The sequence below is a fragment of the Mustela nivalis genome (assembly GCF_964662115.1).
Source record: "Mustela nivalis genome assembly, chromosome: 17".
Classification (NCBI taxonomy): Eukaryota; Metazoa; Chordata; class Mammalia; order Carnivora; family Mustelidae; genus Mustela; species Mustela nivalis.
Window position 1 is genome coordinate 27,017,959 of NC_139036.1, and position 68,918 is coordinate 27,086,876.

The 68,918-nt window shown below is 49.1% G+C and overlaps 3 protein-coding genes and 1 pseudogene across 17 annotated transcripts; 2 read left to right on the forward strand and 2 right to left on the reverse strand.

Annotated features, from left to right (window-relative positions):
• Positions 1 to 3,392: 3,392 nt before the first annotated feature.
• Positions 3,393 to 8,257, reverse strand: PIGW (phosphatidylinositol glycan anchor biosynthesis class W). 8 transcript variants are annotated; one of them, XM_082707480.1, is made up of 2 exons: positions 8,091 to 8,257; positions 3,393 to 5,231 (listed from the first exon to the last, which is right to left on the reverse strand). In XM_082707480.1, the coding sequence occupies exons 1-2, from the start codon at positions 8,109 to 8,111 to the stop codon at positions 3,711 to 3,713; spliced, it is 1,542 nt and encodes a 513-aa protein (XP_082563606.1). In that variant the 5' UTR covers positions 8,112 to 8,257; the 3' UTR covers positions 3,393 to 3,710. The 8 variants fall into 8 exon arrangements, with proteins under 8 accessions (XP_082563606.1, XP_082563602.1, XP_082563600.1 ...); XM_082707476.1 differs by lacking the exon at positions 8,091 to 8,257 and adding an exon at positions 7,367 to 7,455; XM_082707474.1 differs by lacking the exon at positions 8,091 to 8,257 and adding an exon at positions 7,126 to 7,257.
• MYO19 (myosin XIX) lies at positions 7,454 to 39,971 on the forward strand. 5 transcript variants are annotated; one of them, XM_082707464.1, is made up of 26 exons: positions 7,454 to 7,677; positions 8,348 to 8,487; positions 9,699 to 9,850; positions 12,796 to 12,934; positions 13,403 to 13,551; positions 15,299 to 15,412; positions 21,177 to 21,326; positions 22,021 to 22,090; positions 22,625 to 22,727; positions 23,379 to 23,475; positions 23,614 to 23,690; positions 25,452 to 25,542; positions 25,971 to 26,142; positions 27,767 to 27,840; positions 28,532 to 28,653; positions 28,811 to 28,924; positions 29,180 to 29,356; positions 29,658 to 29,810; positions 30,862 to 30,969; positions 31,873 to 31,943; positions 33,732 to 33,835; positions 35,428 to 35,594; positions 35,729 to 35,858; positions 36,986 to 37,071; positions 37,720 to 38,022; positions 39,228 to 39,971. In XM_082707464.1, the coding sequence occupies exons 7-26, from the start codon at positions 21,215 to 21,217 to the stop codon at positions 39,354 to 39,356; spliced, it is 2,460 nt and encodes an 819-aa protein (XP_082563590.1). In that variant the 5' UTR covers positions 7,454 to 7,677; positions 8,348 to 8,487; positions 9,699 to 9,850; positions 12,796 to 12,934; positions 13,403 to 13,551; positions 15,299 to 15,412; positions 21,177 to 21,214; the 3' UTR covers positions 39,357 to 39,971. The 5 variants fall into 5 exon arrangements, with proteins under 5 accessions (XP_082563590.1, XP_082563588.1, XP_082563589.1 ...); XM_082707462.1 differs by having other exon boundaries at positions 7,460 to 7,677; positions 21,194 to 21,326; XM_082707463.1 differs by having other exon boundaries at positions 7,460 to 7,677; positions 13,420 to 13,551; positions 21,194 to 21,326.
• Positions 39,858 to 47,618, reverse strand: ZNHIT3 (zinc finger HIT-type containing 3). 3 transcript variants are annotated; one of them, XM_082707483.1, is made up of 7 exons: positions 47,407 to 47,618; positions 46,376 to 46,405; positions 45,390 to 45,497; positions 45,034 to 45,065; positions 43,001 to 43,087; positions 41,758 to 41,838; positions 39,858 to 40,370 (listed from the first exon to the last, which is right to left on the reverse strand). In XM_082707483.1, exons 1-7 carry the CDS (start codon positions 47,499 to 47,501, stop codon positions 40,189 to 40,191), a joined length of 615 nt encoding a protein of 204 aa, XP_082563609.1. In that variant the 5' UTR covers positions 47,502 to 47,618; the 3' UTR covers positions 39,858 to 40,188. The 3 variants fall into 3 exon arrangements, with proteins under 3 accessions (XP_082563609.1, XP_082563607.1, XP_082563608.1); XM_082707481.1 differs by lacking the exon at positions 46,376 to 46,405 and having other exon boundaries at positions 47,407 to 47,599; XM_082707482.1 differs by lacking the exons at positions 45,390 to 45,497; positions 46,376 to 46,405; positions 47,407 to 47,618 and adding an exon at positions 45,189 to 45,364.
• A 7,179-nt stretch (positions 47,619 to 54,797) lies between these two features.
• Positions 54,798 to 56,045, forward strand: LOC309852256 (protein SET-like; annotated as a pseudogene). The gene is made up of 2 exons: positions 54,798 to 55,203; positions 55,584 to 56,045. The product of its transcript is annotated as a protein SET-like (transcript).
• Positions 56,046 to 68,918: the final 12,873 nt, after the last annotated feature.

Genomic DNA, 68,918 nt, shown 5'->3' on the forward strand with positions numbered 1-68,918 from the left:
AAGTCACTTCCTGGAGGTCATGAGTAGGATAAAGTCATAGACCAAGTTATATTCTTCCTTCTTTATCCCCTTCCCTTATCTGTCCTCAAAAACTGATAGTTGGGGCGCCTGGGTGGCTCAGTGGGTTAGACCGCTGCCTTTGGCTCAGGTCATGATCTCAGGGTTCTGGGATCGAGTCCTGCATCGGGCTCTCTGCTCAGCAGGGAGCCTGCTTCCTCCTCTCTCTCTCTCTGCCTGCCTCTCTGCCTACTTGTGATCTCTCTCTGTCAAATAAATAAATAAAATCTTTAAAAAAAAAAAAAACTGATAGTTGAGGGGTACCTGGCTGACTCAGTCATGAAGCATGTGACTCTTGATCTCAGGATTGTGAATCCGAGCCCCACTTTGGGTGTGGAGATGGCTTAAAATTTGTTTTAAAAAATTGATCATTGAAAAAGAAATTAGCCAATTAGAATACCTTTTGTTGTTTTCACTATGATAACCATCTTGTTTTGTGTGGTAGTAAAATCAATAGCAGAATGTTATTTAAATTACCCTGGTTGTCCAAATCTCAGAATCTGTGAATTTGGATTTCTTTCCCATGAGCTGACAGTGGGAAGTTTTGTTGTGTCTGCAAATACTTTCCCCACTTAAAATTTTTCAAAGGGAGCACCTGGGTGGCTCAGTCAGTTGGGTGTCTGCCTTCAGCTTGGGTCGTGGTCTCAGGTTCCTGGGATCGAGTCCCCTATCAGACTTCCTGCTCAGTGGGGAGTCTGCTTCTCCCTCTCCCTGCTGTTCTTTCTCTTTGTCAAATAAATAAATAAAATCTTTAAAAAATTTTTTTTCAAAGGGAAAAAAAATTCTTTTAAGGGAAAATAATGTCTTCAAGTTAAAATGTAAATAAGCCCCTTGAAGGCAGGGACTTTGTCTTATTTTCTGTTGTTTCCCTAGCACCTATACCTGGTACATTGGAGCTCAGTAATCTATGTCAAATGATCTTTTCTATAAACTAGAACCAAGTCAGAATTTTTAAACTAATTCTTCTGTTTTTATGAATGCTTTTTCCTTAGCTTTCTCTTATATGACTTTCATAACTGGAGGTAGAAAAAACAGAGAGTACACTTTGTTCCTTTATGATTCAGTATCCGTAATTGTGAGACATAAACTTGTTGAGAGAGATTTAAGATCTAGAAAAGATGAAGGAGCAGTTACCGAAAAGCAGCAGGCCAGTTAGACAACATATTCATCCAGTCATCAAATAATTTAAATTACTTTTTTTAAATGAGAGAACAGTATGTTTAGTCTCCTCAGCCCTCCTTTGAATGCTTTAAACAGATAGGTCGTCGGGTATTAATCACTCTGACATAGCAAGAGAACCAATCACCTTTCCTAGTCATGCTTAATTGATAGGCTATAATCTTACTGGTTAAATTTCAAAAATCTTTTTAATTGAAAATAGAATCTGATTTTTGTTTTAATAGCTGTATAACTGCTCAACATACTGATTTCTTTAGAGAGAAAATTCCTTTCAATAATAGATTGACTCCAAATATCATTGATTATAGTTGGCAAAAATGCCACATAAATACTAAATTAGCCATCATCAATGTAACAAATTGAAGTAAGCTAATTAGTGTAATAACATGACTACTTAACAATTTTGGGAATAAAACAAATGCTTAACTAATTTAGAGGCAACTGATTAAAACCACAAATGCAAAACGTAATGTAAGAGGAAGCGCTACCTACACTATACAAATAATCCAGGTTCCTTACCAAGTATAAAATTAACTTGAGCATTCTGACCCTTCACTATTTCTGCAAAGATCAGATTTTTTTCTTGAAAATAGAACACAACAGAAAGGCAGATTTTAGGGGTTTTTTGCCCACTTTTTAAGTTTATTTTTTATTTTTTAAGTAGGCACTGTGCCCAGCATGGAGCCCAATGCCAGCCCAAACTCACAACCCTGATACCGAGATCTGAGCCGAAATCAAGAGTAGGACCCTTAACCAACTTAGCTACCCAGGCACCCCTCTTTTTTGCCCACTTTAAACAATATACAGGGAACATTATAATTGGAAACTAAGGATTTTGTGGTTTTTAAATCTTAGTTTTGAACAGCTGGTTCAAAGTTCTGCTTAGAATTTTTAAATGACTCAAATTCCCAGTAGGATATTAAATGTTAGTATAGCCATCATTATATTAAGGCGCCTGGGTGGCTCAGTGGTTTAGACCTCTGCCTTCGGCTCAGGTCATGATCTCAGGGTCCTAGGATCGAGCCCCACGTCGGGCTCTCTGCTCAGCGGGGAGCCTGCTTCCCCCTGCCTCTCTGCCTACTTGTGATCTCTATCAAATAGATAAATAAAAATCTTTAAAAAAAAAAAAAAAGCAGCCTAGTACTTGACTTTTTCACAGGTTCTTTTTCCCTTTAACATGATAGATTAAATGAGGTATGTCTGATATGGTCCCTGCCTGCCCTCTAGCTTATTACCCACCCTCTCTACCTTTTTCTGAGCTCCAGCCTTGAGTTCCAAGAAGTGCAATTTTCCCTCTCAACTCAGGACCTTTGCTGAATGCTAGAATGCTGTTTACCCCTTCTCTTACCACATTTTAACTCCTTATCCTATCCATCAGCTCTAGCTAAAAAACAAAAACAAAAACCATCCATGGGTGTGTGTATCTGGGTTGAGACTCAGACTCTTGATCTCTGCTCAGGTCTTGATCTGAAAGTCTGAGTTTGAGCCCCATGTTGCGCCTCCCTCCCGCCGACCTGTGCTGGGTGTGGAGCCTACCTTAAAAGAAAAAAATCATCATCATCATCATCTGAGGGGGAAACTTTGACTCTACTAGATCAACTCTTGGTTTGACACTCTGGATAACTTGTACTTAATGACTTAACACAGTTTATAATGGTTGTTCGGTGTCTGTTTCCCCACTGGATTACAAGCTCCAGGGTATCGGGAAACCTGGTTATTCGTAGCAGAGTTGGCTAAATATTAGTCTCAAAGTAAAACTATTGTCTTATAATTACTAGGCATGTAAACTACATCGTACAATTCAGTCCATTCTTTGGAGCATTTGTTTTCTGACTTTATAATAGGTATTTGATGATATATCAACATATATACTTGCTTTTTTATACTTGGGCTATTTTAAAGGTTAAAAGGCTATTTTAAAAGGTTAAAATTGAGCAGTAAATAAGTGTTGACAGGGGTGTCTGGGTGGCTCAGTTGGTTGAGTGTCCGCCTTTGGTTTGGGTCATTATCCCAGGGTTTGGGATCAAGCCCTGCCTCAGGCTTCCTGCTCAGCAGGAGGCCTGCTTCTCCCTCTCCTTCTGCTTGCTCTTCCTCCTGCTTGTGCTCTAATAAATAAAATCTTAAAAAAAAAAATTAAGAAGTTGACAATTCCGTGATCACACTGAGATGTTTAAATTTTATTATAGAAGTCATACAATAAAAAAATACAGAATGGTTTGTGATATAAAATGGAGAGTGAATCTCCTCCTCCCCACCACCCTCTAATCTTTCAGTGTCACGACTACAGTTTCTTTAAAATTACATGGTGTTAAGATACACTATAACAGTAAGCATCACTACTATTATGGAGGATTGAAACTCAATGCTATAATATGTTTAACACTGGGTTGCCAAAAGCCCATTTTCTTCACATTTAATATTCTCCCTCATTAAAGTAATATTTTTGTAACACAGGTACTTTGTACCCACATTGGTCACCAAAATTTTATAGTCTTATCTTGCAAGTGTAACACATATATAATTAAACAGTTGGTAAACATATAGAGATTGAGCACAATTAAGGCCCACAAGGTACTGCTGTGTAATGTATCTACTAACAGGTTGATCAAACCAGTAGTTATATTTGACAGCAAGAAAAAAATTAACTGGTTTCTGTTCATAGCTGTGATTAAACAAAGACTGGGTTCCTTTCTTTCAGCTTCAGAGACTAGAGATTCTGAATGCTTTTTATTTGTGGCAGATAACTGGATTGGTTTCCAAGAACATGGTACTATAGCCCCTTTAATTAGAAATTTGGCAAAACTCAAAATTATATCACACAGTAATAAACTACTAAGAAGTATCAGGCTAGAAGCAATTATCCAAATACAAAAGGCCAAATTGGCCATTCTCCGAGATACTACTTCTACATTTACCTGAACTATGTAAAGAGATATGAAGAGGCTAATAGCTGTCAGCAGAATGTGGTATGTTCCTTTTACCCAGTCTTTGACATGTGATCTTTTTTTAAGCATATATGACCCTGTTTGCACACCAGCCATATGAATTGCCACATATCCCAAAGTAGAGATTATTCCTTCTCGGTTGGCATTTAATAAACCAGTCCTTGTGCCACTGCCATCAGTGCCATACAAAATTAACCTTTTCAGTGGGGTAAAGTCAAGGGCTAGCTGGTATAACACAATAATGCTAATGGCCATAATCCAGGATTTATTTAGAGGAAAAATACTTAAAAGCAGTGATGTTAACAGTTTCACAACTATTAAGGTAAAAAAAAAGTTCCAGTGAACTCCATACTCAGTTAAATGTTCTTGATAGCCTATGGATTTTATAATGACTAATCGTCCTACTCCTAGGAAGACTAGTGGCCAAACAGAGTACAATGACTTTGTAAGATAATAAAATCTGGACCCGTCAGTATATTTTCTCCTAACCTCTGGACAAACCATTGCAGTCCCAAAAATAAAACCTCCTACTCCAAAATCCATTGCTCCTGTCCCATAGAGCTCAGTTTTGGCAAATCTTCTGGGAAAAAGTGGGAAGTCCACAGCCAAAATGGCAATAGCAGTAAATGCACTGTTAATTACACGGAAACAAGAGATGGCTGGAACGTATTCTGATTCTAGACCAATTTTCAAGAATTTTTCAAGTATTTTCTGGACAGGCATTCTGGCAAAGCAAGTTCTCCTGCAGTATATTTGATAGAATAGCCCTGTCCCAAGGATAATTACAGCAAAGTGCTCAAGGAGGACAAATGAAGACAAAATGGTCAAAGTGGCCACCAGGGGAACTATTAGGAAAACAAAGTCAGTGAAGAATCTAGTTCTCCAGGTATGTGAAGAGCACAAGTGCTGTGAGAGAATGATCAGAAGCCCTCTGCACAGGATACAGAATGCAGGTAAGCATAGGCCCTGGGTGACTTCAAGCACACTGGTTCCATTGTGGTTACTGACAAAAGCTTCCTTCATCTGCTTTTGAGACATTTTTTCTTCTTCCTGTGAAAATATGAGCAAAGGGATGCATTGGAAAAGTTCTTCTGGAATAGGCATATATATGTACAGGACTTGATTTTACTCTTTATAAAGATTTATTAGCACGTACGTGTGTGCAGGTAGGAGCAGAGGGAGAGAGAAACTTAAGCACACTCCTCACTAAGCTCAGAGTCCGGACAGGAGGCTCGACTTCAAGATCTTGATATCATGACCTGGGATGAAACCAAGAGTCTGGTCCTTAAAATGCCTGCCCCACCCAGGGGCCTGATTTTGCTTTTATTCCTAGATTTCACAGCAGAACTTTAGGCCTAATGATTTCAAATCAGGGCAGGAACTAGAATTTGTGATTCCTCTTCCAAGGATTGTGGGAAGAAGCCTAACACCTCAGGATAAGAATGTCAGGGCACCTCAGTGGCACATTCGGTTACGCATCCGACTCTTGGTTTCAATTCATGTCCTGCTGAGATTGAGCCCCACCACTGGCTCTGTGCTCAACCCAGAGTCTGAAATTCTCTCTCCCTCTCCAACCAGTGCTCTCACTCTCTCAAGTAAATAAATACATCTTTAAAAAAAAGAAAAAAAAAAAAAAAAAAGGAGGGGCCCCTGGGTAGCTTAGTTGGTTAAGCGTCTGCCTTGGGCTCAGGTCAGGATCCCAAGGTCCTGGGATCCAGCTCTGCCTGGGGCTCTCTGCTCAGCAGGGAGTCTGCTTCTCCCTCTGTGCTCTCTATCTCACTCTCTCTCAGGTAAATAAATAAAATCTTGGGGCACATGGGTGGCTCAGTGGGTTAAAGCCTCTCTGCCTTTGGCTCAGGTCATGATCCCAGGGTCCTTGTCATCAAGCTCTCTGCTCAGCGGGGAGCCTGCTTCCTCTTCTCTGCCTGCCTCTCTGCCTACTTGTGATCTCTGTCAAATAAATAAAATCTTCAAAATAAATAAAATCTTTTAAAAAGGGTAGGAATGTCATACCAATAGTATGAAATTACTGGTTAATGAGCTGTAGCTATCCTCTATATAAGGCAGACTCTCAAAGAAAGTTACTTTGGGATATAAATCCTGAAAATGGAATCAGAGAAATGAATTTTTATTACAAACATATAATATGCTATTAAAATTTTGTAATGCAAACAAAACTAATGACTTCAAGTCAAATCAGAAGAGGACAGGGAGAAAGAAGTTACTTAAGTACACGCTGGAGTTGGAGACCTTGGTTTGTGTGTACAGCCTCTCTGAACCCATTGCCTCCAGTACAAAATACTAGTCCTCCAGTTACATCCTGAGCCCCGGGCTGCTCCCTACCTCATTCACAGTCATGCTTTCAGGTTAGGGTGGAGATGGGTAAAGTGGATGCTAATCCTCGGGAAGGGGCGAACGTCCAGGAAAGGCCTGGATGTAGAGCACACGCTAGTATTCGTGGTTTCAAAGAGATGTAAAACACCTCTCTCATATTTCAAAGTCTTTAAAGGGGCACACAGAAAGAACACGTTTGTTGACTAAACCAGAACCATGTAGAACAAATGGATGCATGCGTGCCTGACGGCCTGTCTGAGCCAGCAATAATTTCACAGGATAACAAACCGATCAGAATCGTCTGGCTTTTAGAAATAAAGGAGTCTTTGTCCTGACGGACACGCGCCACGGCCGCGCCGTCCCTTACACCTCACGTGCCTTCGATGTTCCGGCGCCCTGGCGGCCGGCGGTCTACTTGGCCCGGGTTGCTCGACTCCCACCGCAGCCGCAGAGCCATGCAAGAGCAACCCGCTTCCGCCTCCCGAGCCGCGCTTCCGGCCGACGTAGGGCAGCCTGCGCTTCCGGGCCGGCGGATTCCGCGCACGCGCGCGCCCCTGCCAGGACCCGAGCTCGTTTCCCAAACGCTTAAGCTCCGCGCGCCAATTCTTGCCTGTGGTGGGCTTGCCGCGCCCAGGTCAGAGGAGCCCGAAGCAGGCGTGTCACGCGCTCCACCGCCGCCCCTCGAACCTCACGACGATTCTCTCAGAGTGGTGGGGTCAGGGGGCCCGGCTCAGTGTTCCACCACGGCGTCCTCTACCGAAGGATCCCAGGCCCTGTGAGACCCTGGAGGCCCTGCCTCCCGCGCCTCTCCCACGGGAATACGGGAGACCAGCGTCTCAACCCCATCTTACCCCAGGTTCTCGAAATACTTTGCCCCAGCTGAGCCCCTAGTTCCGACCCCGGCATCCAGAGAGGGCCACGTGCGCCCGGAGCCCAGTGCGCGCCCCGCCCCGGGGGAGGAGCCGGCTGGCTCCAGGCCACTGGGCCCGAGCGGCGGCCGGCCGGTGCGCTCTGGCTGTCCCGGCTTCCTCTCCTCCCCGGCTCGCTCCCGCCCTCTCCTCTTCCCTCCCCTCCCCGGGCTCTTCCCGCCGTCTCTCCCAGCCTGCTTTTCCAGTCGCGCCTGGCGAGGGCCGCGCACTCGGCGGCTCGGGCCGTGGGACTGGTGAGTGTCACCCCCAGCCCAGGTTCGAAGCGCTTCGCGAGCCCGAAAGGGCGAGGAGGCCGGTTTGCCCCCGGAGCGCTGAGGAACGGGGGGCATTTTCCTCTCCTTTTTCCAAAGCGCCTTTGCCTACCCTTTCTCATTTTCCTTTTTGACTGTCTCGTATTTCAGCTCTTGGCCCTTGCCTAGAAAGAGAACCTTTCAGGGTCCCCATTCCACCTCTCCACCTTGGTGGCAGGCGGCGATCCGGGGTCGGGAAAAGGTTTCAGCTGGGAGGCTGAGTCCCGTCTCCTGCCCTTATTGTCTCACTCCTTGGGACCGGGGAAGGGGCTGCTGGCCCGGATAAGCGTCAGGGCAGCCGCGCCCTTGGCTGGGGTCACATCCACCTTCCTGGGAAGGACACACTCTCCCCGTACCAGGTGCTTCCGGAGCGGCATCCCAGCCCTAGTCCCGGCGGGCACCTCGTCCAAAGAGGGAGTCCTGGTTCCCGCTGGGAACCCGGGGGCGGGTCCAGCTGGGTTCCCGGGACCCTTACCCAGCTCTTCTCGCTTGCCCTCCCACTGTCCTCCAAGCCGGGGACGAACTAGCTGGGGAGGAGGAGCTAGTGATCAGGTTGCCTCTTGCCCTGACTCGGAGTTTCATCTGCATGTTACCGTCTCCTTTCTGTCCACAGTGGTCACACCCTTTCCAGAAATTCTTGGCTGGTAACCGCGAAGCTGGGAGAACTGGAGAAAACCGCTCTAATCTGACTTGACTCTGGCTGGGTACGGAGGCTGCATCATCATAACCAACATCTGCAAAGCGTTCTCTGAGGTACTAGCCCAATTGATCCTTACCTCAGTATTCTGAGGTGTAGGTATTAGTATTCCTTTTTGCAAACAAGTAAACGGAATAAGGCTTAGAGAGCTCTTGTGATCTGTCTTGGAGGAGTTGCGGGCTCTGATTTCTAACTCCACTACCTATTATGCTCCCCCTAATCCTCTCTTTTAAAATGAGCTTCAAGTTGAGGGAGCTTTGTTCTCCTTGACTCTCGGGTTGCCCTCTCCATGGCTGTCCCTTATGTGGTCATGTCCCCATATGGTCAATGTCCAAGGTGAATATGCCCAACACATTCCTGATGCTCTTCTCTGTCCTTTTTCCAGCTTGTATGAAGTCCCTATCCCTGAAGTCTTTCACATGCTAGATATATTCAGAGCCTCAAAGAAGTCTCTGCTAGTGTCAGTCCATTACAGACACCCCTCATCCTCATCCTTCCTTGCCAGGGAGGTGTAATGCCTGGGAAATTCTAAGTCTTAGGGTCTCTTAACAGATTTTCAGAGATTGGCCTTGGTATAGCCTCACAATACCCCCTTCTCAGATTTTCCTCCTCTGAAATCTTTGCATTTTTAAAGTTGACACTGGACTGTTCTACCTGACTAGTGTCCCCAGATGGATTATCCATCCTCTGTAGTCCTTACTAGTAATAACGATATTTCCCCTCTGACTGAATATTCAGATTTATACTCCATGACATCATTGACCTTCACAACTACTCCTTGTGAGGTAGATTTTACTATCTCCATTTTCAAGATGAAGGATGAAGGTGGTCCAGGAAGGTGATCAGTGGCTTTCCTGTGAATGGGCTGCTTTCCTAGAGCATCAAGAATTAACTTCAGCCTCCCTGGTCTATCAATTACTCGCTATACAAAAATAGGATCTTTCTGTTTACTGGAGAGGGTAGGGCATGAGACTTCTCTGTCTCCCAGTGTCTCCATCCTCCACAGCATTGATTCAGAACATATGCAGCCCCACCCCAAACCTCTCTAGTAAAACTGGCCCTGAAGAGCCTGGGGAGCCCCTGGAGGCTCTCATAAAAGTTTCCCCTGTTCCCTAATTGTCAAGGGATAGGACAGACTTTCCCTCTCTGCCCAGGCTCGCCTTGATTCTTGTTTTGATTCCCCTTGCTTGGTGGGAGGAGCATGAGTGAGTCACCCTGAAGAAACCCTCACTTGTGTTTGGCCCTTGTCTTCTCTCTCATGTCATAGGCTCTGAGGTGACTCATCTCAGATTCCTCCAGAACTGAGCCTTTTGCTGGACCTATGTTCCAACTTGTGCCTCCATGACCAGGTGGATAGCACTCCTCGTGCCTGTGACCCAGAACCCTGGCTGACCACACTGAGGCAGGATGCTCCAGCAGGTAAAATGTCACCCTTAGGTAACCTAGGCCCTGAAGCATCTAAGGCACTTCCCACCTGTCAGTTAGGTGGCTGGATGACGTTTCTACTTACCCTGACCTGAAAGGAAGGGAAAGATCCCTTAAAGGTCATTCTTCTTCTCACTCTTCACCCAGTCACTCCAGTGCCTTTCACCTGTCATTGAGAGGCTTTTCTTGATACCTGATTTGAATCTCTCTTACTGTGGTCTTTAGCCCTTTTTTTCTGAGATGAGTAAGATGGGACGGTAAGATGGGATGGGGAGGGGACTCCTTGGAGTACTTTGGTGACTTCACAAACCTGAACCAGGGAAGGAGTCCTGAGAGATGTCCCTGCCAGCCTGAACTGTTGAGGTACAGTGAAGGTCTGAGGCTTCCAAGAGGAGGTATTCTTTGAAGCTGAACCTTAAAGAATATGTAGGAATTAGCTAGGTGGAGAAGGGAAGTAAGCAGTCCAAGCAGAGGTGTCAGTGCAAAATGTGGGTGAAGATACCTGCATGGAAATATAGGAGTCTGATGAATGGATCATAAAGTGCATGGTGAGAGGTTGCTATTGTGGCCCTTACGCCAGGCCTCTGCCTCTCTAAAAATTCTACTCTGGCCCCAGGCCTTCAGGAGTCCAAATCACCCATCTCCTATCCGTATCATCCTTCTCATGCAGCTCTCACTCCAAAGAGAATGCCAGTAGATAGATATTTGCTGCATTTTTATTTACAAAATGTGGCCAGGCACTGGGCTGAGGCAGATGTTTAAGGTGATACCTGCTCTCCAGGAGCTCACAGTCTGGTGGAGTCCTAGGCAGGTAAGTGCCTGAGACTTACTAGGATAACCAGGTGGAAAGCCATCCAGCCTCAAGGGAGCCCTGGTAGACACTACTGCTTGATCATCTTCCAGACTTTTGTCTTATGAAATGAACTTGAGACTGGGGAGAAGCTGGCAGGACAATTGTCTGCTCTGGGCTTTTTTTGTGTTTAACTTTTTTTTTTTTTTCTTATTAAAAAAGCAGTAATGTTCATCATAACCATACTGGCAGCTGCTCTGTGTTGAGCCCCACCTAAGTAGTAGGTACTAGTCTAAGCATTTTATGTGAATAATTTTGTTTAGTCCTCAGGTAGGTTACAGTGTTACATGTACAGAGCTACTATATCCCCATTTTGGAGATACAGGTCAGAGAGGTTATGTGACTTTTTCAAGGTCACATTCACCATAAGCAATGTGGAAAATATAAGCAACAAGAACATTAAAATTACCTGTAAGTATACTACCCAGAGATAACATTTTAGAAAATATCCTTTTTTCCCCTAAGTATATATTTTTTAAATGTTTGAAGCTATCATACTTTTTTGTAACCTGCTTTATTCCTTTATAAGGATATACTATAAATTGTCCACCATTAGGACATGTGGGCTGTTTTCAATTTTTTTACCATTATAGATAGCTCAATATATACTGAATATTCCTATGGCCTTTACATAGCATCATTTTCTAAAAGAATTCCGGGCTAAAGAGGTATGTGCTTTTCAGGCCTTGATATATCATTGCCTAATTAAAGAAGAGCTGTTTTTAAAAGAATAATAATAGCTAACTTTGGGTGCATATACCAGGTACCTTCTCTAAATCCTTGATGTGCTTATTAGGGTCTGACGTAGGTGCTATCAGCATTCCCATTTTATAGATGAGAAAAACTGAAGCATAGAGAGTTTTAAGTAATTTACATAACATGATGCAACTAGTAAGTGGTAAAATCAGAATTCAAATCCAGAAAATCTAGCTTTAAGGTCTAGGCTTTTGACTATTATACTCAGCTGCCTAACTAGTTGGATCAGAGCTGATCTTAAAATATGGCTTGGCTTGTGATTTCCCCCCCTCCATCCCCAGAGTAGAGTGATTTTCATGGTTCCAGCCATGGTCTGACCTCAGCATTTATCCTAGAGGCCAAGAGCCTACCTTGTGAATTATGGTAGGCCTACATTCAGAGAACAGGCAACATCTTTGGAAAGAAACTTGTTGCTGGGCCTCTCAAATAACACTTACCACCTTGGGAACTTTGAACTTTTCGGGTTCACTAATCTCATTGAAACCTACACAGTCGTATTATGGACTCCCTTCTCCAAAAGCAGATTTCAGCCAGGTACTACTGTCTTCTATTCCCCATCCCATGTTCACTGCAGTCTCCAGAGAGATAAGAGGAAAAATGAGAAATATGGAAAGAAGAAACACGTGGAAAGTGTTGGCATCAAGGATCGTACAGGCGAAAGAGAAACAGCCTTTTCCCCTTGGTGCCTATTCTTAACCTCATCCAATTTCCAAGTCAGGCTCCCTGTCAAGTGGACCAGGGCAGAGGAAGTTAACTAAATAGCCAGGCTAAATTTAAGCCCAGAGAGCCAGGTGATGAAGGCATGGGGCTACGTCACAGCTGGTTTTTTATCACATGCTAAATGTTCTCTTTCAAAAAACGCCCAAACCATGGTTTTTTTCCTGGGGGAGGGATGGTTTGTGATCCCCTACAGCAGTCCCCTACCTTGGTCCTCACCCCTACCAGGCCCAGTAAGACTGGTGGCTGGCCAGCCTGGAAGCTGGCACTCATTCAAAGGAGAGGGGATAGCATTTTTTCATTTACTGAGTACACACTGTGTGCCAGGCACTAAGTGCTTTGGGTGTCTCTTTATTTTTCTGTCCAGTAGCTCTGCAAACTGGTTTTATTTTCCTTTATTTACAAATAAAGAAGCTGTGGCTCAGAGAAGTTAAGTAACTTAACCAGGCTCACAGTCTTAGTATGTGGCAGAACTGAACATACTGAACATATGTGGCAGAATCTAACCAGATTATGTTAGTAGAAGCCTGTTCTCTTTCTTCAGGCCCTCACCCCTGTATTACTGCCAGCTGGTCTCAGTCCCAGCTTTCATGGCCCTCTTCTCATGGCTTCTCAGGTTAATGGTCACAGTTCAGGCTCTGGTGCCCAAGGTGGGGAGTCACTCAGAGAAGACCTGCAGGAGTTCCTGAGCGGGGAAGCCCCGCTGCACCAGCTAGATGACCTCACCAAGGTGAATCCTGTGACACTGGAGACAGGTATGGGCCTCCCTCTCCTCAACAATGCCTTCTCCAAAACAGCCCTTGGTGCTTGCCTGGCTCAGTTGGTGGAGCGTGCCACTCTTGATCTTGGGCCTGTGTGTTTGAGCCTCGTGTTGGGTGTAGAAATTACTTAAAAATAAAATCTTAAAAAAGGTGCCGTCTCCAAGAGCGTGGAGATGATGTGGGTAGTCCGCACAGCTTTCCCTGGTCAAACCAAGGCAGGCAGGACCTCGAGCTAGATAGGCTGCTCCAGACCTCTGCCTGGCAGCTGCACACAGACTCCCCAGGGCAGACTTTGCTCCAGATTTGGGGCTCATCTTAATTAGATCTTGTACCTATTCATCAGGGAGCTGCTGGGATCTAAAGGCACTTGGCTAATTGCTAGTAGCACTGTTAGGCCAGTGTTTGTGTGGGCAGTTGTGTCTATATTTGAGCCAGACTTTGCTAAAAGTGCCTCTGCCTCAGTCTTGAGGTGTTTGCAGGCTCGGTACGCAGCAGACACATTCTACACCAATGCTGGCTGCACCCTGGTCGCTCTGAACCCTTTCAAGCCCGTCCCTCAGCTCTACTCACCAGCACTGATGAGAGAGTACCATGCTGCTCCGCAGCCCCAGGTAAGACTCAGCCACATCCTGGGCCTCAGGGCTCCGCCATATCCCCTAGGCCTCCTTGCAGCTTCCCCATCATCATCCATCTATTCACCAGCCATGCGGTCATTCAGAGTTTGCTGGTGCCACAGCCCTGCCCACCAAGGGATTGAAGAATTCTGGATACAGGACAGGTGCAAAATGAGATATAAATAAATATTTGTTTAACTGAGTTTGGAACCTAAAATAAAAAGATAGAATAATGGATTTTTTTTTCTTGTTTGTGACGTTATTAATAGGGACGGATTTATGAAGGTATATTTGTGTATTTAATGAACCTTTTTGAGGGGGGAGAATAAATAAGGAAGGCCCTAGAAAATTCAGCACTTGTTCCTCTCCTCCAAGAGGAATGAGAGGAATAAATTCTGGTGGGGTTGGAGTTGGAGCAGGCAGCAAATAAACTAGCTGGTGTTTAAGTGCATGATGTCCTCAGAGAGAGGGAAGAGCAAACTTGCTGGCAGGAAGGTTACTGTCAAGGAGAGAGACAGCAGATGAGATGGGAAGATGAGACAATCCAGGGCTGCTGGCGAAGGGTCTGAAGCAGCACAGCAGGTGGAATATATCCATGGTGCTGCTCCCCCAGGAGTGGAGGGACTGACTGGAGCCTGCCATGGGGATAATTACTCTGGAAGCTGGGGGAGTCAAGTTCAGAAAGGTCAAACAAGATATAGGGAGAACAGGGATGCCTGGGTGGCTCAGTGGGTTAAAGCCTCTGCCTTCGGCTCAGGTCATGATCCCAGGGTCCTGGGATCGAGCCCCACATCGGGCTCTCTGCTCATTGGAGAGCCTGCTTCCTCTCTCTCTGCCTGCCTCTCTGCCTACTTGTGATCTCTGTCTGTCAAACAAATAAATAAATTCTTCAAAAAAAAAAAAAAAAAAGATATAGGGAGAACAGTTGGAGGCTTTTAACAGTCCAGGGAAGAGGAGGCTGGGGCAGAGGCAGGTGCAGAGAGGGAAGGCTCTGTCATTATCCACAGCAGTGCCTTCTCTCCAGGAATCTGTGGATAGATGATGATTGCTGGGTGGGCCATGCCGGGCTGGCTAGGCATTGTGCAGATGGCCTGGCCCCCCAGAAGCTCATGCATGGTTAAGTGTCTGAGTCTTCCCTGAGAGCCCATATCTCACTGAGAGCCTCTTCAAAAGCAAAAGCCATGTCATAGTTTCCTGTTTCCCCAGTGCCCAGTTTAATGCCTAGCACATTGAGGATAATTAGTATTTGTAAATGGAAAGAAGAATAGTGGCCTTGAAATTCAAGTCACATGGTTACAATTACTTGCTGAGTGGCTTGGGAAGGTTATTTAACACCTCCAAACCTCAGATTTCTCGTCCATAAAATAGGATTAGCTATCCAACTAATGGATAGATTTTTTAGGCAGTAACTTATAGGAAAGTTCTTTGCATGCTGCAGAGTACAGTAACACAAAATAATAAGCAGCAGAATAAGAATAAGACATAAGGTAAGATAAAATGGGAGGACAAAGTGTTAAGGTTATAAACTGGTAAAGGCCAGCACTGCTTTCATACTAAGAGAAGGTGAGTGGATACAGCCATCATAGGGGTCCCACAGTTGGGTCTAACACTGTTATATCCAAGGGATTTTTCTAGAGGAAACCTGGCGCTGCTGTTGGCAGCCTCCCCTCTCAGCCGTCATTGATCAACCACTCCTTGGAGACAGGCGTTCCCTTATGTGGCCTCTCACCCCTTGATGTTTTAGAAACTGAAGCCCCACATCTTCACTGTGGGTGAACAGACCTACAGGAACGTCAAGAGCCTGATTGAGCCAGTCAACCAATCTATCATTGTCAGCGGAGAGAGTGGTGCTGGAAAGGTAGGAGGGCCTCTTTCTTACCCTGTCAACTTTTTGACTGGTGGGGTGGGCAGAGAAGAAGGAGGTCATTCCTTGTGGAGTCGTTTGCTGCCTAGTCATTCCCAGATAGGCTGGCTAAAGCAGGGACTCAGCGTGCAGTGGTAAGCTAAGGCAGGAAGTCAAGACACAGCGTTTTAGTCCAGGCTCTTCCACATAACACTGGGTGAGATACTTTTTCTCTCAGTCTTCATTTTTCTCCTCAAAGGTCTCTGTGCTGACACCACTGGAAACAAAAGTCAGCTGTTGGGGATTCCAGAATATGGTTAAGAGGTTCTGCAAACCTCAGTTCTTTGATTTGTAACATGACAGGGATAGGAGGACCAACTTGAAAATCATGGGACTCCTACGAGAGTTAAATGGATCAGTGCACGTAGGCACTTGGTGGCACACTTAGCACGTGGCAGCACTCTAGAAGTACCTGGGGTTACTGGTGGGAAAAGGTTTAACGGAGTAGTCCACCCACCACATGGGTTGGCCATGATGGCAAGGACTGTGCATTGGGCCAGCTGTACGGAAGGACAGAATCATTTGATGCAGTCTTGTGGCTCCAGGTTCCCAAACCACAACAGGTGAGACAGAATGCTACACGGGGCTGGTTCAGGAGTTGCACAGCTGGTCAGAGGAGGCCACCAGGCCAGACCTCGTCACCTTCTTGCCAAGGCTCACCCAGCCACCCCACCCTTTCCACAACGCTTTTACCATCACAAGGGATTTTTTTAGACCATAAACTGCCTCTGCCTATACTTAACATGTGAGAGAATTGCTGAGCACTGAGCACCTGCCAGCTTCTAGGCCGTGGGCTAGCCACTAAAGAATGGCAGGGGACGGGACGCCTGGGTGGCTCAGTTGGTTAAGCAGCTGCCTTCGGCTCAGGTCATGATCCCAGCATCCTGGGATCGAGTCCCGCATCGGGCTCCTTGCTCGGCAGGGAGCCTGCTTCTCCCTCTGCCTCTGCCTGCCATTCTGTCCGCCTGTACTCGCTCTCTCTCCCTCTCTCTCTGACAAATAAATAAATAAAATCTTTAAAAAAAAAAAGAATGGCAGGGGAAGGAACAAAGATGAAAAATGCAACATACGGCTTCCAGGGAGGCTCTTAGTCCACTGGGAAAGACAAGGAAACAGGTGAAAATAGTAAGCTGCAGGGATGACAGCTTGGACTTGGGTGTAGAGAAGATCTTCAAGAGCTCTTTCAAAGTGGCCAGTGCAGTGGCTCATACCAGGCCCCTAGAGAAGCCCATCATCCTCCAGAATTGCTCTGGGGAGCAGAGGTGGACCTGGCCTGAAACCCATGCCACCGGAGCTCAGTAACTTTATTGAGCAGTCGCTATGGTCTTTTGCTGGGTCTATATATATATATTTTTTAAGCTCTTTTTTTTTTTTTTAAGATTTTACTTATTTTATTTGACACAGAGAGAGATCACAAGTAGGCAGAGAGGCAGGCAGAGACAGAGGGAGAAGCAGGCTCCTTGCTGAGCAGAGGGCCCGATGCGGGGCTCGATCCCAGGACACTGAGATCATGACCTGAGCCGAAGGCAGCGGCTTAATCCACTGAGCCACCCAGGCGTCCCTTTAAGCTCATTTTTAATAAGTAGTAGCATAACTACATAGTTCAAAAGCAATACCGCAAGGCTTACAAAGAAAAACAGTAGGGGCACCTGCTTTCCCCCTCTCTCTGCCTGTTGCTCTGCCTACTTGTGATCTCTCTCTCTGTCAAATAAATAAATTAAGAAACAAAAAACAAACAAACAAAAAAAACAGCAGCCCTACCCATATCTACAAAGACTGTCGCTCTCTTCCAGAGGCAACAACTTTCACATCTTCTAGCATTTTATTTGGGCATTTGCGTCAGTATTTCTTTTTTTTTTTTTTTTTTTTAAGATTTTATTTATTTATTTGACACAGAGAGAGATCACAAGTAGGCAGAGAGGCAGGCAGAGAGAGAGGGGGAAGTGGGCTCCCCACTGAGCAGAGAGCCTGATGCGTGGCTCCATCCCAGGACCCTGAGATCATGACCTGAGCCAAAGGCAGAGGGTTAACTCACTGAGCCACCCAGGCACCCCGCATCCATATTTCTAAACAACATCCTTTTATTAAGTTTTCAGTTTTTTACCTTATCGTTCATTTTCAGTTATGATAAAGATTTAGCCCTATTTCTCTGCCCCCAGATACATAAATGTCACAATTTCTAGTTAATATGCAGTATTACAGCCATGTATATATTGCTCATAGCAAAGCAGTATAATAAGCTGTCCTTTCTTATATAATTTTACTTGCCCTCTACTTCATAATCGCCCTGTTTTTTCACTTGTTTAGTTTTTGTATACCTATTATTAAGTTACTACTAAACCTATCACCAAAGCTGCATGACACCTGTCCACTGGCCAGAACATCAGATCCTTTTTTTTTCTTGGTGATGTTCTTCCCAGAGCTCCCAGATCTCTGGCTCCCACCTAGACTGGTGGCTGTCAGTGGGTATTGCCACACAGTTACTACTTAGGAGCTTCTCTGCCTCACTCCGGGATCCCCCAATTGCCCTTTGTCCTATGACAAACCCCTGCCCCCAGAAAACCTGTTGCTGGAGCCTGTGGCTTCAGTTTCTTAACGGCCTTGTTTTTATGGAACATGTTCTTTAGTAGCTTTTTGGAAAGGGTACATGTGGGCAGATTTTTGAGTTGTTGCACCTCTGAAAATGTTTATTTTGCCTCAAATTTTATATGTTGGCTGGATTTTATAATTCCAGGTTGGAGACCATTTTCTTTCCAAATTTATAAGGTTTTTTCCTTCTCTGTTCTTTGAGTGTTGTGACTGAGAGTCCCAATCCATAATGGTGATTAGTGTTTTGGTTTGTTTGTGTTTTTGTTTTTGTTTTTCCAAAAGCTTTTACAGTCTTAATTTTTATTCATAGGTAGTAAAACTCACAGTGCTATGTCTTGGTATGGTTGTTTTGTTTTGTTTTGTTTCATTTGCTATGCTGGATATTTTGTGTGGATTTTTTTAACCTGTTCTTTTGTTGGGGGAAATTTGTATTACAGCTAACAATTTAATAATTTCCTCCCTTCTGTTCTCTCTTTTGGGATCTCCTGTTAGAAAGAAGTTTGATTAATTATCTAATACTCTTATTTTTCTTACTTGTTCTTCTGTCTCTTAATATTTTGTTTTACCTTCTGGGAGATATTCTCTACCTTCCAATTTTTTGGATTTTTGTTAAAAAAAAAAGGTTAATTCTGAGAGTTCTCTCTTATTCTCTCAATATTATTCCCTACTGCCCCACCATCCTGGTCTTATTTCACATATCAGTATTTTTTTTTTAAGATTTTATTTATTTATTTGACAGAGATTACAAGTAGGCAGAGAGGCAGGCAGAGAGAGAGAGGGGAAGCAGGCTCCCTGCCGAGCAGAGAACTGGATGCGGAGCTCGATCCCATGACCCTGAGACCATGACCTGAGCCAAAGGCAGAGGCTTAACCCACTGAGCCACTCAAGCGCCCCAAGTATTTTTTTTTTTTTTTTTAATTTATTTGACACAGAGAGAAAGATCGCAGGTAGGCAGAGAGGCAGGCAGAGGGGGGCCTGGGAAACAGGCTCCATGCTGAGCAGAGAGCCCGATGCAGGGTTCGATCCCAGGACCCTGAGATCATGACCTGAGCCGAAGGCAGAGGCTTAACCCTCTGAGCCACCCAGGTACCCCTCAGTATCTTATTTTTGAGGATACTTCATGATTTTGTCTTCTGCTCCTTGCATTGACTTTGTTTCCTTCTAGTTCCTTTTCCTTCATTTGTTGTGATATTTGTCATTTGTATAAAAGAGGTTTATCAAATAGTTGATGATCACTGTTCATATTTAAGTTTCTGTTCATATTTAAGAATAAGGCTTTAAATGCTTCATTAAGCAACTGATTAGAATCTTCATGTTTATAGATAGGATTGTCAACCAGGGAGCCTTACTGTAGGTAGCTTTTGAAACCTGTGGGACCCTGAATGTCCACAACTTTTCTCATAAGCTTGTCGGGCTCCAGAAAAGATTCTTTAACAGAGATATGGAAACTAGAAAGAGTTAAATGAAAACGATAAAAAATAAAAGTATAATGAATAATTGTTTCATGCTTATCAACAGACCAGACTTGCAGATGAATACATCCGTAAATTTGAGAGTAAATCGATAGAAATAATTCAAATTGAGAAACAGAGAGAAGCACATCTGAGAGCTGTGGTACCGTAGCCCACGGGCTACCATAGTTGTTCTTGGTGCACCAGGAGAAAGAGAGCACATGGATCAGAGGCTCTACCTTACACAATGAACAAAAGATGAAAAGCACAGATCCAAGAAGTTCAGAAAGCAAAAGCAGATGAATACAAAGAAAACAAATTGCTGGAAACCAAACATAAGGAGCAAACTTTTAGGGGAACCAGCAAAAAAAAAATATTATGGAAAGAGGAACAAAAATAAGAGTGACAATGGGCATCTTTCAAAAACTGCAAACCCAGGGATGCCTGGGTGGCACAGTCAGTTGAGCATCTGACTCTTGGTTCCAGTACAGGTCATGATGTCAGGGTGGTGGGATCAAGCCCTGCGTGGTGGGATCAAGCCCTGCTCCACACTCAGCAAAGAATCTGCTTCAGATTCTATGTCCTTCCCTCTGCCCATCCTGCTCATGCTCTATCTCACTCTCTTGCTCAAAAAATAAGTCAGCCAATCTTTAAAACAAAAACAAACAAATAAGCAAAAAAACCTGCAGGCCCAAAGGTAGTAGCAACATCTTTAAAGTGCAGAAAGAAAAAAGTGCTGAAAGAAAATACCTGTTGGGGAACCTGGCTGGCTCAGTTAGTAAAACATGTAACTCTTGATCTCAGGGTTATGAGTTTGAGCCCCACATTGGGCATATAGAGATTACTTAATAAATAAGAAAGTTGGGGGTTGAGGTTTGTTTCATTTTTTGTTTGTTTGTTTAAGAAAAAAATATCTGTCAACCTAGAATTCTGTTATGAGGAAAAATACCAAAATATCTTTAAAAATGTAAAACAAGGGATGCCTGGCTGGCTAGTCAGTGGAGCATACAACTCTTGATCTCAGAGTTGTGAGTTCAAGCCCCACACTGAGCTTTGCTTTAAAATATTTTACTTTAAAATTACTTTAAAAAATTTGTTTTTTAATTTTTAAAAAATGGAAATGAGGGGCACCTGGGTGGCTCAGTGGGTTAAAGCCTCTGCTTTCGGCTCAGGTCATGGTCACAGGGTCCTGGGATCGAGCCCCGCAATAAATAAATAAATAAAATCTTTAAAAAAAAAATGGAAATGAAATAAAGACGTTCAGACAAAAGTTGAAGGAATTCATTGCCAGTAGGCCTATACTATAAGGAATATTAAAGTTCTTTAGGCCAAAGGAATATGAAACCATGTGAATATTGGGATTGATACAAAGGAGTAAAGAGCATTGGGGATGTGGTCAGTTTTAGCTGTGAGCCCTCAGAGACACTGAGTAGCCTGCCCAGGTCAAGGTGGGTTGTCCCTTCTCCCAGCTTCCTTCATTTCTTAAAGGTGTCCTCTGGAACTAGGAGCAGCAGAAGTGAAAAACCCCCCACTTCACAGATGGGAGAATTGCCTTGCCCAAGGACACAGTTGAATTCAGCATTCCCCCATTTGGTCAGCATTGTGCCTGGAGAAGAGGGCTCTGGTGGGCCCCATATCATGAGGTACAGTAGGAGGGAATGTGGACATGGCTCCCACAGGGTGGTTTCTGCCACAGACATGGACGTCCCGCTGCCTGATGAAGTTCTACGCTGTGGTGGCTGCCTCACCCACATCCCAAGAGAGCCACAAGATTGCAGAGAGGATTGAACAGCGAATCTTGAACTCCAACCCTGTCATGGAAGCTTTTGGTGAGCTTGGTGTCCTCTGCATAGTACCTTGATTCTGTTTCCCCTGGGATTTGCCACTTCCCAAGGAGAGGAGTAGTGCTTTCAGTCCATCTGTGGGAGTTGGAGGATGAGAGTATCACTCACTGCCTTGGACCCGCAACCTCCCAGGGTGCCCTTGGGCTCCTTCCATTAGAATCACCCCCTCCTCTGGCCTAGGCCGATGTAACAGAGTGCCAGAGAGGACCTTGTGGCTCACCTTGTTCAAATCCTGTTCTTACATATGGTTTCCTGAGGGTTCAGAGAAGGGGACTTGTCTAAGAATGCTCTTCAGTGAGTGTCCATGTTGTGACTCAAGCCTAGGTGCGTCTGGCTGGGCCCACAGCTGTCCCGAGGCAGAGCGGATATAAGTCTGTTGTACCTAGATGTTGTCTAACTCAGTAGTGACAGCTTGTTGGTTTTGGCCCTTTCCCTTCAAAGAATACAGTCCCTGACCAGCTAGGCTTGCTCATTCCAGTTCGTTGCCAAGAAGAAGCTCTAACCCTCCTGAAACACGTTTGCTGAAGCCCAAGTGCCCATTCCCTAGTCCTGTCCCCTGTGACATGGAAACCCATAAAGGGGCTTTTGGGTGACTTGAGGATAGGGACGTGCCCTTATCCCGGCCCACAAGAACCCGGTCACACTGGGGGAGTGGTATGAACCTAGGTGTGATCTGTAGGGAATGCCTGCACCCTGAGGAATAACAACAGCAGTCGCTTTGGGAAGTTCATCCAGCTCCAGCTAAACAGGTAATGGCTGCTGCCACTCTGGCTGAGGGGAGGACGGGGATGGGGAGTCTGAAAGTGGCTAGGGCTGCTTCCAGCCTGGGCTGCTCCTCTGGGCAGAACCCTGCCCCTTCTGGCATGTAATGTTTGTGGAATAAATGAACCTGAGGGTGATCTTTGAACCTGGAGAATTCTAGCTACTCCAGCCTCTAAAAGACACGGAGGCAGTGTGCTTATCATGGCCTATGAATTCCTCCTGGCTTCTACCCTGGTTCAGGGGCTTCCAGTTAAACCACCACCTCTCTGGATTGCACCCCTGAGCTTGAAGCAGGGGTTTCTGTTCCTGCCTTGACTTGGGACAAAATGGTATATAGAGGCCTTGGCCCTGTCCACCTGAGCCGGTCACAGGGGAATGTTCTAGACCACCCATGGACCTGCCAGGTGGTCCCTAGTGCTCAAGACCCACTTTGACTAGGTGGAAGAGCTTTGGGGGGAGTGGCTATGTTGCATTCTGGCAGACATTAAGTCCTTAATAAATGCCTACCTGGTTGTGCCCAGGGCCCAGCAGATGACCGGAGCTGCAGTCCAGACATACCTCCTGGAGAAAACACGAGTGGCCTGTCAGGCGTCTAGTGAGAGGAACTTCCACATCTTCTACCAGGTTTGTGTCCAGCTGGGCCCACAGCTGCCCAGATGTAGGGTAGAGATGGATCTGAGCTTCCAAGCCCTCTTCTCTGCTCACCAGGCCCCAGGCCTGACACACCGCTTTCAGTGATGCCGCCACTTATTCCTGCAGACTTTCCGTGACTCTTCTGCCCCACACTGGACCTTGGCTCCCAGAATGGTTTTGACCTGGAGATGCATTTGCTTTCTCTATCAGACCAAAAGGTCCTTGACACTGGGACTGGGTCCCCCTCATCAGACCAAGGACTCTTAGAATGGCACCTGTCTCCAGCAGAGTGAGAACTTCCCTAGAGCTACGTCTGATGTGTCTCCCATCAGGCTTGGGGTACCCCAGAGCCTGGATAGGATGTCTCCTGCTCATATGGACCTGGGCTCCCCAGACAGGAGTCGTGCTTTCTTCATCAGATCACAGGCCTCCTCAGCAGGCTGTCTTTGCATCGGGTTGGAGACATTCAGAACTATTGCTGCGACTTTTGTCCCTGGGCCTGTCCTGGGCTCTATGCCTTGGCTCTCTCACCTCTCAGCCTTGTGATACCAAAGCATTTTTCCTCTCGAGGCAACCCCGGGCTTATGCAGGCCTGGCTTCCTCACACCCTCACCTCCACCACCTGCCCACTCCTCCCCACAGATCTGTAAAGGAGCCAGCATGGACGAGAGGCTCCAGTGGCACCTCCCCGAGGGAGCAGCCTTCTTTTGGCTGCCCAACCCAGAGAGGACCTTGGAAGGTAGGGAGAGCCTTGTCCAGCACCCTGGACTGGCCCATCAGTACCCACTCACCCTCTGCACAGGGCCTGCCTTCACCCCTCGATGCCCCTGCTGACCTCTGGTCCTGACCCTGGGCTGTGACTTGGATTCCTTTTCAGAGGATTGTTTCGAGGTGACCAGAGAGGCCATGCTTCATTTGGGCATCGACACCCCTGCTCAGAACAACATCTTTCAGGTTAGAAGAAAAGGCACATCTCTTCTGTTTGGCAGAGGTGGTGGATGGGTAGCCCCTTTCATGGGTCCCTTCTCTGAACTCTGAAGATCTAGGGCTTGAAGCCCCACTGTGCAACCTCTAAGGAGTCAGTTACCCTCTGTGCTACTGAGCCTAGATGGGGTGTCAGGATGGATAGGGCATAGGGGACAATGATTGACTATACAGATGCGGTGGTTAAAACCTAACACAGTGGTTGGGGGCTCAGCGGGGGGAGGGTGAGGTGCCTAGGTCAGTTACTACTGCAGTGATCAGAATATAGAATAGAGAACTAACGCTATCACAGCTTCCTCTAAAGTATTCAGACTTTAACAGACTTTTAAAATCATGTTCATACCTCTTAGTCCACTTGTTTTTTTCAGTAGTCCTACACATATGGAGATTATTCCCATTTTTATGCTTGAAAAGACTAGAGAAGTAAAGTGACCTCCCTAGCCCTAGGTCAGACATCACTGATGGTTTGTATCAGATGTAGGTATTCCGACTTCCCACTTTTCCCTCCTCTCAGAGTGTTGACCCAGGTGAGCTGGGCCCACAAGTGGCCTCCCTTCTCACCCTCCCAGAGCACCAGCGGGGATATATAGGGTGGGTTGGCAGCAGCCACAGCGAAGTCTGTGCGGGGGAGATGGTGGTGCACTGGGAAATGACCTCTGCCTCTGGATGGGGGCTGCTCAGGCAGGAGGGGGTCATGGCCTGTATATGCACTGTAGGGCTAGAGTTTGGCCAGAGGGAAAGCACATGGGGACAACCAGGGCAAGTGGACAACAGTTGGGTTCTGGATAACAGTGTTGGCCTTGCAGTATCCTGACCCTCTGCCCACTGGGCATGGCAGTCTTCTCCGAAGGTAGGCTGTGGCCTCAACTCTAGTAGCATGTAGAGACCCCCTGCTTGGAACCAGACAGGGATGGTAGGGGAGGTCCTACTCCCCCAATAAGGGTCTGAGAGTTTTCAAGTTGCTGGACTTGAGTCTCTTCTCTGTAGCCCCTGGGGACTCATCCGTGTGGATCAGTGAGTGCACAGTCCGAGTGCACAGTCCGCTGTAGAGTGTGGACTGGGACAGAGAGCCCACTACACAGTCCCAGATTCCACCCCAGGCTGAGCTGTCAGAAGCCCCACAGTGCTGAGAAAAGGCCAGAGGGAGCCAGGACCAAACCCCCACTGGCCACACAGCAGTGAGCCTGGCACCCAGGTAACAGTGGTATTGTCACAGCCTGCCCCTAGAGAAGGGGAGGCACAGGGACAGGCAGTGGGTGACTTAGGAGCTCTACTGGCTGCCCTGGGAGGCATCTGAAGTCAGACTGCCTGGATTCTCATCCTACTTTCATCTTTTACTAAGTCTGTGGCCTGTAGGCTTGTGATTTGAAGATTTTATTTTATTTTTTAAGTAATCTCTACACCCAATGTGGGACTTGAACACACGATCCCAAGATTGAGAGTCACACACTCCTCTGAGCCAGCCAGGACCCCTGTATGATTGAACTTCTCCCTCTGTCACCTCTGTCATGGGCATTATCACAGCACATTCCTCACTGGTAGTTGACAGGACTACACAAGGTGATGCCTGTAACTCTTACAGAATTGTGCCGGTGGGGTCCCTTCTCAGGAGGCATCAGTTAGGAGGTTCTCTTCTTACCCTGGTACTATTCAGCAGGAGACGGGCCCTTCCTGGGCGAGGCTCCAGCGCTGGAGAAAGAGCTCACACTGTGTCCTCTCTTGCCCGCTCAGGTCCTGGCCGGACTGCTGCACCTTGGCAACATCCGCTTTGCCCACTCTGAGGACGAAGCCCAGCCCTGCCACCTGACAGGCGATGCCAAGTGTGAGGACAGGGTGGGGGCCTGGGGCTCGGGCTGTGGTCGTAGCGCCAGGGAGCAGGGCCCACCCTGTCTGGAAACGGGCCAGTGTGGGCGGGACTGGGTGGGGAGGCCTGAGGGGGGAATTCGGAAGGTGATGCTCTTGATGAAACTGTGGATGTTGGTCCTTGCCCCATCTCTGGGAAGACAGCATCGTCCCTATCTTACAGATGAGAAAAAAAGAGGGTTTATAAAGTGATTTGTCCCACATGAGTCAGTGTGGACTGAGACCGAGAATCCTGGGTTTAAGTCATGTCTCTGCCTTAGGCAAGTCCCACTCACCTGAACCTAGGTTTATTCTGTCCTGTTGGGTGGGTCATGGTTCCACTGTGATGACTTCCACGTGGTCTTGTGAGAAGGGCTGTTTGGATGGAGGGTGATGTGTCCCTCTCAGGCTCTCTCAGGACATCAGCCTTGCTGCTGCAGCTTCCAGAAGACCCGCTGCTGGAGACGCTGCGGATCAGAACCATCAGGGCAGGCAGGCAGCAGCAGGTATTCCGGAAACCCTGTTCCCGAGCAGAGTGCGACACCCGCAGAGACTGTGTGGCCAAACTAGTCTATGCACGGTGAGCAATCAGGCCCTGCCCTCATTCCACATTCTCCGCCTGTCTAGAGCTGGACCAAGCACCTTCAGGCAGTATGCCTAGGTCCCTGGTGAAGGCTTCTAGATAAATCAGGCACATTCTTCTCCATGCTTCCCAGACCCTTCCCAGATCCTTGGGACTGCAGGGAGTGGCTTCTGGGTTTTCCCTGAGCAAGGCCTTTGACCTTAATTCCAGAGTCCTCTGCCTGGGGAAGTTGCCACAGTCTGGGTGAAATTCAGCTCATTATGAAAGCATAGGAGCCTACCTTGCCCTTGGCCATGGTTGAGGAAAGCCTGCCTGACTCTGCCTGCGGAGCAGGCCTGGAGGGCAATCTGGGGCCGTCACAGTTCCAGGCTTAGACTTCTGGGTGAATTGGCTCCTCTGTCTCCATGTGCTCTCGTACTTCATGTCTTTATGTTACCTGGGGATAATGATAGATGGAGGCAGAGTGTGGCCCACTATCTTGCACAGCGTAGTGTGCCGCAAGTGTGAGCCCAGAACATGGGGAAGGTGGGGTCCTGGCCTTTCCCTGGTCGGTTATTTGGGCATCTCCACCCTCTGGCCATGTGGGTAAGGTTGATTTCTCACCATGGCTTTTGAGAACCTTCAGGGTACCAATTAAAGGTATCAAGGGCCCAGAATCCTCCAAAACTATGGGACCGAGTATATGCATGTGCTTATGGGAACTAAGGCCCTGGGGAGAGAGGGTCCCCCCGCTTTTGTGAACTTCCCAAGAGGCATTACTGGGGGAATAAGATCCACTGAAATGAAAATGGCCCGTGGCATTTAGGCTCAGGCCTACCCCCATTCAGCAAGAGACTTCATTCCCACTGCCCCAAAGCTGATTTCAAGCCAAAGACTTTTAAAGCCTTTGTGTCAAGCCACGGCAAAATGAGCAGATAAGATAAATATGACGGCCACAGACAGAGTGAGCCTGTGTGAAATAGAACATTTCATACAGGGTTACTGTATCAATTGGTCATTTGTGTCTAGTACCTCAGATGGGTACTTGAATCCCCTGTGGCAAAAACAGAAACCAGAGCCTGATTGCAGTAAGTTGCAGAGCAGTCACTTTAAGAAAAACTGTAAGAGGCCCCTTAATAGTACCGTACATAGTGCTGAACGTGTCCCCGGGACAGTGACTGCCTTGTCTTCTTGGGGGTAGAGGGGAATGGTCCAGAGTACAGGATGCCACTTGGGGCCACTGCGGGATCAAGTGGGGGCATGTGGCAGGGTCTCGAGTTCTAGGCACTACAGGTCTGGTTTTGCAGGGGAGTCTAATGAACTTGGTTCTTTGCAAGCCTAATGCAGGCCTGCTCATCAGTTCCTTCCCTTCTAATCAAGACACCAGCTGAGTGTCCGGCCAAGTGACTGATGGGAGATGCACTCCCCATCTAGCCCCAGGGTCTCGTCCTTTGTTCAGCGTGCTGGCAGGACAAAACAGATTTCTGTCTTGTCAGGGGACAGGCACGACTATGGGGTTGCCAGGTTTGGGATACAGGCCCTTCGGAGCATGGCACCCTGGCTGGAGGAGCAGTGCTGCTGTCCCTCAGGCTTACCTGACCTCTCACCGGAGTCCTCTCTCCCTCCATCCCCATCCCAACAGGCTGTTTGACTGGCTGGTGTCCGTGATCAATAGCAGCATCTGTGCAGACCCTGCCTCCTGGACCACTTTCATAGGTAGCAGGGGCTCACCTTTTGGGGAGCACTCCTTCAAAAAAAGAACCATAGTGTCCACTGTGTGACTGCGGGCAGCTCATTTCCCTTCTCTGCACCATCTTGTCCTCAGCCACCAATGTCTGGGCAAGATGGCTCGTGTTCTCGGTGCCCACATCTGACCCGTCGGTAGCTCTCCAGGCAGACTCGGATGGTGTCTTGTCTGTGAGGGCCCCTCCTCCCCTGAGACCCTGGTCCAGCCTCAGGAAAGCAGTTGGGGAAGAGGCAAGATAGCTAGATTAGAAGGATTTGAGGGACATGCCAACATGGTTGGAACTGGGGTGGAAAAGTCAGGGAGAGGAGGAAGTCAAGCTCAAATATGGGAAGTTTGCTCAAGGGACAGTGGCATTTTAGATACCAGCTGGGCTGGTGAGATTAAGGCCCTCCAAATTGGATTGGACACAGAAAATGTTCTCTAGGCCGCCCCTCAATCCTCATTCAGCCTTTATTCCTGCTCTGAATTCTGAGGGGCCATGAAGTAGAGATGAGCCCCACCCCAAGGTGGGGTGTCTTCTGTGCCCACCGCCGGGTGTCATGCTCATTCAACTCCATCTCCAGGCTGCCAAGCATGCGCCTTTGCCCCAGGCTCCCACAGTCCCCCCAATACTCCTTCTGCCTGGGCAGCAACCCCATAGGCTCTCCACCATCCTCTCAGGCCTGCTGGATGTGTACGGATTTGAGTCCTTTCCCAACAACAGCCTGGAACAGTTGTGCATCAACTACGCCAACGAGAAGCTGCAGCAGCACTTTGTGGCTCACTACCTGAGGGCTCAACAGGTGAGGAGTGGAGAGCTTCTTCCAGGGGCTTACCAGGAGCCTTTCGCTCCTTCTTTGATGCCATTCTGGAATATGCTGTGGTATTGAGACCAGCCATGGATGAGCCATCTTGGCCTCAGATCACGTTTGCCTTCTCCTGCCATCTTTTATTCCCTAGGAGGAATATGCAGTTGAGGGCCTGGAGTGGTCATTTGTCAACTACCAGGACAACCAGACCTGCTTGGATCTCATCGAGGGGAGTCCCATCAGCATCTGTTCCCTCATAAACGAGGTGGGGTCAGCTAGTGTGCTGAGCACCAGAGTGGGGCCTTTCTGGGGCCTTGGAGACTATACTGTGCCCCCGTGCCTCTGTCTTCCCATCTGCCAAATGGGTTTGCTAATCCCTATGTTCCTTCCCTCTCAGTGTCACTGTGATGCCTCTGTGACAGCTCTGCAGTTGGTGGGGGGGCACAGGGCATGGGGACTGTGAGGGTTGTGGCGAGCCTGTCTCGTGTTTGTGGCTGACCACCCATCGTTTTCCATGCAGGAATGCCGCCTAAATCGGCCAAGTAGTGCAGCCCAGCTCCAGACCCGCATCGAGAGTGCACTGGCGGGCAGCCCCAGCCTGGGCCACAACAAGCTCAGCCGGGAGCCCAGCTTCGTCGTGCTGCATTACGCGGGGCCCGTGCAGTACCACACCGCAGGCCTGGTGGAGAAGAACAAGGTGAGGCCAGGTCATGGCTTGGGGAGGCCTGCATGAAATGAGGTGTTTAGTTACTGCTGCACATACATGGAAGTTTCCGGTCATGCACTCTCTCTCCTGAACATCCTCCCAGAATCCAAAGTCACTTCTTAGGCCTACCTGCATGAGGTCCCTGATAATCAGGGATGAGCTGCCCAGAAATGACTCCTGTCACAGTGGGGCTCCCGTGAAGCCATCTTCTGGGGCCCTGTGAGCAGGACTGGCGCACCAGATGGGTGCATGCCACCTGCCCTTACCTGCTGCCCTTATCCTTTTCCAATAGGACCCTGTCCCCCCTGAGCTGACCAGACTCCTACAGCAATCCCAGGACCCCTTACTCAAGGTGCTTTTTCCTACTGACCCTGAAGAAAAGGCCCAGGAGGAGCCCTCTGGCCAGAGCAGAGCCCCTGTGTTGACTGTGGTGTCCAAGTTCAAGGTGGGTCTGGGGGTGCTAATATGTGCCTGGTTCACTCATCAATCTCATATATTTACCAGGCATCTCTCAGGGTTGGTACTGTGTGCTGGGGACCACTGATGAGTCACAGAAACATGATCCCATCCACATGGAGTTGGTAGCCTCACAGGGAAGATCGAGATGGGAAACTGACAAAGAGACATATAATTGACATGATTGAAAGCCTAGGATCTTGTGGGTGTGTGAGTGAGGGCCTCTTACCCACTGCTGATAGGGTGGTCGTGGACAAGCAATAGTTCCTTGAACCTCTGTGCCCCATTCCTTCCCAGTTCTCCAGCGTCCTAGTCCAGCTGTCCTTGGCTGGTAGACTGGCCATGTCCCCCAGCACCTTTTGCTTTCTGCCCCCTCTCAGCCCTTGCACATTCTGCTCCCCCTTCCTGGGACGCCTGTTCCCCTGCCCCTGCTGTTGCCCCCAAACTCCCACCCTCCATACCCCTTGCCCTAGTTGATTCCTTCTCCTCCTTCAAACTTCAGCCTGATCATCACCTCCTAGAGGAAACACCTTGTGGAGACCAGATTTTGTTGGGACTTTACTGCCTAGCCTCAAACACCCCACTGAGGGGGGCCCACCCCATGTCTCTGTGTCCCGTCAGACCCTGGGTTCTGAGCCCCAGACTGACCATGTCATTACCCCAGCACAGGTCCCCCGGCACACAGGATGGGTTTCATGAGAGCAGCTGTTGCCTGAATGAGTGGCAGTGGCTTCTGAGATGGTGCTCTTCTAGGAAGATTGCACCGGTGAGGGTGAGGGGAGAGGAGCAGAGACCAGCCAGGTGTAAGATCGCAGGTCAGGAAGATCCCTGGAGGCAGGGGATGAGAAGCATTGGGAGGTCAGGCCAGGAGGGTGCTTAGACTCCATGAGCACGTCCCATAATTGTCCCAGGACCCTCACAGCATCCCCGTCTCCGAGCTGTGAGGACCGCTGGGGGTGTTGGAGGCTGTCACTAACCAGGGCCCAGCTGATGTGCGCCGGCAGCCCCAGTCTGTCTGACCAACAGTCTCCCTCCTGCAGGCCTCCCTGGAGCAGCTTCTGCAGGTTCTGCATTGCACGACGCCCCACTACATTCGCTGCATCAAGCCCAACAGCCAGGGCCAGGCGCACAGCTTTCTCCAGGAGGAGGTAATTCACAGAGCTGGAGCTGCTTTGCAGCGAGTTCTATCTGGCCAAGGCCCTGAGGGATTGAAAGCCAGAATTTACCCTCCAAATGGAGTAACCAGAGTGCGTGTCTCAGGCTGTCCCACATGAGGGCGTCTTGTATTCCCTGCTTTGGCAACATGGTCATGTATGGTTTCATGGTCTGTGCACGGCACAGTAAGCTAGTCAAGATGTCCCCCTGCATCTGACGCTCTGTCACTGGCTGTGCCTGCTGAGACCAAAGCTGCCCCGTGGGACAGGTGACTCTTGTGATTCACTGAAAGCCTGCGTCGCCTTAGAGTCAGCACAGTGCAGCCATTTCTGTCAAGTTGTTGCTGATTTGCACAAATGCAGTCGGCCAGCAGCTGCCCTTTGTTCAGGGTACCGAGCTCTGTGGTGTGGATGAGGTCTGAGTGCTGCAGAGTGCTGGAGAGGGTCCCACAGCCAAGTGGTCTAGAGTTGAAGGCCAGGATCTCTCCACTCAGGTCCCGAAGAACCTTTACAGTATGATCTCTCCTCCCTCTTGGCTGTGATTTACTCTGTTGTCCGCAGAATATAAAATAAATAGAAAACAGATTGGGTTGGGCTGCATGGTGAGGCAGAGCCTCTGCGCTGGCTGGAGGGCTGAGACAAAAGCAGGACCAGCACTTGCCTCAGCTGCATCCAAAGCCAGGCATCCGATAAGGGTACCTGGGGCCACCTGGACCCTTTCTAGCAGGGAGATATTCTTGAGGTCCCAAGGAGTATACCCCCAGCAGCCACACCTCTGGACAGCCTGCAGGTTCATACCTACCAAGGCCAGGGTAAGGCCTCAGAGGGCAGAAGGAGTGGTATTTCTGACCTGCTGGCCCCATGCCACAGGTGCCCATCCTGTCTCCACCCTTGCAGGTCCTGAGCCAGCTGGAGGCCTGTGGCCTCGTGGAGACCATCCACATCAGTGCCGCTGGCTTCCCGATCCGGTGAGTGGGCCAAGCCAGGCACGGGGCAGGACCAGTGCTGGGGTGGAGCTTGGGACTCGGGCATGACGAGCTGCCCAGCCCAGAGCAGGAGGTGGAGGTGAAGAGAAAGCAGCAAGTCTTCAGAGGTCAACCTGGAGCTCAAGAGGCTTCACTCGTTCATTTCGTTTATCCGTTCACTTTCTGTGTACTGTTTTGTAGCAGGCACTGTTTCCGGTGTCAGTGAATAAGGAAGGTGAGCCTCTGCCTCTTGGGGCATCCGTTCCTATGGACATACAAGAAGTACAAAGTTAACCAGTGCTAGGAAAGAAACAAAAAAATGCTGCTCGGTAGACAAATGGGAGAAAAGAATCTTTGGGCTGTTGAGGGAGGGGCCCCTCTAAACAGCTCAGGCCTCTGTTAAGGAAAGGTTTGGGGGAGGAAACCGCAAGCACAAAGCTCCCAGTTTAGGAACTAAGATGCTAACGTGACAGGCGCATAGAGACCTGGAGGAGAGCGGCCGCATGGACCCCACAAGGACTTGGCAGTTTGTCCACAGGGCCTGGAAGCCGCTGGATGTTGTGAGGAGAGAGTGCTGTGCGCACATTGATGCTCTGTGGCTGCTGTGTGGAGGCTGGACATAGGGGTAGGAGAGAAGGGACATGTTTAGAGAAGGCTGTTGCTGGTGTGCAGGCAGGATGGTGACCCAGATGAGGGGGCAGCCATGAAAAATGGAGTGAAATGGGGGAAATTGGAGTACCATTTCTGATACAAACAGGATTGTGGGTTGGTTGACCGTGGGGTGTGGGCAGGGGAGCAATCAGCTTCCAGGTCACACAGGAAACTTCCAGGCTTCCATCTGAGGCTAATGGATGCATCAGGAGGCAGTTCCCTGAGATAGGATGTCTGGGGAAGGCACAGGCTGGAGGTGGGATGGGAGGAGAGACAGGAATGTGACCTTACCAGGTTTGTAGCGGCTGTAAGACAGGCTTAGGGCCCAGAGCTTTGGGAACTAGAGTGCGTGAGCATCTGTCTTCATCGTGAGCAAGGAGGAAGTCATGGTGGGGAGAGAGAAGTGCTCTGAAGCTGTTCCCTGAGGAACATTCACATTTATAGAGAGGGTAGGTGACAAGAAATCAGCAACGGCAACTTGGCAGGAGTCGTGGGTGAAGGAGGAAGCCAGGCTTCCGGGGGTTGCGGGGGCTGAGAGAACTGCATGAAGACGGGGGCCAGTTGGGCACCTCCCAAGGCCAGGCAGAGCACTGACTGTTAGATTTGGTGGCGTGGTGTTTGCTGACGGCTGCAAGAAGAAGCACACGGGAACAGCGCTGGGGACAGAAGCCAGACTCAGGAGGAGGAGGTAGAGACAGATACAAGGTGTCACCAGCAGTTTAAGTGTTGCAGTGGAGGGGAGCAGAGAAATCAGGAGGAAGCAAGGGAGGCTCTGGGGTCAGAAGCCACAGATGTGATTGACTGCATACGCACCAGGAGCCATCCAGCTGGGGAGAAGCCTGCAAGTCCCTTTGGAAGAAGGCAGGCCGCAGTCCCCTATGAAAAGAGCGAACAGCTGTTTGGGCAGATCACCTTGGCAGGAAAAGCAGACCCAGTTTAAAATGGTTTCCACTGGCTTCTGTGAATGACCACAGTCCTCCCTCCAGAACCACACCGCATCCATTCATCATGGGCACTCTGAGGGCAGCGCCTCGCTCCATTGTTGAGTAGATTAAATCAAGGAACTCCCGTTGGCCCCAAGCTCTGTGCCAGGCTCACAGATGAAGTCACTTCATTTCTTCTGCCTCCCTCGGCTTCCAGGATCCCTCACCAGAACTTCGTGGAACGATATGAAGTACTGAGAAGGCTCTGTGCTCGCACATCCTCTGGCCCCCACAGCCCATCTCCTGCTGAAGGGCACTCCGGTGAGTGGGGCCCGTGTGCTAGTCAGGTGTTCAACCACAGTTGACCGAGCTCCTATCCTGAGCCATCTCGGATGGGGCTGGGCATTCAGAGCAGAGGAAAACACAGCCTTGCTCTCATGGTTCTTAGCTCAGTAGGGGAAACAAACTAAAAGAAGACAAACACTAGGGAAAGTGGAAAGGCAGAGCTGAGTACAGAATGCCGTGGGTAGTGCTGGGGAAGTGTGAATCAGGGAAAGCTTCCTGGAGGAAGTAGTGTCTGAGGACAGATGGCATTGGCCAGGTGAAGAACATTCCACATGACAGGTAATTGGATGGAGGGCTGCATGCAGGAGACAACACTGTGTGTGTGAGGAACTCCAGGCCAGAGTTGCTTCTCCATAAGGAAGAGAACAGGCATGTCACAGAAGCCGAGCTTTATTCTCTGGATAGATGGAGGCACGTCAGAGGAGGAAGAGAGGGACATCAGCCTCGTGCTTTCTGGAGACCACTGTGGGGCCCCTATGGCAGGCCATGGGAGTGAGGCTATTCATACTGGCCAGAGTCAAGCTAGAGGTGTGGGCACAATGAGCAGTGTTAGGAAGAAACTGTGCCTGGCCAGTGGGGAAGAGAGGTTTGGGGGAGCTGCTGAGCCCCATAGGGCTGACTTGAGCTCCAGGTTCCTAGAGTCATCCTGTGGAGGCATCTGCAAAGCCCTCGGCAAGCTCTAACATCAAGGGAAGGTCGCATGTGGCCCCGGTATGGGGGTTGTCAGCATGCAGGGTAAGCCCCCTGCATAGGTGGAAGAAGAAGAAGCCAAGGACAGAGTGGGAGGCCCCTGCCCAGCAGCAGTGGCTTCCACACACACAGCCCTGCCCTGGAGCCTGGCAGACCTGGGACAGTTCTGCTTTCCCTTCTCTCTCGGGCACAGTTTTGTCACTTGCCTTTCACTCTTTTCCCCCACTTCTTTCCTTTCCCTCTCTTCGTGATCTGCTCTACTGCTGTGTCTCATGCCCAAAGCCCCCTTCGCCCCTGGTTGATTTTGCGGTTTCTCGTCTGCGGCGTCTTCTTTGGCAGCCTCTGTCTCCAGAGAGGCACTGGGCAGCAAAAGGTGGTCAGAGCCCTCAGGTAAATCCTCTGTAGGAGCCAGCCCTGCACGCTGCGGGAGGGCAGGCAGGGGCACCTGTTGGGCCTCCCTGGGACTGGGATTCGTTCGCCTTTTTCTCACGTGGCAGGAAGTTGAGGGGTCAGGCAGAGGGAACGGCCCAGCTGCCCTACTCGGCCCTCAGCATGTTTGGGGCCTTGGAACACATGCTTGCAGAGTACCCTGGGTTTCCAGATGGGGGTCCAGGCACCAAGTACCCTTTGGCAGCTTGCCCAGGGAACCCACAGGCATGGAGGCTGTGGGCCAGCCCAGGGCGCAGCCACAAGTAAAGATTTCTGTATGCCTCAGAACACCAGATGCCTCCCCCCAAAAAGGGTGGAGAAGTGGTTAGAGGCAAGAACAGGAGCAGAGAAGCCTGTGGAGTAGTGGGGAGACCAGAACCGGTTTCTCGAGTCCACAGAAGTGTATAGATGACCAAGAGCTGATGGGACCTCCATCTCCCATCCCACAGAAAGGTCTCCGTGCACCGAGGTGGCCACTCTGCAAGCTGTTCTCCAGGACATCCTCCACACTCTTCCAGCTCTGACTCAGGCAGCAGCCATACTTGGTGACCCCGCTAAGGCCATACCAGCCCCAGTTCACTGTGGCAAGACCAAGGTGTTCATGACGGACTCCATGGTAAGCTGGTTGATGGTGAGGAGGGGAGTTCTCCGAAGCCAGCCGCTTGCTCTCCTCAGTACCACGGGATCTGGAACCACTTCGGGGCCGTGGGAGGAGAGGCTGAGACCCTCAGCGGATACCCCTTCTCCCAGCTGGAGCTTCTGGAACACAGACGCGCCCAGGTGCTGGAGCAGTGTGCCCGCCGCATCCAAGGCAGCTGGAGGCGACACTGGCATCGCAAGCAGGAGAGGCAGAGGCGGGCGGCCGTGCTCATCCAGGCAGGTAGGAGGCGCATGGGCCTGTGTGCAGACCCTGCGTGATCTGAGTTTCCTGCAGAACCTTATGCCAAGGCCGTGTCCAAGCCTCAGCACATGGATGGCACGACCCTATGGTGCACTGGGATTCGAATTCCAACCCACCTCACCCATTGTCTTCCCAGTCCAGTGAAAACCAGGTCACACTGCTGTCTGTAGGCAGCAGAGACTAAAAAATTGCCTTTAATTCCCCTTTCCCAGACCTAGAGGGTGGCTTATGCCATCTTCCTTTGCTTCCACAACAAATCATTATGTGCTGGGTCCAGGGCTTGTAATGAGTTTGAGAAGATCTGATTTATCAAAGGAAGAGACATAGAAAGCATATTCACAGTAGTCTTACCTTGAAAATAGTAGAAACCACCCACATAGCTGACCGTAGTAAAGTCATGGTTATGTCATGAACCAAACTTACAATACAGCCAAGAAGTCTTTTTGAAGAGTATTTTAAATTTAATGGAAAACCTCTTCCAATGTGATGTTCAAATCAGGATACCAAACTGCATGTCAAGCGCGATGCCACCTTCCTCAGGTGTGTTTCTGTGTTTACAAGCCTAAAAAAATCGTGTAAGCCAACTGTAGAACTCTGCAGTGGTCAGCTAACAGGATTTGGATCTGTCTTTAAACTTTTTAGTTTTCTAGAATCCAAACTATTAATAGTGAATGGAATAGCCCCTTTTCTGAATGTAAAAGAACGAGAAAATGCTCAAAGTGCAAGAGAAGGAAATGAAAATTGCGACATGATCAGTCTACCATAGTGGGCGCATGGTGGGGTCTCTGTTTATGAATTCTTAAGGCCAGTAAGTAGCTTGAGCTGAGGATTTCCCCCTTGTTCCCTGGGCACTGCCTCGGGCAGTGCCTGAGGCAGAGGTGAGTTTGCTCCCCGCTGTCCTTCCATATGAGGTCTGTCCCAGCCTGACGCTCCGAGTGGCCTTCCAGAGCTTTTTGAGGGCCTTTGTTCTCTCCTGTAGGCGGCAGCGTGGGCTGGCCGTTCACCAAGGAGGCGCAGGTTCTGGGCAGCTCGGGCGTGGCTGCAGGGCCAGGCTTGCAGAGTTCTAACATTTCATTTACTTTCTTGTCTCTGGGCAAACCTGCCAGCCATCCGTTCCTGGTTAGCTCGGAAACAGGTGCAGAGGCTGCACACCGCCGCCACGGTCATCAAGCGCGCGTGGCGGAAGTGGAGAGTGAGTATAGGACTCCTGTGGGCAGAACGGGTGGTGGCCGGCTGGCACCCAGCGGCCCTGGGCTGGAGTGCTCGCCGGCACTGCATGGGACACCACCTGTCCCCCGGGACGCCTGGGGTGCAGAAAGGGCAGCATCAGCAACTCTGGGCACATACTAAAAATCATGGAATTCTGCACTTTCAAGGGGTGAATTTTATGGTCTCTCAAGTAGATCTCAAAGCTGTTACTTTTAAAGTAGCAAATATAAGGCCTGAGCACAGGTGCCTTGGGCACAAAGATGTTTGGCCACAAGGCCACATCTGTTTGAAGGCATCCAGCTGTTCAACAGTCCTGTGCCCTTCTGATCACCTTGTTAAGCTATCTTATTATAGTTTGGGTTTCCATTAAGAACTAACAGATTGATGGGGCACCTGGGTGGCTCAGTGGGTTAAAGCCTCTGCCTTTGGCTCAGGTCATGATCCCAGGGTCCTGGGATTGAGCCCCACATTGGGCTCTCTGCTCAGCAGGGAGCCTGCTTCCTCCTCTCTCTCTCTCTGCCTGCTTCTCTGCCTACTTGTGATCTCTGTCTGTCCAATGAATAAATAAAATATTAAAAAAAAACAACAACAACAGACTGAAAGCTATAAAGTGGCATTCTCTTTTTTTAAGATTGGAATGGCCTTCCTTGCTTCGAAAGAACTGGATGGTGTGGAAGAAAAACACTTTTCTCAAGTTCCCCTTCCCACGGGCTCCTTCCTACTGCCACAGACACAGACCAGCCTCCTGGCAGCAATAATCCGCCTCTGGCCCCTGGGACTGGTCCTGGCCAACGCAACTGTGGGGGTCCGAGGCTTTCAGAGAAAGCTGGTGGTCTGGGCCTGCCTCCAGCTCCCTGTGGGGAACCCCAGTAGCTACCCGGTCCAGATAGCACAAGGACAAGCTGGTGTCACATCCATCCGAGCACTGCCTCAGGTAAGCTGTGTGATGGGACAGCAGTCCTACCCACCACGGCTCTAGGTCCCTCACACCTCCTTGCAGAAAGGCAGGAGCCAAAGCCCGAGTCCGCAGCAGGAGTAGGACTGAGGCAAGAGCTGTTCTGACCAGGGAAGCCACAAGCCTGAGTTTCCCAGCTGGCTGTAGGTTTGGGTGGTTTCCATCATTACAACTCAGAATTTTCTAGAGTCCTCCCACTTTTTATTTATTTTAAAGATTTTATTTATTTATTTGACAGAGAAATCACAAGTAGGCAGAGAGGGAAGCAGGCTCCCAGCAGGACCCTGGGATCATGACCTGAGCCGAAGGCAGAGGCTTAACCCACTGAGCCACCCAGGCGCCCCCCCATTCCCCTTTTATAAACTGTCTGGCTTCTCCTCTGAAATCTCCATTTAATTAGTCCCACTTTTTTTTTTTTTAAATATTTATTTATTTGACAGAGAGAGAGAGATCACGAGGCAGGCAGAGAGAGAGAGAGAGGAGGAAGCAGACTCCCAGTGGAGCAGAGAGCCCGAGGTGGGACTCAGTCCCAGGACCCTGAGATCATGACCTGAGCCGAAGGCAGAGGCTTAACCCCCTGAGCCACCCAGGTGCCCCTAATTAGTCCCACTTTTTGTGGTGACAGTTTATTGTCTCAAATAGCACTGAAGTTAGCATCCTATTTTCCTCAAATTATTACTTCGTTTATCTCCTGCTCCAGCTGTGCAGATGACAAGCAGGTAAGTCAGTGGTCCAAGAGCTGTTTTTATAGTACAAAAACACAGCCAGGGAAAGACTCAGCCAATACACATAATGGGCTAATGCTCAACCTGCCACATGAGGTCCCAGCAAGGGTTAAGTGACACAAGTCAGAAGGAAGGAAGCAGCAAGTTTCCATACCTGAGGAATTACGGTAGAACGGAACCTAGAGATCTCCGTGACAACACATGGGTCAGCCAGATAAACAGCATTGGGACTGTTTGCTCTGCCAGTTTTAAGCAGTCTTAGGACTATGACAGGCAACACTCTTACAGGAGAGCTCGCTCATCCATCACACCAAGTGGATGTGAAATGTTGTATTTTTAATTTGCCCCTCATTTAGAATGAGCAGAAAGCCTGCATTCAATCCTGCTCCTGTGGGGCCCCGAGAGGACTCGCACTCCCGGGATCTGGGGTTCTAGCAGTCTCTCTCTCTCTCTCCCTAGGGCTCGATCAAGTTCCACTGCAGGAAGTCTCCACTGCCGTACGCCAACATCTGCCCTGAACCCTCACCCTACAGTGTTACTGGCTTTAATCAGATTCTGCTGGAAAGACACAGCCTGGGCCATGGGTGAGCTCTTCTCACCTTCTAGCCTCACCTGGCTGGGCAATCCTTTGGTGCCTTTGTGTCTACAAGGCCTTTCCTGCCAGCTGCTTTGCCAAAGACATTTAATCCACACAAAGATGCCAAACTACTCCCACAGCAACTCCAAGCACTTGTGACCAAGCAATGTGTTGCAGCCCCTGCACTAGGGGCCTGGGGCTCCCCTCTACATCTCAGGCCCTGACAGCTGTCGGGCTGGTTAGCAAATCAGGGCTAAGAAACCTCAGGACCACAGAGGATGTCCCCCATTTTACTACCTTCATAGATCCAATGCAGCAGGGTAGTCCATCACTACAGTGGGGCATCCCAATTCCCTGCAAACAGAACAGGTGGGTCAGCTTGAAATTAGCCCCCAAATTTCAATTAGAATATTTGCATTTAGTTCCTTTAAAAGGAACAAAACCTATTTTTAATATGTTGATTTATTTAATGTAATAATGTAACAAAAGGGTGAATATAATTTACCACAGAATTACCATGTCCTGATTTTATTTAGCAACAGTGAGCAAGTTTTAACTCAAATGGGTATGAAACTTGACCAATCATGTGATGTCTAAACTGTACCAAAATTAAAATATCTAAACACAACCATCTGAATGTCCAGTTCTCCCTCCATCAAGGGTTTGTCACCTTGAGTATCCTCCTCTTGTCTGAAACCCACGCCCACAGTGCCGAAGACAAAGAGCTTGTGCAGCCGGCCTGGAAGTCAGCACCGTGGCCGAGGGCCCCACGCTAGCTCTTCTGGGGGTCGCAGGCAGGGTGAATGCACGCGCACGTGCCAGCAAGCAGCTCGGGAGTTCAGCTCACGAATCCTCCTCCCGGGATGGCTCCACGATCCGTAAACAGCAGTCCGCAAACTCCACAAACAAGGGCTCCTGCATGCAGGCTCGCATGAGCTTCGCCTTATTATCACCCTGATCGAGGCTGACCATCAGCTGTCGAAGGTGCGGGTTGAGCAGAAGGCTTCTCAGTGCTGCAGACTCGCCTGAAAAATGAGCGAGAAAGCCGATGTGGGTTCAAGTGGGGACAGATGGAGACGGCTAAAAGCTAAATGCGTCCAGTGTAGTACCCGTCAAGGGTGCTGCATGCCCTAAACCTTTAAACCCGAGAATGGAACCCATGCTCCACGTTAACAAAGTGAGGTCACCAGAGCAGCTGATCTCCCAGTTAAAGGCCATCAGATTCTTGTTCTCAGCATCCCTATAAAAGTTTAACTTTATGCCATTTCAACTAGGAAAAAAATACCAGCACATACACAGAGAACAACATGAATTTGTTGGCACATTGTTTTTCATGGGCCTGAAGGTTCTCCCGGGTGAGGAGAGTTACACCAAACAGTCTGAGCGCTGTGAAGGCCAGCGCACGGCCCTCACACTGCAGCCTTGGTAGCAATGAACAGACACGGACATCTGCCTGCTGCCTCACAGTTTACAAAACCATCCACGCCTGCCCTCGGCCTCACTGCCGTGGGACTGGGTGCATGGCAGGGTGGGCCTCAGGCAACGGAAACAAAACCTTCCACATGCAGGAACCACACTGGCCTGTTCATCACAACACTTCACAGAACTGCCCCCAGGCCTGACCATGTGGGCCTACAAAAACGCCAGGCGTTATGAACACCTGTGTCCCTCTAAAAATCTGTCTGCTGGAGTGACCAGACCACATACGAAGCACGAGGGAGGTGGGAGTGAATGCAGGCCCCTGCCCTACAGGCCGACGTGGGAGAAGTTACCATCAAGTATGAGTGGTGTATTTCCAGGCCCCATGGAAAGGTGAAAGTGCTTGCTTCTGAGAAAGACAAAAGGTCAAGGAAAGTTAAGATGAGGAAGGGTAACCTGAACCAAGCCTTGAGGGAGAACTTTGGCGACCCACAAAACCAGCAGGATTCTAGGCAGGGAGGTGCGGAAGCCCCAAGTGTTTATGGAGTCAAGTGGCCAAAGGGATCTGCATACCACACTCCGTTAGGAGGACCCCTGAACACCACAGGTTTGAGCTGCACGGGTCCCCTCCTACAGTGTTCTCCCATCAATACAGTGTTGTAAATGTATTTTCCCTTCCTTGTGATTTTCTTAACATTGTCTTTTCTCTCATTTACTTTATTGTAAGAATGCAACATGTAATACATGGAACATACAGAACGTGTGTTAATTGACTTAAGTTATCGGTAAGGTTTCCGGTCTACAGTAGGCTATTAGTAGGTAAGTTCTGGGGGAGTCAGAAGATAAATTTTCAACTGCAGGGTAGACGAAGGGGAGCCCTACCCCTGTGCAGTTCAAGGGTCACCTGTATTTAGTAACTTAAAAAAAAATCAGACTCTATACATTGAATTAAATAGATTAGTGGTTGATGAAGAAGCAAGCACACACACTTACCTAAATTCTTTAAATTCTGCAAAGACACTCTGTCCTCTTCCTCATCACTATTGAGAAAGTCAGCTACAGAGTCGTCGTCATCTGAGGAACAGAAAGCACAACTAATTATGACTAGAAACAAAGCCTGGATGCTAGACTTGAACAACTCCCAACAGATAAAAGTGCACATCGGTGACAGTAGCAAGGGGAAGCAGGTACTGACAAAACAAAAATGACCTTATCTGGAATTCATGACTTTTCCAACATTCCTCTTTTTGGGGAAGGAGGGTGAAGCCAGTTCACATGCTTGTTCTTTTTTTTTTTTTTTAAACCATTTTTTAAGACTTTATTTATTTATTTGACAGACAGAAATCACAAGTAGGCAGACAGTGAAGCAGAGAGAGAGGGGGAAGCAGGCTCCCCACTGAGCAGAGAGCCCAATGTGGGGCTTGATCCCAGGACCCTGGGATCGTGATGTGAGCGGAAGGCAGAGGCTTAACCCACTGAGCCACGCAGGCGCCCCTCACATGCTTGTTGTATGTGCTTCTCTGGTCGTTAGGCCAGGAGCCTGATTCTCCAATCCCTATCACCCCAGCTCTCCTCACTATGGCTCCAGCCCTGTCCGGGGCCAAAAAATTCGGTGCTCGGTAAAAACCTGCTAACATGAATACCTTGTGTTTTCAGTATAGTCAGAAATTTCTGACATTGCCAAAACCCAACAAGGAGGTTTCTCAAAGGGCAGAAATAGGCTATCCCATGCTGTGAATGTTCAATACCTCTTTGCTGGCACCAGGAGGGGCTGCCTTCAGAGGCTGGCATGGTGCCTGACACCCAGGAGAGACTGTAGTCTGCAGTGATGGCTGGGATGACTGCGTGTTCCCACAATAAGCTGGGACGTGCCCCAACAGCAGGAAGGGGAGGTTGGCCCAAGGGAGCCTCCCACATGAGCCTGGCTCAGGTGAACCGATGCTCCAATCAGGCCCAGGGTGGGAAACCTGAAGCCATGACTGGAGAAGGCTCCTGTCATTAGGGTGTCCCCCTCCCCCAAACACCACAGCCAGCTGCCTCTCACACCCTTACTTCTTGCCCTCAGGCTGCTCTAGACTACGCAACAGGGGCCCCCACTGCTAGTGCTCTGGGCTATGGAAGCTGTTCTTAATGAAGCCATCTTTCCTGACTCCCTGTCCCAACCCACATCTCTTTCCTTTCAGTTATTACCTTGAAACCCTTTCAAGGTTAGTTTTTTTGAAGTCAAGCAACCCACCTTTGTTTTCTGTGGGCTTTACAGTTTTTGCCGTAACAGCGGACCTTATTTTTTTCTCAGCAGGACGAGTTTCGGGGTTGCACTGCTCTGAAAGAGACATGAACAGATGCACATCACCTCCACTTTAGTGACAAGGCCACACTGCCCCACCGAGCCAGCTTCTAGTTGGGAAACATGTATGTGGTTAGGGATGGGGGGGGTGGAGATGTATGCAGAGAAAGTGAGGGATCCTATCAAAGGGCAGCACTGAGAAAAGCAACCCTGGGCCTGGCAGAGGATGGAAGAAGCAGGCCTCACGAACCTGAAAGCTGTCCCCATCCTCCTTTCCCCCGCCTAACCTCGCTGGGCTCTCCCTAGAATTAAGTGACACACTGACTTCAATTAGCGAACAATTTTCTCAGCAGTTTCAGGTACCAAATTTGCATGTACCACATGCCGCTGGGATGACACAGATGAAAGTCATCAGGCCCACCTCAAGGGGTTAAGCCTTAGGGATGGCAGCCAGAGACCTGGATAAGAGTCCGATCGATGTCACCTGAGAGGACTGGAAGACAAAGGGGAGGCGCTGCCAGGTGGAAAGAGCATTCCTGACAGAGAGGTCTACAGCTGGACCAGAACCCTGGAAGAATAGGGTCGTGTGCAAGGACAGTGATATGCAACTAGCAGCTGACTGACAGGGGAGGACTGGCAGGTGGCTGGGATGCAAGTGGAGGAAGCAAGAGCAGAAGAGGGCCACATGGGAGGCTGCCCTTTCCTCCCAAGAGCAGTGTCTCTCATCAAAGGCACTGTGATGTTCAGGGTGGAAAGGTCTTTAACAGTGTGAGATGGTCTCACACTCCACAGGGTGTTTATTTGCACTAACACCAATTACCAGAAGTGCCCCCAACCCTCAGCTACTGTCACAACAGAAACATTCTTGCAATGTGTCTCCATATAGAGAACAATACCCAGGCTAAGAACCACCACCTCCCTCTGCTAGAGAAACTGGAGTTTTCAACAAGGGAGTGAATTACTCAAATGTGCATTTTAAGAGAAACCCTGGCCGCAGCAGGGCCACACAGTGAAGAGCTCCAGATTGCCCCGTACTGCCCTAGGGGTTCTTAGAGGGGCCACTCAGGACTGCACTGCCAGAGCAAAGCTTACCAACCCGGCTCCCCAACCCAATTTTCAGCAAAGCAGTTCTGCTTCTATCTTGAACAGAAAAGTTCCTTTTGAAAATGCTCAAGAGGGGCGCCTGGGTGGCTCAGTGGGTTAAGCCGCTGCCTTCGGCTCAGGTCATGATCTCGGGGTCCTGGGATCGAGTCCCGCATCGGGCTCTCTGCTCAGCAGGGAGCCTGCTTCCTCCTCTCTCTCTCTCTGCCTGCCTCTCTGCCTACTTGTGATCTCTCTCTGTCAAATAAATAAATAAAAAATCTTAAAAAAAAAAAAAAGAAAGAAAGAAAATGCTCAAGAAATACTAGGGTAAAAAACAAAAACAGCAGGGGGAGCGGTACAGCTTGAAACATACCTCTAGGCCAAGGACCGAGAGGGGATCACGCTATAGGCAAAAAACCAATAAGGCACTTCAATAACCAGAGTCAACTCAGCATGAGGTCATGGGAAAGGGTCCCTGAGGACTAAGAGGAGGCTCCAGATTGGAGTTAAAATATAGACTTAGACAGCACTAACCTCCCCTTAAGGTAAACAGATCTACCTCGTTATTTCTAGCCAGGCATTTAAAGAAAAAATTGCTCTTGTTAACTGCAGCCAGCGCAGCTTTTGAGAATACTCAGAAAAACCACTAGGGTTGACTTTGGTGGTCAAAGCAGTTACCTATTTTGGGGGGCCGAGGGGGGCGGCGGTCTCTGGGAGGAAATGTATAGCAGAAGTTTCTGACTGGTCCAAGTCCCGGGAAGCATTCACAGGCAGAGATTCCCCCTGGGGCTCCGACAGGATTGAGGGAGGCAAGGCCGGGAGAGACGCGGCGGGACGTGAGGGCTGCCCGCGCGAGAAGAGGGGCGGCTCGGGGGCGCGGGGAGACTCCGGGGTCTTACCTTTGTGCTTCCGGAAGCAGGTCACGGAGCAGCTGTAACAACAGAGGCCACGGGCCGCGTTAGCCCGGGAAGTCGCGCGGACCCTCCCGGGGTCCCCCCCCGCCCGGACCCCCGCCGCCCCGCCCGGTCCCCTTCCAGACGACTCCCGCACTCACTAAGGCACACGGCAGGCGGGGCAGCGGTATTTGGGTTTCTCCAAGCAAATCACGCAGACGACGGCGCTGCAATTGAGCGACGCCATAATCCCTCCACGGCCTCTTCTCCCGGGACGCGCCAGAGTCTGGCCGGGAGTCCCCACGTGCACGCCCTTTTTTCCTCGCTTCCTTAACCGGGACCAATCGGCGCGCAGCACTCACCGGCAGTCGAAAGCAATGGACTGATCCTGCTCATTGCTCCAGTCCTGATAAGTAGAAAGTAGATACACTCGATCCTTCGGCTTCCCGGAGTAGGTCTCGCAGTCGTCCCTACGGGGGTAGCAGGGAGAGGGAGAGAGAGAAAAAGGCTCCCCACTGAGCAAGAAGTCCCACGCGGGACTCCATCCCAGGACCCAGGGATCATGACCTGAAACAGACGTTTCACCCACTGAACAACTCAGGCGCCCCTGACTTAGACTTTCTAATTCTTGCAAGGGCACTGGGTCCTCCCCCTCGACATTCCATTTGCTTCTATCTAGCAAATGAGAAATCCAGCCCCTGGTCCAGAATCGGTTAGATTGAGTGACACACACATGCTCTTCCCTGCTTAAGCCCTTTTTCTCTCAGGAAAGAAAGCTGAGGCTCCAAGGCAGTAGGCAGGCACAGTCTCTGCCCTCTATGAGCTCAAAGCTTAGAGTGGTGGCAGGAGGGAGAAGAGATCGTCTTAGGGTCCTGCCGGTGCTAGCCTTCACTTGCATGGCCCAGAGAGCGAATGCCTCTTCAAATCTTGCATTCCGGGCTCCTCACTCACTTGGCTTGGTCATGGAACAGATGAGTGAGCTCTGGCCCAAAGGAGGGGATTCTGGCCTAATGAGTCCAGATAGATGAACCGTGACGGGCCTTGAGTGGCACCTCAGGCTTTAGGAACAGTCATGTTTCATTAGCAGCCTGTGCCTCCTTGAAATCCTTAACACCGCCCAGCCCAACCAGGGCTGCCACCGCACACCTAGGGCCATAAGTCATTCTCACTCCCAAGTCCCTCCTCCCTTGTGTTGAGCCCACTAGCCCTCAGGATTCCACTACTATAAAGGCTCCACATGATTGTCATTGTTTTTGCAGATAACCTGGTAGGACCAAAGCAATTGTTCGAGTCTTGGCTCAATTCCCTCCCTGGCTATGTGACTTCTACAGTCTCTGAGATCCCTCACCTATTAGTGTGGATGTGCAGGCCTGATGTCCTGAGCAGCCGAGAAGCAGAGAAAAGACCACGTGTAAAAATGTCTGTAATCTGAGCAGAGCCAGAGTCTCAGTGATTGCAGGCTGGGGCTTGCTGGGTAACATGAAGGGACCAGATTCCAGACTGGCTCAGATTCCATCCCGGTATCTACCTCCCTCCTTGGAGACACTTCTGACAGCGACCTCCACTGGCCTTGCCCAGCACTTAGCCAGGAAGACCAACAAACAGGTATTCACAAACAGCTATAACCTTCAAAACAAAGTAACTCCGAATTACTGATGGAAAACAGGATCGGGATGCCTGGGTGGCTCAGTCATTAAGCATCTTCCCTTAGCTCAGGTCATGATCCCAAGGTCCTGGGATCGAGCCCCAAATCAGGCTCTCTGCTCCGCGGGAAGACTGTTCTCCCTCTCCTACTCCCCCTGCTTGTATTCCCTCTCTCCTGTCAAATAAATAAATAAAATCTCAAAAAAAAAAGAAAGAAAGAAAAGAAAAGAAAACAGGATCAAGGGAGAAATGGAGTTCTAGCAGCATGGCAGAAGTGAGGATTTGTAACTTATGTAGAATATATATGTAAATAAATAGATTGAATGTTTTTAAAAGTTTGTAATTTGAAGCACTACAAAGGATTTATTTGATAACCCAGAGTCTGTAACTCCTGGAGCTCAGGTCCCAACCCTATGAGTGCAGGTGTCGCCCCCAAGTCCCTCAAGGCCAGGGTCCCGAAGCGCAGGTCCCTCTAAAAGGGTTCTGCTGTCAGCCTCTATGGGCCACCTTCCGTGGGCCTAGGCCACTATCCATCTCTGCTTTGGATGTGCCCAACCACCCTGGGGATGCTGTTCAATCCTTAGTGCTGAAGTAGCATGGACCCCGACCTGCCCCACATGCAGGACCTGCCTGAAATCTAAGACATGTCCACACTGACCCAATAATCAGCGGCATCTCCTGTATTCTTCAACACTTGTGACCACCCCAGAACCATCCCAGAAGGTCCATGCTTACCTGGGAAGGCCAGAGAAGGTCAGTGATTTGCCCAGGACACAGTTGAATCCTGTGCCCTGTCTCACACCTGGTAGAAATCTGCTGACTGTGGACATCACCACCACCCATTCCGTATTTTTCCTGTCAGTTGTCTTTGGAGGCTGAGGCCATGGAGAGTCTCCACAATTTTCAGGGCTCAACCCCACGTCACCCACAACCAAACCACGCTTATTCCTCTACCTTTGGGACCAGAGACGGTGACTTCAGTGAAAAGAAAGTTTCTGGAATTCCTCCCATGCACATTCCACGCAGTAAAGGCAGCCTTCCCTCTACTCTGGGAGACACCGCAGCATCCCAAAACAGTTGTACCCCTCCTGCTCCAATGTCCAGGAAAGAAGGCGGCTCGGCGATGGTGATGAGGTTGGGGAACATCAAAAGGCCGAGCAAGGCCAGTATAGATCTTCTTGGCAGTGGCCAGTTCAGGAAAAAAAAAAAAAAAGACACATAAGACTCCAGGCCCAGCAACGCACGTCCACACTGATGTAGTCACCCTTAGCAGCACCCTGATTCTTTCTGGACCCCCCTCCAAACCCATCCTAGAAGCTGTCTAAGGCTGCCTCACACCTCCCAAGTCCGACCTGGAGAGGGGTGGGGTAGAATGATTTTCAGAGCTCTGCCACCCCGCAGGCGCTGTCCAGCACATTCCGGGGACCAAAGCCAAAGCTCTGCGTTGCGTGTGGAGGTCCAGGCCCGCCGCTCAGCACCGCCAGAGGGCGCTCCAGGTCCAGACTGGCCTGGCGCCGCGGAACTCGAGCTGGATTGAAGTAAACACCCGCTCCCCGTCAGAGCCAAGGCTGTCTCGCTGCACAGGGGAGGGTGAATCCAGGCATTGGCCTCTTTGTACCTCGAACATTGCCAAGAGGCAGGAAAAGCGTGGAGGGCGCGGTGCTGAAGCCAGCCACCGGATGGGCAGGAGTGTCTCCTCCACAAAAGCAAGACCCTTATCTGCAGAGGGTTCCAATAGCAACTGGCATTCCAGCGGCAACTCCCCGATGCTTACCGCCCAACGCTTCCTGGCATTTCCAAGGGTGGAGATCCAGCAGCAAGTTGGCCACCCACATTAACCGATGAAAGTTTAACCGTGCTTTGGGAGCATGGGCTTACTAACCAGGGCCTGAGCCACTTCCCTGCACCTTCCCCGGTGCCATGATGAGGTGCACTGAGCTACCTGTTCTGATTATCAGAGGCAGGAAGTGCATAAGGTTGGGCTCTTTGCTGCCTTGTCATATCTCAGCTGCTGCTGCTGCTTCTTTAAGATTTTATTTATTTGACAGAGAGCACAAGCAGGGGGAGCAGACGAAGAGGGAGAAGCAGGCTCCCTGCTGAGCAAGGAGCCCAATGAAGGATTTGACCCCAGGACCCTGGGATCATGACCTTAGGGGAAGGCAGCTGATTAACCAACTGAGCCACTCAGGCGCCCCTCAAATCTCAGCTTCCCCAGGGGATGGGGGACCCAGGGTCAGCACCAGGAGGAGTGTCTGAGATTGGGGTATTTGAGGGCCTTCTGCCTCATTCTCACCTACTCCTCCATCGCTGTTTCTCCTCTGGTATCTAAGTAGTTCAGACGGTAAAGTGAGTGAGGTTGCTGGTGGGAATCAAATTAAGGAGGCCCGAGGTTCAGGTGGAGTGGAGTGGTCGGTTTCCAACTCTGAGTGTTATCTTACAGCAGTAAAGAGATATTCGTTCCCAAATTCTAGACAGTAACAGTCTGACCTACAATTAGACTTCAAGGAGAACTTCCAAACAGCAGAAGGGATAAAGAATAATTGCATTAGGTATGCCTGGGTGGCTCAGTCAGTTAAGCCTCTGCCTTTGGCTCATCGTGATTCCAGAGTCCTGGGATCGAGTCCTCCATCGTGCTCTCTGCTCAGCAGGGAGCCTGCTTCTCCCTCTCCCACTCTCCCTTCTTGTGTTCCCACTCTGACAAATTAATTAATTAATTAATTAATTTTAAAAAGGAATAATTGTGTTATTCCCAGTCTCAGAGCTGTTGAGAAGGCACAGACAAAAGAACTCACCACTGTTTCATAAACATATCCTACCACCCAAACCTCACACTTTTCTCACACCCTCTCCCATTTGCAGATCCACACAGATCCCACTTACACTCCGTAGGACAGAGATCTAAGGAATCAGGACTTCCCAGCAAGATTCTCCAGGAAGCTGGGGGTCCCACGTGGACAGGGAGTGGATCTGGGCTTTGCACCAACCTCATATCCATGTGACGGAGAAGCACAGGAACTCCACTCAGTACGGAGCAGAGAAACTGAGACCCCAAACTGCCTTCCCCCTTCTCAAAAATAAAGACCAAATAAAGAGCCCAAACAGAAACCATGAGGATTCTTCACTAGCAGATCTGCACCAGAAAGTTATAAAAGCCAAAGGAAAATAATATCAGATTGAAATGATACCACCACACACCGGGTGGAACGATGAAAATGAAAAAGATTGGCAATACCCAGTGCTGCGAGGAAAGAGGCTGCTGGAGTCTGGATTTTTGTGCCCCACCCCCCAAATTCATACATTGAAATTCTACAAAACCTAAAACAATTATACATAATGGAAGAAGTAACATACTAGTTCCAGGGGTGCCTGGGTGGCTCAGGTGGTTAAGCGTCTGCCTTCTGCTCAGGTCATGATCCCAGAGTCCTGGGATCAAGTCCCGCATCGGGTTCCCTGTTCAGCAGGGAGCCTGCTTCTACCTCTCCCTGCTGCTACCCCTGCTTGTGCTCTGTGTCAAATGGATGGATGACATCTTAAAAAGAAGAAGAAGGAGAAAAAGAAGTAGTAGTAGTAACATAACAGTTCCAAATTGTATCGTAGTTCCGAACCAAGACTCTAGGTCGGAAAGTAACCCACTGAACTATTCATTGGCACTTACAGACCTGTTGTCACAGGTCTGTCCTGTGACAGCAGACCTGGCGTCCGTATGTTTCCTGCCATCTCCGCTTAAGAATGAACCAGGTGCGTTTGGGAAGATTCGGGGCAGGTATAAACATGGAGCAGCAGCTAATGTACTTTTTGCAAAACAGCAAAACTTCAAAGACATTTTAAAACACTATTGTTATCTCTGAGGTGCCTGGATGACTCAGTCTTTAAGCATCTGCTTTCCACTCAGGTCATGATTCCAGGATCCTGGGATCGAGCCCCGTGTCAGACTCCCTCTCTCGCTGTGTCCCTCTCTGTCAAATAAATAAGTAAAATCTTTAAACAACAACAACAACAACCCTATGTTATCTCAAAATAACTATTTAGAACCACATGCATTTTCAATAATTGTCTGTAAAGATGTAATTTCAGAAAACCATGAATTTGAATAAGAATCCAGAGTCAGATAATAGTTTAGATGAAAGAAGACTTTCATGAATTTAGAACCTTCTAACCCTTTAGAAAAATCAAGTGAAATATTCCTTTGTCACGGGATCATGATGAGATGGTTTCCAAAAGGCCATAGTCACAGAAGAGGTTGCCCCTTCCTTACGAGTTTGGGAAACATGGACAAGGGCATTTTCTTGCCACAAAAGAGACAGAAGAAGCAACAGTGAGAAAAAGGTACACAGATCTAGTCTGGACATCTTGGCAAAACCATGTCGTCAGCTTCAGTTCCTGGAAATCTTTCCTTTCAGGTCATCAGGTGGCCAGCAGGTCTCCAGGCCAAGTTTGGTGCTTGCTTTAGGCGTGTCATGTGACTCCGTGAGTCTGTTCCCTGTTCTTCCATGGCACAAGAGTTGGTAAGCAGTTCCTGAAAAGAACCTTTCCAGAGAGGTGGAAGAGTCTTTCTGGAGGTCTTGTCTTTACTTTCGATTTTTTTATTTTTTAAAGATTTTATTTATTTATTTATTTGACAGAGAGAGAGATCACAAGTAGGCAGGGAGGCAGGCAGAGAGAGAGGAGGAAGCAGGCTCCCTGCAGGGCTCGATCTCAGGACCCTGAGATCATGACCTGAGCTGAAGGCGGAGGCTTTAACACACTGAGCCACCCAGGCACCCCAAACAGAAATTTGTTTTTAAAGTAATTTCTACATCCAGTGTGGGGCTCAAACTCACAGCCCTGAGATCAAGAGTCGCATGCTCTGCTGTCTGAGCCAGCTAGGTGCCCCAAAGCATGGTTATTTTTAGTAGAACCTTAATTTGAATCTTGATGGGGCGTGTGCTGCGGGTTCTACCTGTATCAGTTGAGGTTTTTGCCTGTAAAGAGGAAGGTAGCTGACCCAATAGGAATAAACGATCAGGGTCCCCAGACTTGGGTCAGAGATGGAGCAATTAAAGGGCCATTTAATTCTCCTGGTTTGGCTATTTTGATCACTACCATCAAATTCTAAAATTATTTCCTCCTTTTGGGAGAAATTTTGGTGTGATACTTTTCTAAGAAATATCAGCCCAATAAATGAGTAGGGGTCAGAGGAACTAAGGAGAAAAGGGTGTGTATCTCTCAAAGGGCTTAGAGAAAAGGGAACGTGTTCCAAGGCAAGAACCTGTTGAAGTTTACAGAGACCTGTGCTCCTTGAAATGTTTTAACCATTCAAGCCTTAACCCATCTCCACAGACATATGGGGCTACTCAAGGCGACAGATTCCTTGTGGAAAGAAAACTTGACATGACATTTGCTTACTGCCAAATGGTTGTTTTGAAACATTTCGGTTTTTGGTATAATTAAGGTAAACCACATAAAAGATTTTATCATTTGGAAATGTTTTCTTTATTAAAAACTAAGGTTTGGTTCCCTTTCAAAAGTAACTCTGTGCCAAATTCCTACTTTCTCCCCAGCCAAAATTTTAAGTCACCTTTCATTTTGGCCTCCCCTGAGTGATTGCACTGTTCTCTTCCAAAGACCTCATGGGGAATCTGTAAAAATGCTGTCATAAGATGTCATCGAGGAAATTACCCATCAATTAGAAAAACGTCAAAGAGTACCTAAGTAATGGAATGCTAATCCTCTGTACGCAAAATGCAAATTATCCCCTAATTCATCTGAACATTTGAAGAAATTCTAAGTAAAATGACCCCATGGAAAGTCTCTGGCTAGAATAGATCTCCAGCGAATGGACCTGTGCTTTCCAAGCAGGATTTGATGTGATAAATCCAATCTCACTTTGGGCTTTGAGTTCACTGACGCTCAGTGGACACAGCCTGTAAGGGACACGGACAGAGGTCAGGAAGATGTGCAGCCTTAGCACAGGCCCTGGGAGTACCGTGGCCTAAGACAATTCCCAGAGGGAAGGCTGCAGGGTGGGTTGGATCCCACATACAGGAGGAACCTGAGACCCAAGAGGTGCAGTGACTCACCTGAAGTCACCCAGGTTTCCGTGACAGAGCCATCCTTCCACCTCAGGCCTGTATGGGGCCGAGTCTCCTTCCTGCCTCCCCACGTCTGATAGATACTCCCTACGCTACACAGAGTTGGCGAAAGCAGCAACCGCCAGCAGCCTCCAGATATGTTTCCAGGTCAGCCAGGAACTAGCTGCTAATAATTTCAGCTTCAAACAGAAAAAAGAGAAAAATTTAAATGTCATTAGAGCTGTTAGGTATCTGTCTCTGATCTGAGCCCAGCATTCCAGGAAAGGTTTGAATGTATTTTCCATAAAGGTTATATCCTAAAGTCAGGACCAAAGAACTCAGAAATGACCTTGAGAAATAACCGTCGAACCACCCGTAGCTTGAAGAGATGGCTGGCTCTTGCCCCCTCGGCACTGCACAGGCTTCTCCTGTCATTCCTGCTTCTAACGATTTCTATTATTCCCTCTGGGCATTTTCTGAGGAGCTCAGGATCTGGCCATTCCGAGGCGTCTTGCCATCCCACCTGTGGCTTTACCTGGACTGACCTGGAGCCCCCGTTGCTGTGGGTTCCCCTGGGCAGGGTGGCAAAGACTGCTTGGTGGCGAGCGGGATGACCTTCCAACCTGGAGTTCCAAACCTCCTTGTGAATACTTACGAGGCCAGGTGCACCTGGCCCTCTCACTGCCACCATGTAGGAATAAAAGGTAGATGAGACCGGCCAGCCCTGTGAAGGCCCAGTGGGTCCCACTGCCTGCCCTCCTGCGTTCACGGGATCTCCAACTTAGAATTTACCTGAGTGCTCTGACCAGCTGCCCAGTGCCTCTCTGGAGACAGAGGCTGCCCAAGGGGAGACTGCAGATGATAAACAGCAACAAAATCCATTATAAGCAGAGGTGCCTGGGTGGCTCAGTCAATTAAACGTCTGCCTTCAGCAGATGATAAACAGCAACAAAATCCATTATAAGCAGTGGTGCCTGGGTGGCTCAGTCAATTAAACGTCTGCCTTCAGCTCAGGTCATGATCCCGGGGTCCTGGGATCAAGCCCCACGTCAGTCTTCCTACTCACTGGAGAGTCCACTTCTCCCTCTCCTTCTGCCTCTCCCCCTCATTTCGCTCATTCTCTCTCTCTCTCTCTCAAATAAATTAATTAAATATTTTTTTAAAAATCCATTATAACCAGAAGCCAGAGGCCAGAGTCACTGAAGAGGAAGTAAGCCATGGAGAAGAGGGAGGTTGGGGGGGTTGGGGAGTCAAAGTGACAAAACTTTGCCCCAGACTCAAGAAAAACCAAACACACTGTCTCAATAGGGCCCGTGTGGGTGTCCTACTATGTGTAGACAGGACTCACTTCCTACTTCCAAGCCCTGTGCCAAGAATTTGGTCCTCCTGAAGAGAGATCACACTGCTGAAAATGGTCAGTGGTGGTCAGGAAGTGGCAGCAGAATAATTCAGCCCCTTCCCCAGCTCCAGCCCCTGAATGGGAGCTGTTCACTGATGTGGGGACTAGAACTGGCTTCCTTCCCTGGTTGGGCACCACCACCACCACCCCCCCCCGACAGAGTTGTGGGGGGGCGGTTACCTGCCTTTTGAGGGATGCAAACAGCCTACTCCATAGGCTCATTGAGGAGATGAAAACCATGAGATACAGGGTCCCCCAGTGTCCCCAGTAAATTGATCACTCTACTTAGATCCCCACCTACCCCATCAGGCTGATTCCCCACTGGGCTGTGGCTCCCAGCGATGCCCAGTGACTGGGCTCTTTCACAGACTACAAGCAGATAAGACCTATACAACTCACTGGCAAGCGGTTCAAAACAACAGTGATGATAACACATATGAGTGTGTGTACTCAAGAGACAAGGAGGGAAGGAGAAAATGAAAGCAGAAAATAGAAGAAACTTGGCAAAACATTAACAAGAGCTCAAGAGGAGCGATGGGTTTACTGAAGTTCTTTAAACCACCTTCTCCAGAAAGTTTCAGAGTATTTCAAAACAAGAAGCTTCAAAAATTAGCATAGCGAGCAATCAGAGTTTCCAGATGTGCCCGTCTCCTGGTTTCGTGGAGTTTCCTCACAGCATGGCTCCCAAACGCCAGTCTTCACTCCCGCCTCAAAGGAAGAAACCGAGACTCCCTCCTGCCCCCAAGTCAGGGAAGACATCAACATCTCAGCAGTTGCATAAGGGAGAAGAAGAACAGCAAGAAGCAACTGAACATATTGATGAAGTACAAGATGAAACAGACAGACTTAATGAACAAGCCAGTGAGATTTTGAAAGTAGAACAGAAATATAACAAACTCCGCCAACCATTTTTTCAGAAGAGGTCAGAATGGATCACCAAAATCCCCAATTTGGGGGTAACAACATCTGTCAACCATCCACTAGTGTCGGCACTGCTTGGGGAGGAGGATGAAGAGACGCTGCATTATTTGACAAGAGTTGAAGTGACAGAATTGGAAGATATTAAATCAGGTTACAGAATAGATTTTTATTTATTTTTTAAAGATTTTATTTATTTATTTGACAGAGAGAGAAGGACCACAAGTAGGCTGAGAGGCAGGCAGAGAGAGAGGAAGGGAAGCAAGCTCCCTGGACCCCGGGACCATGACCCGAGCTGAAGGCAGAGGCTTTAACAAACTGAGCCACCCAGGCACCCCTAGAGTTTTTTGTTTTTTGGTTTTTGGCTTTTTTTTTTTTTTAAGATTTTATTTATTTATTTGACAGAGAAAGATCACAAGTAGGCAGAGAGAGGGAGAGAGGGAAGCAGGCTCCCTGCTGAGCGGAGAGCCCGATGCGGGACCCTGAGATTATGACCTGAGCCGAAGGCAGCGGTTTAACCCACTGAGCCACCCAGGTGCCCCTAGAGTTTTGTTTTGATGAAAACCCTTACTTCAAAAATAAAGCTCTCCCCAAAGAATTCCATCTGAATGAGAGTGGTGATGCATCTTCAAGGTCCACTGAAATCAAATGGAAATCTGGAAAGGATTTGATGAAACGTTCAAGTCAAACACAGAATAAAGCCAGCAGGAAGACAGCATGACGAACCAGAAAGCTTCTTCACCTGGTTTACTGACCGTTCTGATGCAGGCAAAGATGAATTAGGAGAGGTCCTCAAAGATGGTATTTGGCCAAATCCTTTACAGTACTAGTTGGTTCCCGATATGGATGATGAAGAAGGGGAAGGAGAAGAAAAAGAAGAAGAAGAAGATGATGATGATGAAGGATCAGAAGATATTGATAAAGAAGGAGATGAGGATGAAGGTGAAGAAGATGAAGATGATGATGAGGGGGAGGAAGGAGTGGAGGATGAAGGAGAAGATGACTGATGGAACACTAATGGATTCTAACCTTCCTTTTTAAATTTTCTTCAGTCCCTGGGAGCAAGTTGCTGTCTTTTTTCTTCTTCTTCTTTTTCTTTTCTCCTCTCATGCTCATTCACCCTGTTTTTTGAAGTCTCCTTTTTCTCTCCCTTTCTACCATGGTTCTCAGCTTATTTGTGGTGTGTGGGGGGGGGGGTAGGGGAGGGAATACCTTGAGCAGAATTACAGTGGGAGAAGAATCTCTACTCCTTTTTGTTCCAAATTCATTTTTGTCCTTTCCTGTCTCAACAAAAACAAAAACTTTATGGAATCAACACCAGACTTTTTTCTGTGGGAAAAAAGAAAAAGCTTCTGCTCCCTTAGCTCTCCTGGAAGCTGGAGGGTGCTAGTCCCCTGTGTAGTAGTCCATAGAATTCTAGCTTTTTTCCTCCTTTCTTTGTGTATTGGGCTCAGAGATTACACTGTGTCTCTATGTGAATATGGACAGTAAACATTTACCAACATGTGCCTATCTACTTTCTCTTGTTTGAAAAAAACTTTTAAAAATGGGGTTATAGGGATGCCTGGGTGGCTCAGTTGGTTGAGCGGCTGCCTTCGGCTCAGGTCATGATCCCAGCGTCCTGGGATCGAGTCCCACATCGGGCCTCTTGCTCAGCAGGGAGCCTGCTTCTCCCTCTGCCTCTGCTTGCCATTCTGTCTGTCTGTGCTCGCTCTCTCTCCCTCTCTCTCTCTGATAAATAAATAAAAATCGTAAAAAAAAAATGGGGTTATAGAAGGTCAGCAAAGGGTGGGTTTGTGATGTTTGGGTGGGTTAAGTGGGCATTTTGACAACATGGCTTCTCCTTTGGCATGTTTAATTGTGATGTTTAGCGGACATCCTTGCAGTTTAAGATGACACCTTTAAAATAGAGCTCTCTCCTAATGATGACTTGAGCCCTACTATTCGATGGGAGAATCAGCAGAACCTGTAGGATCTCCTCTGGAATTGACATTCTCTATTGTAATTTTGCTCCTATTTATTTTTAAATTTTCTTTTTGTTTCACTGGAAAGGAAAGAGGCTGCTCAGTTTTAAACGTTAGAAGTGTAAAAGTTGCTTTGTTACAATAAAACTAAATGTGAAAAAAAAAAAAAACTAGCATAGCTTTTAAAGAGTGCCCCCTCCTGCATTGGGGTCTCCCCGGGACCTTTCTGATCCTATGAACAGGCTAAAGCGGCACTGCCTTCAGGTCTCATCTGATGGCGCAGTATCACCCGCCTCTACCCTCTACCCGATCCCTCCACTACTCGGAGGAGGAACAGTGCATATCTGCACTGCTTCTTCCCAGTCACATCCAAATAGTTCTGTTTCTCCTGGTAGCCGAGAAACGACCGCTCTCTCAAGTCACATTCTCCTCTTGTCACCTGAGAACCTGTCTTGCTGCCTCAAGGCTGGCTTTCTGGGAACAGCCACTCCTAGGACAGTGTCCAAAAAGGTACCCAAGGCTGCCAGGACCTTGAGAGCACGTTTGGACGTCGTGGCTCGGCAGCATAATGCTATGATAAAGGCAATGAGTGGAAAGGTGACACAGACTGAGAGCCCACAGGCCCATAGCAGGTAAATTTAGGGCTGCTTGTTTGGTGGTTTTTCTCACAGGTTTGAGCTGAAATGAGATTTTCCAGATGTTTCAGGCCCTACCTAGTGCTGGCCCTCCCCTGCCTCGCTGTGTGGGTTGGGGCTATTCTCAGGCCCTCCCTGGGCCCATCGTTGGTCGTAGCGTTTGCTAGATAGGGTGGCTTCCTAGGCAAGGATCCAGCATCCCCGGGAAGACGCTTCTCCCCGCGTTTGCATAATGCCCTAAGTCCAGGCACTGGCTAATGCGGATTGGTGGCGTTGGGTCACGTGACACCCGCCTCTTGCGCTGGGACAAGGACACCCTGCCCCTCACCCCAACCCCAGCTCTGGGCCCACCCTGGAAACTCCGTCCTGTTCCTGTCTTGTTCCTTCCGCGCGAAAGGTCTGCTTAAGAAAGGACAGCCGTCCCTGCCGCCCGCCACCAGCTCGCCCTGGAAGGCGCTGTCCAGCCCACGGTGCTGAAATGTGCTGGGCCCTGCCGCCGGAGAACAGAGAATAATCAGTCGGTCCCTGCCTACAGCCACCGTTCCCAGCCCAGCGGACTCCAGGCCTTGTTCACACGGGCCTAATAATCCACAAGGATGCTTGTTCGCCTCAGCGGGCTTAAAAAGAATCGACTTGGAGGTCCGAACTTCCCAGAGCGGGCCCAGGGAGGGCCAATGTTTTCAGGGGCTACTCAGCATAGGAAAGCGGACTGTACTCAATTGCTATGCTCCAATCCAGAGTAAGTAGGCATTCACACATTATGGGTATCTCCACTGCCCTCTCCCCGCTTGTCCTATGAGCTGTGCGGGGGAGACTGGGCCCAGGGGAGAGTCCCCTCACGTTCCAGGAACTCGATTCTTCCCACCTGTATCCAAACCCGGTAGGCCTGCTACCTGAAGACGATGAGGTGAGACGATCCCTGGAATTCCTCCTGTATACACTCCCTGCAGTAAAGATGCTTCTCCCTCCACTCTGGATGACCCCCAACTTTTGTGGATGCTCACAACCCCTCCCCCCACCCACCCAATGCCCAGGCAGGCGGGGGAGACCAGATGTTCCCAGTGAAGGGCTCTGCAACTTAGAGTCTGAAATCTTGTCCCCAGAGGAGTAAATGGCATAGCATAATCACAATGGCAGTAATGTTGGGTAGCATAAAGAAACTGCATATATATAGCTCCTGGGGCAGAAATTAGTCCAGAAAATAGGGCCAATAGAACCCCAGAAAGAGCAGCCAGAAGACTGCACTGGTGTTCATGACCAAACCCACACATGCCCTGGCTTGCCCCGGGATCCCATGAGTGACCCTCTTGGCAGTCCACGGCTCAGTCATGCTTCCTTAGCATCAGCTGGCCTCAGTTCTGGCTGGAAGAGAGATGAGGTACCAGTTGAGGCAAAAGGGTTTTCAGAGAGCGCTCCAGAGTTGCTGAGCATATGGTCAGCACCTAGCAAATATTCTCTTCATAGATTCATGAAAGGACCCAAGTCCGGTGCCTACAAACACCAGCAACTCCAGTTTGAGGATCTCCAGGGTATTAAGAGCATTCTGGCTGGACATAACTTGCAGGGCCCCAGAGGACTGTGTAGTAGTGGAAGGATGAATTCACACCAGGAGGAAGGGCAGTCAGTGGCCTCAGGACTGTTGAACCATCCAAGAATTAAGATTCTTAAAATTGCACTGCAGAGTGAATCATGTTGCTTGACTCATGAAACCTACCCCTCTCCTTATCCAGGGTGCTCGCTAGTACACCCTGGGTGAGTGTCTAAAGATGGGCTGTGCTGCTCAGCACACACCTGCATGGGAGGGAGTAGACACTCAACAAGGAGATAAGAAGGTCTAATCCCACCACCCACCAACACATGGGCTCCGCAGAGTGACCTCCATGGCAATGCATAATAACTAATGTCACCATGGGCATCATAATGACCCCAAGAGGCAAACTGGATATTAGCAAATCAATTTTAGGCAGATGGGAAGACAGAGGGGCAAAAGAAGGCATGGGACAGTCACCAAAGCCCCTGAGAAAGCCTAAAGACCAACTTTTGGTGTTCAACTCACCATGACACTCTCCTTCCCATCCTCTGCTCTCCACTTCATCCATTAAGGGGTTGATGCTAAGAGAGGTCCCCTCAGTCAGATCCTAACAGCTCTGGTTACTATGGTAGTTAAAAAACCACCACTCTAGGCTCTCAACAACATAATCCTAGGGGACAGGAGGAGGGTCCATGTGGCCTGAGGGCCAATGTGCCACCCCTTGGCTGGCCCCACAGCCAAGGCAAGGACTCAAACAGCATCCAAAGAAGAAAGGATGCTGCTAGAAAGGCCATGGGGAAGGTTGCGGGCCTTGAGGAAGTGCAAATGTCTTCCAGATTTGATTGCCTCCCACACATGCTAGGCCCTTAGGCCTAGTGAACCACAGCTGGAATTTGAAACTCCTAGTGCACCTTCTATGCCATCTCCCTGCCTTCTTCTCACTGGGACCCCCAACCTCTACTGGATCCTCTCCTCTGCCTTCTCTGATAGGCAGTGATACCAGGAAGGGTCTGCAGGGACTCTGGGTACCCTAGATGTCTGTGGAGATTAAACCCAACACAAAATAAGGCTTAATCAACAGCAATGGAGAGCAAAGACAGGAAAAGTCCTCTTCTTGCTAGGCCTGAAAAAGCTGTTGCTCCCCTCTCTTCCCCTTCACCCCAACCCTACAGGTCCTCCATGGGTTACTGAGGGAATCCTAGAAGAGTGAACAAAGCAGGGAGAAGGCTAGAGGTGGTCACAGGAGTATGACGGGGCCTCCTCAGCAGAGTGAGTAAAAGAACATTTTGCCTTTAAGTACTTTGAAATAGCAGCAGACACAGGAAGTACAAATGGTCCCTACAACGCAGATGGCATATGTTCTCCTCCAGCCTAGGGGCCCCACCTCCCAAAGCCCCACACACATGAGCCCAAGCTCACACCAGCAGGAGGCTGGGACCAGAGCTTCTGTGGCCTTCCCAAGTGTGCTAACTTGCATTCCTGTGGATCCCTGAGGCTCCCACTGAGGTTCTCAGGGTCTACTGAGGAAGAAAAATCACAGCCCCTGACATTCACAATTGATCTGACATTCACGGTTAGACCTCAGCTTTGCTAGGAACTGGTCAAACAGAGCCAAGTATTTTCTTCTCCTGTTGGACATAAGCAATATGTCAGATAAGGTTACTCTGAGACCATGATAAAATGAGAAAAATAAGGCCACTTCATAATTTTTAAGCACAGACAAAAATAAGATCACCGAGCTGACACCCAGCAAATATCAAACATACCACTCTATTGGCTACAATGAGTGACTGGTATATTTTTTAGCAACTCTATTTTTTTTTTAAGATTTTATTTACTCATTTGTCAGAAAGAGAGAGAGAGCACAAGCAGGGGAAGCAGCAGGCAGAGGCGGAAGGAGAAGCAAGCTTCCCACAAGCAGGGAGCCCACAGCAGGGCTCCATCCCAGGACCCAGGGATCATGACCTGAGCTGAAGGCAGATGATTAACTGACTGGGGCACCCAGGCATCCCTTTTAAAAGCAGCTTTATTGACATATAACAGATACTGTATAATTCATCCACTTAAAGTGTACAATTCAGGGCACCTGGCTAGCTAAGTCAGTAAAGTACGCAACTCTTGATCTCAGGTGTGTGAGTTTAAGCCCCATGCTGGGCATAAAGCTTACATTGAAAATTTAAAAAAAAAAATAAAGCTTACATCGAACATTTTTTTAAAAGCGTGCAATTCAGTGGCTTTAATCATATTCACAGAGTTGTGCAACCACCACTGTGGCAAATTTAGAACATTTCCATTACCCCAAAAAGAAACCAAAAAGAAACCCTGCACCCCTTAGTCATCACCTTCAAATCCTCTCATCCCCTAGGCAACCACTAATCCTTGTCTCATAGATTTGCCTGATCTGGACATCTCATATAAATGGAATCACACAATATGTGGCCCTTTGTGACTAGCTCTTTCACTTAGCATCATGTTTTCAAGTTTAATGCACACTGTAGCAATGCATCAGTAATTCACTTCCATGATGGCTAATTTCATATGTCCATTTGACCAGGACACACACACACATACGTGTTTGTACGTGTACATGTGCATATAGACCTTACTGGTTCTGCACAGTGTGCACCGAGAAGCTTAACCTTAACCTTCATGCCTTTGCCCCAATAATTCTACTTCTATGAATGAACTAATTCCACTCCTAATGAAATAACCAAATCGAAAGACTTTATTTAGCATTATGCTCATAGCAATATTATTTTAAAAACTAAAAAAATCAGAAACGATCCAAGTATCTGATAGCAGAGGAATGACTCAGTCATGGTACACCCTTCATTCCATTTGTGGGTGTTTAGAAAAAAAATTCTGCAGGAAAATACAGCAAAAGCATGGGGGGTGGTGAGGTTATAGGTGATTTTTAGTTTCATCTACAAATGCCAACATGCTGAGTCTAATGTCATACCAACAGCATTTCTCATTTTGATACAAAAGTACCAGGTATACCTCCTCACACAAGGAGATGGAACCCTCATACACTGTTGGTGGGAATGTAAAATGGTACAAACACTCTGGAAGAAAGTCCCACAGTTTCTTAAAATGTGAAACATACACCCACCAGATGAGCCAGCCACTGAAGTAATATTCTTTTCTATGAAGGCTGTGTTATGCTTCTTCATAAAGGTCATATTCTATGCTCAGCACAATAGCAGAAGATATTTTTAAAAAAAAATTTTTTTATAAGTAGGCTTTGCACCCAGGTTGGAGCCCAACATGGGGCTTGAAGTCATGACCCTGAGATCAAGACTTGAGCTGATATCAAGTCGAATGCCTAACCAAATTAATCACCCAGGTGCCCCTCAAAAGGTATTTTAAAAACAAACAAACACCTCCAACTGCCCTTAAGCCTGGAGAAATAAATAACTGCACTTTAAGAGGTATAAGGAGTTGGGACCGGCTGGGGGCCTGGCCCTCTCGGGCTCAGTTCTGGAATGGAAGAGAATGAACTGCCTGCACTTTTTTTTTTTTTTAAAGATTTATTTATTTATTTGACAGACAGAGATCACAAGTAGGCAGAGAGGCAGGCAGAGAGAGAGAGGGGGAAGCAGGCTCCCTGCTGAGCAGAGAGCCCGATGCGGGACTCGATCCCAGGACCCCGAGATCATGACCTGAGCTGAAGGCAGCGGCTTAACCCACTGAGCCACCCAGGCACCCCACTGCCTGCACTTTTGAAATTCCTCCTCTCTTTTATTTTTTGCCTGCCAATCCTCCATTGAATTTATCCATGATATGACTACCACAGGAGAGACTGTCCCACCAGAGCTCCAGGCCCCACTCAGCCCCTGCAAAGGCGAGGCAGGCAGCCCGCACCCCTCAACTCTGGCAGAAACCTGCACTTCAGGAGCTTTAGCTTTGGATTATTTGTACCCATACAGCGAGGAATTTTCCAGAGTCCCAATACTTCTTAAAACCTCCCAGCGAAGTGTTCTGGCATCTCCTGTGAATTTTTAATTAATTTTGCTTCCAGAGAATTAACTAGTCCTATTTTTGTTGACAACTTGTTCTGTAAAATGGCACTGCATTACGTAACATGGCTTTTTTGGTGTTGCAATTTGTTTTTCAAATCTTATTACTCTAATTTATCTCCCTCCCCAGCTGAAGAAATGGTGACGTGGCGGTGGGGGGAGGGGTTGGTAGTGAATGTTGCAAGGCCGTCATGCTACTTTTATTATGGGCAACCAAGGAAGAACGGGAATATGCTTGGAGGCAAACCCCCAGAGTTCTGGAGTGTAGACAGGCGTTCAGGAACCTAGACGCCCCCCAACCCTGCTTTGGGCACAGAGGGCTGCTTGCTGTGATTTCTTCTCAAAAACAGGGCTTCTCAACCGGGGGGGTGGGGGGGGCTACAAGAGCAGGTAAGACTAATGAGACCACTGAGCAAGAGACCACAGGGCCTCTGAGCACAGCCAGGGGACGACATAAAGGGCGGGCTTGACCAGACTTAGAACCAACTGCACTGGGGAGTCAGGGGACCCCTGCCCCTGCGACAGGCCTCCTCACTCGGGCTTCAAGTACCTCCTCCAGGCGGTGCTGACGCAGCACGATGCCCCGCATCCTGAGGACCCGCCTCCACCTGCTCTCCGCTTGCCCCGTCTTTTCTGGGTTTCCAAACCAAAGCCAATGCGCACTCCATAAGGCCTGGAGGGGAAAACCAATCGATTGTCCTGCTTGGTCTTCGACACCCAGAAGCCGAGCGTCGTGCACTCGATGCGTGGGAGGTCCTGGACCTGAAGGAGGGACGCCTGCCGAGTTGGAGGACCTTGCTCTGTGGTTGCCTCCTGGGTGGTTGGGAGGTCGAGATTCCAAGACATATTAGGAAGTTGTTCTAGAACAGTTCAGGTCCTAGAAGAACACCATCCCTGGCCCTCCCCTCCCCTGCCCCCAACCTCACAGTGCAGCTTGGGGCAAGTCATCTCTTCTGTCCGGGTCCTTTGCTCCACCTGTACAACATGAATAGGACAGAACAGTATGGTCCCTCATTCACACAAACCCAAGACCAATGTCAGTGGTCTCACCTTGGCCATGACCTTCTGAAGCTCTTGGAGCAGTAACACATGCAGCCAGGTTTTCCCCAGTTCTGGTGAAACTGAGGCTTAGAGGGGAAAAAAATGGGGGGCTTGTTCATGGGCAAATATTTTGCTCCTGTTACATTTCTGGCCCTGGAATGGTGCTGGGTACCCTGGGAGAAACCAGGGTGGTCCTTGCACCACCAGTGAAGGGCCAAACTTCCCCCATCAGACAGTGATCTCCCCAGGGTGGGAGTTGTCCTCTTAATCCAGACTGCTGTCACCAGGAAAGAAGTTGGAAACCCCAAAGGTCTGTATGCTTCTCTGCAGTGTCGTCTGCACTGACTGCCCCACAGACACTTTCAGAACTCTCCCCACACATTAGCTACACAATTTTACTCCTTCATGGGCCTGGGCTCCCCTCGGTCTGCCACTGGCTCTCTCTCACCCACACACAGATCTACAAGGAACCAGTGCCAACTGGATGCTCCCGTGGCACTGCCCCACAGGAACTACCTTCTCCTGGCTGCCCAATCCTGAGAGGGAAGTTTTTGGGGGAGCCCCACGCGGCCTGAGTCAGCCAGAATGCACCCAGCCGGCCTGCCCAGGCTTGCCCCTCTGCTGGGATTCTTTTGCAGAAGTTTGTCTTGAAATGACCAGGCAGGCCATGCTTTCCTGAGCACCAAAGCCCCACCAAGAAGAACACCTGAAAGACCAGGAGAGCGTCCCAGAGGCAGCTGAAGTCAGGCTGCCCTAAGTTCAAATCCTAGCTTCTTCTTCCATGACTGTGTGGTCTGTGCTGGTGATTTAACTATTTCCGGCCCCATCGGTATGGTGGGTGCTGTCACAGCACACGCCTCCCTTCTAGTCAGTGATGGGATACAAGCTGCTTGCATTGTGCCGGCAGGGTCCCTTGTCAGGGGGCGTCAGTTAGGAGGGTCTCCTCTTACCCTGTTACTGGGACTCTGTTCAGCAGGAGATGGGCCCTTCCGGGGTGAGACACCAGCCCCGGAGAAAGAGCTCACACTGTGTCCTCTCCTGCCCGCTCAGGTCCTGGCCGGACTGCTGCACCTCGGCAACGTCTGCTTTGCCCACTCCGAGGACGAAGCCCAGCCCTGCCACCTGATGGGCGATGCCAAGTGTGAGGACAGGGCAGGGGCCTGGGGCTTGGGCTGCGGTCACAGCGCCAGGGTGCAGGGCCTGCCCTGTCCGGAAATGGGCCAGCGTGGGTGGGACGGTAGGGGGAGGCCTGAGGGTAGAATTTGGAAGGTGATGCCCTTGATGAAACCATGAATGTTAGTCCTCGCCCCATCTCTGGGGAGACAGACAGCATCGTCTGTGTCCTACAGATGAGAAAAAAGAGGGTTTATAAAGTGATTTGTCCCACATAGGGCAGTGTGGACTGGGATGGAAAATCCTGGGTTCAAGTCCTACCTCTGACATTTCAGGGGCCTTTTGTAAGTCTCCTCGCCTACCAGGACCTGAGTTTCCTGTCTGTCTGGCACAGCACAAGGGGACAAGTGTCCCACTGGATGACACAGTGACTCCAAGAGGCCCATTCTAGGCAGACGGGAAGACAGAGGGGCAAGAGAGGGCATGGGACAGTCAGTGAAGCCCCAGAGAAAGCCCAAGGACTCACCTATGGTGTTCAGCTACCTGTGACACCCTCCTCCCTGTTCCTTGCTTTCCATCTTCTTCCTTCGTCAAGGAGCAGATTTTGTCCCCTCTGTCAAATCCAAACACCTCTGCTCATCATGGTAAGTAACACCCACTCCAGGTCGTCAATAACAGAGTCCCCCTGGGAAGGACAAGAGCAGGGCTTTTCTCCCCTGAGAACCAACATGCACCCCCTTTGGCCAGCCTGCCAGGCACCCAAGAGGAAGGAAACTGCCAGTCAGCCCCCACGGCTGTGGGGGAGGGTGGCTGGAGGAGGTGCAGGTGCATCCCACCCCTGCTGGGCCCTCAGGCGGTGAGCCGGGAGCGTGGCTTCACCTTCTCATTGCTGTGCCAAGCCCTTGTTGGGACAAACGTGGATCCAAACACCTCCAGCAGGCCTGGCAGAATGAGGGAAACTGAGGCACCACCAGAGAGGGTTTCCCCAAAGGCCAAGGTAGGAGCTCTCCCACCAAATTGAATGATTGGCAGCCTAAACATCTACACCTGACCAACATGAACCAGAAGCAACCCACTACCAGGGTGCCTGAGGACGAGGTTAGGGAATGCGATGCTGGGCGGTGAACAGAGCAGTAACCTCTTCCCCATACATACCCAAGGTGGTCCATGCCCCCTCTGTGAGCCCACAGCAGGCAGAAAGTCCCAATGATGACGGAGAGGGGAAGCTCAGGGCATCAAGGCCCATGCAAAGGCAACACAAGGAACACGTGAATAGATCATCAGGTGTAAGTGATCTCAGGGGCCAAGGGTGACACACGGTGAGGGGCCCCTGCCCACTACTGGTGGCATGGTCATCGGGATGTCCTAATCACAAGCACTTCTGTGATCTGGCCCGTTCCCAACTGCCAGGTACATCCCCAATCTCTGCCTTGAGCCAGAACCGGTTTGTGGCTTCCTCCAATATCCCACACTCTCTCCTTTTCCATGAGCCTTTCCAGGCACATACTGTTCACCTTCTGGAATGCCTTTCTTTTTCATTTTTTTTTTAATGCTTTTCAACCACTGCCCCCTCGACTCTATCTTCAGTCCTCCATCCTCCACATCATTTAGTTAATTCGTTCTCCTTATAACCCCAGCTTTACCATCAGCTGCCACAGAAGGACCTCTCGAGACACCGAGGTTTAGTTAGTGCCCTGTTCCTGCCCTGGCATTAGTCCCAGGCATGGCCACTGTGACCCATTAGACTCTTAGCTTTAAGAGAGCAGAAATGGCTCCGTCATAGCGCTGACACGGCTGCTGGCACACAAGTGTGGTCATCAAATGGGGCATCCCAGAACACATGAGGAACCTAGCCTGGGGACCCCGATCACAGGGCTGGCAGGGTCTATCTAAGTGTCTGATCCAGTCAACAAGCCCCTGGTTTGTCCTCAGCTGTTCCTGGGGTGCTTTCTTTACCTTCTGAAGGCTTTCTTGACCCATGCCCTGCAGGGCCTACACAGCACCACACTCCCTACATCCTCTGCACCAAGCCCAACAGCTGGACAGGCACAGACCATATACCAGGAAGAGGGAATTCACATAGGACCTCACCTCTGCACAGAGACTAGCTTGGCCGTGGCCCTGGGGTGATAAGGGGCAGGACCATGGACATGGTGTAGTCTGTGCACTGCACAAGGGCTTAGCCAGTAAAAAATATGGGCTTCCACCCAACCTCCCCCAGAAAGAGACAGCTTTTCCAAGTAATAGGAAGTCCTTCTCTCTTAAACCACTTATAGGCTCTGTGTCTGACTGGGATGGGTGAGCCTTCCCACATAAACCATGCTCCAAAAAACCCAAAAAAACAAAGAAAAAAACCACTTACAAATTAGCAGTCACTTCTACTTCCCCCCAACACTGCCTGCTACATGCAGTCACGGATCTACTTTCTGTCTCTCTGGATCTGCCAGTTCTGGACATTTCTTTTTTTTTTTTTTTAAGATTTTATTTATTCATCAGAGAGAGAGAGAGTGATCACAGGCAGACAGAATGGCAGGCAGAGGCAGAGGGAGAAGCAGGCTCCCTGCCGAGCAAGGAGCCCGATGTGGGACTCGATCCCAGGACGCTGGGATCATAACCCAAGCCAAAGGCAGCCAATCAACCAACTGAGCCACCCAGGCATCCCTGGACATTTTGTATAAATGGAAGTATGCAATATGTGATCTTTGGTGACCTCTCTTTAGCTCAAGATTTTCAAGTTTTCTCCATGTTGTAGAGTATGTTAGAATTATCTTTTTATGACTGAATCAGAGTCCACTAAATGGACATACCATGTTTTACTTATCCATTCGTCAGTTGGTAGACATCGGATTATTTCCACTTTGTGGCTACTGTAAATAATTCTGTTATGAACAGTCATGTAGAAGTTTTCGCCTGAACATGTGTTTTACTCCTCTTGGGTAAAGACTTAGGAGTGGAATTGCCAGGTCACATGGTAACTCCATGAGTAAAAGTAACCCTTTGAGGACCTGCCAGCCATGTTTGTGTTTCCCCACAGCTCATGCTGACCTTGTGCTACCCATGCTTGGTCCTCCCCAGCGCCCTTTCTGCCAGTGCAAGCCTTTGACACATGGGGTGGGGGGCGCAGAACCAGTCTGCACTCAGCAGCCCCCATCTCGTGGCCGGCATCACCAGTAGAGCAGCCCTACTATTTCTCAAGTCTTTGGGAGTAAAGCGTGGTTGCACTTGACCAACACCAGAATGAGGAGACTAGAACTAAGTTTGAGAATTATGTTTTCTGGCTGTGATCTGGGCTGCAAAAGGATCAGATTTTCTGTGGTCGTGGTGGTGGTGGGCGGAGGGTGGAAAGTGATCTCCCCAATCCATTGATGTCTTAGAAAAACTCTGACACTGTTTAAAAAAAGAAAAAAGAGCAAAGAGAGAAAAGGAAAAAAGGAGAGAAGAGAAGAGAAAAGAAAAGAAAAAAGGAAAGGAAAAGAGAAGAAAAAAGAAATGAAAAGCAAAGCAAAGAAAAAAACTCTGACGCTGTTAATTTGAAACTTCCGGAACTTCCCTGGTATAATCTGAAATAAGCCCCCCT

Bases quoted from the DNA above. Each gene is read 5' to 3' on its own strand.
- PIGW (XM_082707480.1), bottom strand. From the start codon at position 8,111: ATGCCGCTCCGGAAGCACCTG. The intron at 5,232-8,090 runs GTACGGGGAGAG...ATATTTTCACAG, and splicing joins TGCCGCTCCGGAAGCACCTG to GAAGAAGAAAAAATGTCTCA.
- MYO19 (XM_082707462.1), top strand. The intron at 13,552-15,298 runs GTAAGACTCAGC...TTGATGTTTTAG, and splicing joins ATGCTGCTCCGCAGCCCCAG to AAACTGAAGCCCCACATCTT. The intron at 31,944-33,731 runs GTGAGTGGGCCA...CTCGGCTTCCAG, and splicing joins GCCGCTGGCTTCCCGATCCG to GATCCCTCACCAGAACTTCG.
- ZNHIT3 (XM_082707483.1), bottom strand. From the start codon at position 47,501: ATGTCCACAGTCAGCAGATTTCTACCAGGTGTGAGACAGGGCACAGGA. The intron at 45,498-46,375 runs GTGAGGGATCTC...CTACCCCCGTAG, and splicing joins CTGCACATCCACACTAATAG to GGACGACTGCGAGACCTACT. The intron at 41,839-43,000 runs GTGGGTTGCTTG...TCTGTTCCTCAG, and splicing joins AAAGCCCACAGAAAACAAAG to ATGACGACGACTCTGTAGCT.